The sequence below is a fragment of the Sinohyriopsis cumingii genome, chromosome 9 (genome assembly GCF_028554795.1).
Source record: "Sinohyriopsis cumingii isolate HCF-2022 chromosome 9, ASM2855479v2, whole genome shotgun sequence".
Taxonomy (NCBI): domain Eukaryota; kingdom Metazoa; phylum Mollusca; class Bivalvia; order Unionida; family Unionidae; genus Sinohyriopsis; species Sinohyriopsis cumingii.
This window is the reverse complement of record NC_142969.1, coordinates 29,613,179-29,673,178: the sequence shown is the minus strand read 5'-3', so window position 1 is coordinate 29,673,178 and position 60,000 is coordinate 29,613,179. Positions and strand designations below refer to the sequence as shown.

General features: G+C 36.3%; 1 protein-coding gene across 1 annotated transcript; it reads left to right on the top strand.

Moving 5' to 3' along the window:
* The first annotated feature begins 20,038 nt into the window (after positions 1–20,038).
* Positions 20,039–29,496, top strand: LOC149791470 (galactose-3-O-sulfotransferase 2-like). Its single transcript, XM_089969429.1, has 2 exons — positions 20,039–20,094; positions 28,341–29,496. Exons 1-2 carry the CDS (start codon positions 20,039–20,041, stop codon positions 29,494–29,496), a joined length of 1,212 nt encoding a protein of 403 aa, XP_089825555.1.
* The last annotated feature ends 30,504 nt before the right edge of the window (positions 29,497–60,000 follow it).

Sequence of the window (60,000 nt, the reverse complement as noted above, 5' to 3'; positions counted from 1 at the left end):
CAAGCAAAGTTGTTTTTGTCTCTGGGTTCCACTACAGATGTTTCCTCGTCGTTTTGCTCCAACATCAGTAACATAAATCCAGGAGATCAACTTGAAATTGTAGTAGATATTGTAAATGTTGCAACGCCAAGTACTGAGAGCCTGTATATATCGGTAACCTCAGCGCGAGTTTTCATAGATTTATTAAGTGGTGAATATAATGCTTGTCCCGACACTACTGTATATACTACACTGTCGGTACTTTTTTTTATCTCAACGAGTTCGATGGCTGGTGGACTTCCAAAACATTCATTAATGGATCTATTTATGATTTAAGCAAAACTCATAAACAAGTGTGTATGATTAGAATAATCGGTTCTAAATGAAGTCATTTCATTATTAACTCAAACTAACGATTTAATCACTGGAAGAATGTATTTCTTCGTTACAGCGTCATTGTCTGATTCTGGTTCTCCAAGATCGGTAATTGTATTATTAGACTTATTGAGAGAACCAGTCATTGTATCACCGGATTTTTGTAGTTGACCGCGAATATTATCTAATATCGTTAACATAATAACACCCGGTTTAGCTTTACCATTAATATCAAATACAGCTATGATATTTCCAGTTGCTTCATTAATTTTAACGATGATTGCTTTCAGTGAAAGATTGCTTGTTTCTAATTTGTCCTTGCTTACAAACAATTCGTTTAGATCTATATTCGCAAGATTTAATACTTCAGATATTTAATCACTAATCTGTTTACTTATATTTTCATGAGTTATCTACCATTATACTTTAAAATGTGTTTGAAAAGACGCGTTTACTTGTATAATCGTGCACGACTTTATGAAGTGGTAATGGTGATGATGACACATCGTTAAGTACAGGAATATTATTACATCATGGCCACATATTGGCGGATCGGTAATTGTCTGTGTTGGTAATATTGAATACCAGACTGGAGTTTGTATTGTGTTTACGTAATTTAAAAATTCTTTTGGTGGTGCCAACCCATACAAATCGAAATAAATAACTCCACGTGGATCAATGGCTTGCGCAAAATAATGAGTACAAGGACGGGAAGTTTTATCAAGATTAATGATACCGGTTTTATTATTATTTGGTTATTTTGATAATTGGTCAGGCACAAAACACCTCTAAAATTCTTGATATTTAAATGTTGTAGCGCCATCGATTGAATCAAAATTAAAGATGGGAAGGAAAACCTTTTCGTCCAGCGAATTGTTCCTGGAAGTCTTAACCAATTTCCGTACCAATGAGTATTACCTGATAGTCTTAGACCTCTTCCCTTTTTTTATTCCTTTACCTGATGCTTTCTTGAATGCCATTCCAGCAGCAGTTCCAGCAGCACCAAGTGCAGCTGCCTTTGGAACGTAAGGTGCGGATGCGGCTATTAACGCTGGTATAGCTGCAAGAAGTAGAAATATGCCACCTATTTTAACAGTATCATTAATGGCACCCGCAGAAAGACTGCGTTTGACGCAAGTCTTTGTTTCGCTTCATTAAATTGCCAAAGTTGACGTTCTGACAACGATAGTTTATTCAAACCATTTGTAATTTCTTCTTTGTTTAGTGATATTTTTATTCCACAATTCTTTTTATGCTGATTATAACTTTTTAGTTTGACCAGGAGTCAAAATGACGCAACATGATGATATGACATTATAATATCATGAGAGATTTAACTACATGTTTTCTACTGGGGCATCAATGACTCTCATTCGTCCACCTAACCTTGCTTCATCTGAAAGTATGACAGCAATTGCTTTATAATCAGTAACACCAGCTGGTAGTACACTTATTCGAGCTTGAAAATGAACGTCAACGATTGACTGTCTAGGCAAATGTAACTGTTGCAGCGAGAAGTAGTAGATCTAATACAACGACAAGAAATCCGACAAAACAGAATCAACATTCTGATCACACCCAATAAATGTCATCAAACGATGATAATCAAGACCAACGTGATAATTTTCAAAATCTAGCAAAACGTCTTCAGACTGTTCTTAATTTCCATTTATTCTTAAAGAAACTTCATTAATACCAAGCTTATCAAATACAATGTGACTATGTATCATAGAATTATATCGTCGGAAAAGCTGTAAATGCATGTCGTGGTGCTGAACTCCCTGTTGTGATGCGATATGCCATGCAAATGCGCCATTATTTGTGCTCGTGATCGAGTCTGTAGTCATTGTCATCTATGATAGCGTTAATTTACCGCCGCTGTCCATAAAAGAAAGCAAACCTTGTTCTTCAGTGATGGTGACATTACTAGGATCCACAACGAAAGTTTTGTCAGTGTCACATTTCCATGAAGTAACGCGGTTCCCGCTGGATCAACTCCTTCAGCGTGCCAGATAGCATCGTCGTCCGTGGAATTTCGAAGGAAAACAACTGTATGTTTTGCCCCGAAGATAACCTTTCTAACATTTCTGCAGAAACCAAAGACATGTAACATTGGTATTGCACCACTAAATCTTCCATGAGCATCAATCTGTTTTTTTACGTGTTGCGAATCCCAGATTAAAATTGGCATTTATAAAGAATAAACTTTCAACATCAGCGTTGTAAGCCGCAGCAGTAACCTCTTTGGGGCGCCAAAAAGTATATGGTCCGCCATCAGCGCGATCCACAGTATCTTTTGCAAACATCATTGACGGACCAGCAGACCGTGAATAATCATCGCTGTATCGGGATAACCCCAATATCGTCGTAGCAACATCAACATCATTATGACAAACCTCAATTTCCCGACCATCAATCATATATCGTGCACGTTGATTTAGTTCTCGTGCTTCATAGGAATAATACTGATAATCACGCACAGATTCATCTTTGAGAACTAGCGCATCCATGTCAAATGGTGGATCAGATATACGCTTGAACATTTTATTATAATTATTTTATTATCGTTTAACACGTATACCACTTCGGGAAATTTCATTTCCTGCTATCAGACTAGCAGTTATATTTTTTCTTTTTATTTGGGTATACTAGCCAACTCTGCTAGTTTTTTTTATTTGCAGCTTGATTTATTTTGTTACTGAGATTGGCAGGCATAATTTCCGTGCTGGGTAATTTTACTCAGTTTATTTTTCGTCGTATTCATCGTGCTACTCTATCTTTGATTGCTTTACCGGCAATATCACCAACAGCACCAATACGTTTTTCACGAACAACGTCAATATATTTCATTGATAATTGTTTTGCATTTGTTATTGATTTTGGGACATTCACAAGGTGGTGAATCTAGAAATGACTTTGAGCAAACGTGGGCTAATGTTTGAAGCAATACAACTAAAAAAAATCTGCAGAATATCGTACGCTAAGGAGTACACCCTCAAAAGAACCATTATAACTCGCCCACTGAGCCTGATGATAGTACAGTTTTTGATGAAGTCAGTGATGATGTTCAAAAGCAGGTTAATAAGACAAACGTAGGAATGGCATCTAAATTCAGTTTGTTTTGCATGGTAACACTCTGCCAAATAAAAAACGACAGCACGAGTATATAACAATTCTTAAACACTCTCATCAGACACAAAAAGTGGCTGAAATTCACAAGAGGTTTATCATTATTGGGAACGTGCGACAGTCGCCTGACAAAATGTATGTTGCTGTAGTACTCAACGATAACTCACCTGCGTTTATCAAAAATGACTAATTTATTCAAAACCGCTATGGGTACTCTGAGATAAACGTAGATAATTATTTGGCAAGGGCTGATCTACCGCTTAGTGTTAACAGTGGAGTTCGGGGTGCTGATAATAACAAAGAACAGAAAATGTAGCAATGTTTCCCCCATTTATATAAACACTTGTGGATATGCGTGTAAGAAGCAACATTCAATTAGAAAACATCAAATGCAAAGCTACCTGCCTTGTAATAGACGAACCCTGTGGCAGAACATACCATTATGAATATTGTAAACATACACGAACTTATTACGTGATGTTTAGGTGTACCATCCTGCTTGAAACGTGCCATTGAAATCAAATCAGATAAATAGCTTAGCCAGCCCCGTGGATCTGTTCTTTAGTACTATAAAGAAGAGAAAAGCCGACATCCTTGCGATACTAGACGAGTATGAACAAGCCAATCGTCGTCGTCTCGCATCTGCTATTGCTACCGAAGCGGCTGAGTGTGTTCGTTTAAACACAAATACGTAGTGTTGGAAACTCATATGGCTATTATTCCACCCACCTTCACACCAGGCAAAGACGCTAGACAACTACTGACAAATATAATTCCTGGAGTTGTAACTGTGTTACACACTGTGGTCAGGCTGGGGTAAAAGCAGACGTTGTCTTCATTGTTCATCTCGTTTTGCCACTTAGTGGTGACAAAGATAGATTTAGTGCTAGCGTAATCCTGAATTTCACGGACAGCAGCGCCATTAATGATGAAATTGACAGAGGCATAGAAAAGATTTTCTAAACGCTGGATATGTACACCAATGCAGGATCGGGATGAACCCAAGTTGAGGTCCATCTCTTGCCGTATCACCCCATAACTTATCAGAAAATTTTGATAATCGTTGTTTTTGAATGGGAAATTTTGTCGGCGCTCTACCTGGTCTGTGGCATTTGCGACATGTCCCGAAAATACCGGCGACACTTGGGTAAACTCAGCTTTGGTGATATCGAACACACTGAGCAAATTTCAAACACTTAATCCAGGTATCGCCGGTAATGTGTTCGCGTATGACAAAAGGATTTTATCCTGCTAATGCTATCTGCATATTGTCATCACAAACGAACTTAGATTGATTTATTATTCCTGAGTGAAATAGAAGAAAGAGAATTGGTATCACATTACCAATGGATAAACTATATTGGTCAACTCCTTAAACGGCACAGAAAGTACAAGGTTAAATTATTATCTGTACAGAAGTTGCAGGCATGTATTCAACACTCGAAAACTGTTCACCTGTCGTGCCTTTTACAGCAGTGGTTTCATTGATAAACTACAGCTCAAAATCATGCCCGACCTAGCAAAAATACTGTCAAATTTAATGCAGTACAACGAAAAATGAAAGTCCTCTGTATCATCTACAAACGTATGGAATTAAATTCGTCAGTCCTTTTTCATGCCCAGCGTGCAAGCACGCTAAACGCAGTTGAGATATTTCTCACATTGATCGAAGTCACAGCGAAATGGAGCTTCACACAGCAGCACGTACACTTATGACGGGTGATAACATTCGTGAGTTCTCGGCAGCTAATCGCAGTTGAATTTCTGAAAACGCTTTCAATGAACAGCTGAATTCTTCCACTGATAAAGAGCAAACACCGTTCAGCGATGAAATTAAAAGTCATGTTCCTACGACAGGGATCAATGTCTTATAACTGGTGCGTACATGGGTTCTGCACACAATACATGCAACCTGCAGATGAGAATTTATCCCGACAAAACCAAAATATCTCTTGTGATTAATAACCTGCTGTGTGGAAAAATACATGACGTTTCGTTTGGGTCAATTGTAGTTCGTGTATTCGATATAATTTATGATCTTCGTACCTGGAGAAGTCTGTGGGCAATCTGACGGCGGAGAATTTCAAACTCACTCGTCGATACTGTCATACCAATATAAAACCTTTTTCTCAGAGGATATGGGCTGATATGCATTGATGTCCAAGACAAAATCGAGCTCGAATCGCTCATTCACATTCATCAGCATCTGTTTATCGAAAGGTCACTTCGTAATAGAATATTCATGGTGAGAAATAGATACGCTCAGGCCAACAACCCAAAAACGGTCGGGTATAACCCCGCTGACACGAACGGTTACATTTATCTAGATCCCAATAATGTTTATAAATATCCCATGGTGCAGGCATAGACCCCGCTGACCCCAACAGTTACTTCTGTCTAGATGTCAATAACCTTTATAAACGCCCATAGTGCAGGCACTTCTGGTTTACGAACTTCAGTGGATACATCCTGTGCACATTGGTCTACAAAAATGTGTACAGGATTATAACATCCACGCTGATCACCGATACTTGTTTGACGTTGATATGGACATTTGTACGAGGAACACAACGATTATTTGTTGATCCCTGAAGCGCTGTCGGTGTCCGGTAAATGGCTGACTCCGTATCAGTACTTGATTGTTGATACGTCTAGCTTTAAATATGTTGAATGCACCAAACAGGACCGCGTCTTTGGACCAAGCACAATTATGTACTAAACGTGCGAAATCTGTCGTTCCACTTGCGATTGAGTATGAGTGTCACCAAAATTTGTCGCGAGATCTGATTCTGTCAGCTAGATTGGTGAGCTCCGCATGTTCAGATGAACATGGTCCAAAACACAAAGGCGAACAATGAATATGACAACTTTTTCAAGTTTATTATTAATGCTGCATTTGGAAAGACAATGGAGAATCTATGCAACAGAATTCAAGTCGATCTTATCCATAATAACAGTGATCAAGACAGACTTCGAAGGCTCGTTGCGGACCCAGCCTTTTTGAGTCCAGGAAAATATTTTATCATGGATTTGTTTTTGACACTAAAAACTCAAAACTCAAGCTGATAAAACAGACCTATGTGGGTACTGCATGTGGAACCAGAGGATCCGACAGGATAAAAAAGTCTATGTTGTTCCAATAATGTTTGTGTAGAAAAATGTCTAACAAGAACTGTACCTGTGATATATTCTAGACCGTCGTATTAGCGCACTTCGCAGATATGGTCTGATCCAGGAACCATCGCGTGAGTGTATATTGATGCACCATAGTGGGTTTGTCCTCGAAGGATACCACACGATGAATACTACCCGATGCAATCGCTACTTTGGCGTTGGGTCATCGTGCTATTATGCATGACACATGCTATTGGATCAAAACAATTTCTTATGGAATCTCCGTACTAACTGGAACGATTTGCAATTCCTCTCGCACAAACACGCGGCTGTGAGTTATTGCTCCAATCGGACATCGTCACAAACGTTAATGGTACGTTTGCTTTGGAGTGTCAGTCAGTTCCGCGATCGTGCATACTCGAAGGACCAAATTGAATCAGTAGGACGACATTGTTTTCCGCTTTTAACTCTCCAGGAGCATGCAAATACTATTGGTTGGAACGGTGAAATCATTTTCTAATAAAAGGCATGACTCCTTGTGATGGTTTATGTCGAATCGCATTGGCTGGATTTAATTTAGACATGCAGGTGACTTCATTATTCAATGCTGCTATGACAAATGTAAGTCGTGATACCCAATCGTTAGATCACCCTGCAGTCCGTGAACGCTCTTAAGCAGTTCGTGTGCGTAATAATGATGATTGCTACTGAATAAATCGTTCCATAAGATCTTGGTCACAACCACAAATCTGAGAAAGTCTTTGCCAGGATCCACTCGTAACAATCTTGGTCATGTGAACGGTCCTCCAACATTAATACGCTTGAATGCATCTGCGACACTGGAAGATTATTTTTATGTCAACGGCTCCACGTCGTTGCATCTGAACGCCACATCAATAACGGCTAGCGCGTACTTACAGGTGCGTAGCATGCAGAAATAAAAAAATATCTGACTGATGAGCCTCATTTTGGTGTTTGGACATAAAAACCAACCCCGTAAAATCTTACTTGTTACTTGTAGATAAATTTGCCAGAGTGCTTGCTTGACCAGTCATGGTCGGTCCATTCCATAAGTGACCTGGCTGCAATGGCTTTCAGTTCCACGGCGGATTTACCTCTCCAATATCCAATCGAAATGTAGCATATTTTGCATAATGTGCGGCTTTTTGTGTCCATTGTTTCTTTGTTTATATCATTCTAACTTTTATTCAATGAGTGGGCATTTGTACACGGCTCCCAATCCACACTTGGCTTTCATACCGCATGATTCGTTCTCCGAGTGTTGAATAAATTTCATTCAAGTCATGGATCCGATCCACGTCGGTTCGATGACGTCTAACGGTATCATTAGATGCTTCATAAGTAAGGTAATGCTGGTAACACAGCATCAACGCGGTTGAATGGTTCCTCGAGTCGCGGTTCTAGCCATTTTCTAGGCCCAAAGTAATTGTTTTAGGAAGATGTTTTCATCGGGATATTTATCCCATGGTGTCCATCGTAACTTTCTTAATGAGGCCGCGGTATCAACGCCGCCTGCGACATATTAAATAAAAGTGAACTTCTTTGCTTCACATCGAACACAAGTTCCAGAAATCGTAACTCTTCCATTACGTGTTTGAAAGTAAATTGTTTTTGTGGTACTTGGTTTAACGCGACATCGCACACAATATGGAGAGATGATTGTGTTATACAACAATTGTATTATTCAGTGGCATCACGAGAAGAATATTCAACCATTTTAGGTCATTGATTTCTCTGTACAACCAAAATCTAAACCTTCTAAGCATGATGATGGAACCGTGTTTCCAAACTTAGTTCGTGCATTGATCATTGACCGTGCTTGATCAGGAAAAAAATCAACTGTTACTAAATACTGTGAACGACGGTTAACGTGGGATCGGTTTGTGCGTGATTGTGCCACCTGCTTCGGATCAACCGTGTTATGATGTTTTAGAAGGTCTCCATAAAGCGTTGAGACGCGGTAACAACACCAAGTCGACTTTTCATCCATCATCGATTTCTTTTCCAAATTCGTTGAACCCCCTATCAACTACGAATTGGATGTTTAAAAAAATAAACAATCTTGTTGTGTGCGACGATATGATGCTTGAGAACTAAATCAGTTCCGTAAACACTATGTTCACGAGGATGGCACAAGTACACGGAAGTCATGTATTGCACACAGCAATACGTCCATGTGCCTAAAGTAAACCGTGCCAAAGATATCAAAAAATGCACAAGAACAACTGCAGAGGCCATAACACCATTGGACAGTACCATTGGACAGTACTTGTTTGGCTCAAATATCTTCCCCAAAAGTATGCACATTTTGTGTGCAGAAACGTCAGGGACTGGATATCACATTGTGAGAATTACCTGAATGTCCCAGGTAAGCTTAAATTCTGTCGTCATAATTGGTACATATCAAAGCTGATCTGGCTGTTCATGGTTATATTTTGTTTGTGTTTTCGCAAACCATGAAACCAGGTGATTTTATATCGATTACGTCTGTGTATCCTCCATGCTATAATAATTGGCTGACCCATATTCGTTTTTCCCATGTGGATCAAGGCGTGCACTTGGTTGACGTGTGTAGTGACGTGTGTAGTGACATACAGACACTGACATTGTTATTATGTTCTATTTCAGTGATATTGCTCGACAGAAAGCATGAAAGGTACGTATAGCAAATAAAAAATTGCATCACGCCACTATTGAAACACTGTCATTCCCAATTATCAACGGGAACTCTTACTCGCGCAAAGGTTTGACAGGTCAGAGAACTGCAGGACTTGTGTAGTGTCGTTGTAGCGTCACTTTATATCTTTATTAATTTTGAACCTATGCTATGAAAAAATGAAAAACTAAAACATGTTTCGCCATTATGTGATTAAAATGCATGTCGTTGAAACTAGAGTTATCCGTAATTACAAGTCAGATGAAAGAATCAGCAGCACTGGAGATGATAGTAAACAAGTAGCCAGCATAACTTAATTGTTTGATATTCTGGATGGATCAACTCTATCCAAGCTTCTCAAAGTTAGAACATGATATTATTAAATGATGTTTGCCATTCGCTGAACGCAGTTCGATCGTGCGCTAACCTAAGTACCCTGCTGATAATCTGAGTAGTGATATAAAGAGTAGGAGGCGGACAGAGAGAGTATACCAAAAAAAATATACAGCAATTAAAATCACCATATATAATAATACATTAAAAATAGGTAGAATTATTGGTACAAAATAAACTTTCGAATAAGAAAATGGGAAAACATTTATTTCCAGCTGATAGTGCATTTTAAAACCGGATTTATTTCGTTATTAATTTAAACAAAAATGCGTAATTAAAATATTTTCCAAGCGGATACAATAGTTTAAAAGATTTTGACGATTATCAAGCGATATAAATTTAATAACCAAGACAAATAAAATAAAATAACTAACCTCACAAAATACATACAATACAAAAGACGAAAATGGGATAGGTCGTAAGACTGCGTAATAAAATTTGGTAACATTCAAATTTCGGCTGGTTCACAAATCATGGATTGTATAAGTGTCATTTTGTAGCTTTTGCATTCATCGGACGAGTTTTCAAGTGCCTAACATAATTCCACTTCTAGTGTTAAGGCGTACAATTATCTTGTCCCGAACAGCGGTAGTAAGTAAATAAAGTAACTTATTCCAACTAATACAGACGATGCTTTAAGAGAAAACTGAGGTGAAAAACTGCAGAAATTCCACATCTACATCTTACAATGTATCTATCATAACTGTTCCTTGGATATGCGTTAATCATAAATAATTTTTTAAAAAAAGTAAATCACCAATGCAGATGGATATATATCAAAACTCTAATCACCAAAGAAGATGACACAACTCAATTGAAAGAATGAAGCTCTCCCGGTTGGTATCACATCCTTTTTGGACAAAATACAGTCAGAATACATACAGTGTTTGTGATTAAAGTGTTTTATATAATCTCAGATACAAGAACATAATATATATGTATTATACAACAAGACTTGCTATCAATGTTTTGGTATTTTTCCTATTAATGTAAAGTTTTATCCTATGTAAAATTTGACAGAAAAAAGAAATCTTAATTGCGCAAAACTTAATTTATTTTATAAAGGGAGGTGTTGCGTATATTGAACCCTCATTATTTGTAAGGATTTTTTTAGCTTTGAATTTAATGATATGCTTTGGGTCATTAAAATTGTCAACTGTAACAGATCTAGTCAAATTTAAACGAGATTTGTAAACAAATTGTTTACCTTTCTCTGACTGATAGACACATTTTATAATTATTATCTCTTTCTGGTAAATGACAGCGTTTGCCCATGTTTTTTATTATAATTTTAGTAACGGACCTTCTAAATTTTTTTTTAGCATCTGAAACTTTCTAGAATAAAATTTTCCATTAGGTAATAGTTTTGTTTTCTTCAGAAAATGTAATTACGAACTAGGACAGGTAACGGACAATAAAATCCTGTTTACAGGAAATATTATATATTCCTGCAATTACATCAGAAGCAGAAATCAATCTCATTGTTGTGTCCAGTGTTTCATGTTGGCTAGAATTTAATTATGCATATTGCTTACTCATTGGAAATACTAAATGCTCTTCTAAATAATATTCTTGGAAATAGAGACAATGATTTACAATGAAATTCAAACCGTACTATATTCTTGGATATTATTTTTGTGATTAAGCAAAAGATTCTTGGCGCATCATTACTATTCAGGACAAAACATGCACATCAAACTTCCAGCGCTGGATGTATTTTAAAATCCAACTAAAGTTTTCATAACTTAGAACTTAGAAGTTTTCGGAACTGTAATCATTAGAACTAGTGTTAGAAATTCTACTATTATTTGGGATTTCATTTGCAATACCATAGTTATGTTTATATTATCACTTATATTCAAGGGAAATAATTGATTTTTGAATATTAGAAAACTTTTATCAGCTTTCGTTTTTTTTCTGTTACTTTGTTTAGGATAAAAAGAGTCATACCGGTATACAGAGGTGTATTACCACAATCAATATTCATAAGTGATTCCGATGGATGTCTTGGAATTCTACGAAAGTTTCCCTAATGGATTAGTGATCCACAGTTTCTTCGGCAACTGCACAAAACGATTTTGGATTGAGTCCAACACATTTGCAATACTTCTATATGCATACATATTTTGCACTTATGCCTCTGACACTCCCTGCGGAAGATGCGGTAAAGACGAATCGCACCAAGGTATATCGGACGTCTTGATCTAAACAAAAACAAAACAGTTTGAAGGAAAAAAAAACAATACTTGCATGTGTTTATATATTTAAAATGTTAAGACATATCATCTTAATGAAGTTTTCAGCAGACACATATTCATCAGTCATCGGGTTTTGTCTATCATTTAATAAGTTACTGTTTCATAATATTTATGCGTCTAAAACATTTCTAAAACTGTACCTTGAACGACCCCGAACAATGCATGCTATGACGTCGCTTTCTTTATCTCCTATAAACCAAAAGGACTCAATGACATAAACAATGGCTTCAATTTAGTACGAAGATGCAATAAATCACGAAATGTTACATGTTTGTGTATTTTATTTTAAACAATCTTTAGGTGGGGCATCGTATGAGGACAATTTGTCCTTAAAGTAACTAGTCATTGGACAATGTTAAATGTCTCAATTACTCAAATGCATTGGGTCACCCTGTCTTCAGAAAGTTATTATTTTTGTTAGAATATTAAAACCATCTTTGACAATATTGTAAAAGAAAACCATGTCCTAACAAGAACATGTATATCGACGTTGGGCAAATCTCTGTTAGCGTTGTCGGAATGTCTCACAAGATCAAAAAATATATTCGTATCCAGAACAATAGAGTAACTATGAAGTTTAATTACTCCAAAAATTACACTTCGCGCTTCCTCAAGGTTTAACATTTTATATCGAAACTAAAGAAAACAATTGTTGCTTTTTCTTTTTAATCTACAGCAAATGTGTATGCTAGTTTAGACAAAACTTCTAACCAATAAACTTATGTGAATCAAACCTTGAATCCCAGTTTCGAAACAATGTGTCACGTCCACTTTGTCATCATAATAATTCGTTCTACTAATATGAATACCCAATTTAAGAGAGAGCTTTGTAATGATAATATGTATATCACATTGTTCAACCCATTCTAGGATGAACTTTCAATCTTATATCCTATTCATCATACAGCTGTAAGAAGACACCTTTTCGGCATAATATTTTAGACAGGTATTATATTTTAATTCAAATATAGGCAGTATTTGAAAAGGATATCTTGTGTTCATAGTACTTAGTACATCTTTTTTCAAAATGAAGATAAAAGACACAACGATATACAATAATATGAGGAGGAAAACTAAATGAAGCATCAGCTTGTATAAATTCCATCAAGGTGATTGTTTCCAGTTTAACGTCATCAATAATCTACTATAATTCCGATTATGTTATCAACAAGACGTCCGTTCATTCCCTTATATAGAACAACCTTGGTCTAAGGTTGACATTACCCAGGGTGGGAGTGGGAGACAAGCGCCCCAATCCTCCAAAAAATGCCCCATACGGCTTGCGTCTCTGACTGCCTCTGTCAACTAAAATCCAGCTCCTGGCCTGCGCGAGTGGCTTAGATTTGAAGCCCGGCAGACCATGTTTTCTACTAACAGGAGAAGGGGTGAAGGCGGCCCACTGGCGCCCTAAAACCAGTTGCTTCGGGTAGATGGGACTCGTAAACCTTGGATGGTAGCTTATCTAGGAGAAGGAAAACTCCGATTCCAAAACTCTGCTGCCTTGTGGCTATACCCACTCATGGGAAAGGCTAAGGGAGTAAACCCCGACAGAAAATCCGGAGATGGAGTCCATAAGGCGGTCTGACATTGACTTCAACGTCATTCCGGCAACTCCTGCGACGCCGTTGGTGCCAAGCTGTATCGGCATTCGTCGTTCCCTTGGGCACACCAGCTGCGTGGAGAGGGGGGATCTGCTGCATGGACAACAGCTGATTCTCCATACCACCCTGCCCAGGCTTCATAACTCCACTGGAGAGGACAATCCAGCGTCGTCGTACGGCGTCGGCACAACACGAGAAGTAGCAGTTTACCGGTTCTAAGTCAAAGCTCGATTGGCATAGAGCTTGGCGCCAGGGGTTACTTTTGACGGTGGGAGAGATCACCAGGTCTCACTGGACAGCTACCGCCCGCCTCAAGCCGGGCAGCCCCCAGTCAGTAAGGTGCTGCCCGCCATGGCCTGCCTGCTTCACTGGGTGTGTGGAGCTTAGAGAACCATCTCGACAAGTGGGCCACAAAACTCCGCACCAGGAAAGACTAAAAGAAGAAATAACAAGACTCCAACTCTTCGTTTTGCAACCTGGAACATCAAGACCATGTGTCCTGGATTGACCGCTGACCTACAGCAGATCGACGATGCACGGACGACTGCCGTCATTGACAGAGAACTCTCCCGACTGAACATTGACATTGCCTGCCTCCAGGAGACCCGACTGGCTGACAGCGGCACCATCAGGGAAGCCAATTACACGTTCTTTTGGCAGTGGAAGCCCTCGGATGAACTTAGGCAGCATGGTGTAGGCTTTGCCGTAAATAATACGCTAATCGCCTCCATTGAACCTCCATCATCAGGTACAGAGAGAATCCTTGCCCTCCGGCTGTCAACATCCTTAGGCCCGGTCAACATCTTCAGCGTGTATGCCCCAACCCTCTGCTCCACCTACGAGGAGAAAGACAAGTTTTATGAGGCTCTGGATCAGGCAATATCCAGTATCCCCAATAATGAAAGCCTTTACTTACTAGGAGACTTCAATGCTAGAGTGGGAGCTGACCATGAGGCCTGGTCCACCTGTCTCGTCCGATTGTGGCACGGACCATTCCCTCGTGGCCAGGAAGGTGCGAATATTACCAAAGAAGCTGCACCACGCCAAGAAGAAGGGTCACCCACGCATCAACACCTGCTATGCAAGCAACCCAGAGAAAACACAGCAGTTCATCAACAAACTGAAGGAAGCCCTCACCAAAGTGACACCTGATGGCACCATTGACTCCAAATGGTCCCATATCAGTGACTCTGTGTACAATTCAGCCATCACAGCTTACGGGAAGAGGGAGCGAAAGAATGTCGACTGGTATGAGGCAAACAGGGAGGAGATGGAGCCCGTGACTGAGACAAAGAGGAAAGCCTTCCTGGCATACAATACTGCACCTAGCCCCAGAACACTACAAGCCCTCAGGATTGCAAGGAACAACGCCCAGAAGACTGCCCGCCGCTGTGCCAACACCTACTGGCTGAACCTTTACAACAGTATACAGACAGCTGCTGACACCGGGGATACAAGAGGAATGTATGAGGGTATCAAAAAGGCGACAGGCCCCCCCCCCAGCTACAAGACCGCCCCCCTCAAGTCCAAGACGGGCGAAGTCATCACAGACCAGGGGAAACAACTGCAGCGATGGGTTGAGCACTATCTCGAGCTATATGCAACCCAAAACAATGTCACTGGAACTGTCCTGGACGCCATTCCAGACCTGCCTGTCATGGAGGAGCTAGACACACAGCCCACCCTGGAAGAGCTCGGAAAAGCCATCGATTGCCTTGCCTGTGGGAAGGCTCCTGGAAGCGACGGCATTCCGCCTGAAGTCCTCAAGAGCGGAAAACCAGCACTGCTGCAGCCCCTATACACACTCCTCTGCCTTTGCTGGGAACAGGGATACATCCCACAGGACATGCGTGACGCCAACATCTTCACTTTGTACAAAAACAAAGGAGACCGTAGCGACTGCAAAACTATCGAGGCATCTCCCTCCTCAGCATCGTTGGAAGGCTTTCGCCCGTATTGCCTTGCAGATCCTAGACTCCCACGTCTACCCAGAGTCCCAGTGTGGATTTCGAGCCGGCAGGTCAACTGTAGACATGATCTTCTCACTACGTCAGCTGCAGGAGAAGTGTCGCGATCAGCAGATGCCCCTCTACATTGCCTTCATAGACCTGACAAAGGCGTTTGACCTGGTTAGTCGGAGTGGATTCTTCAGACTCCTGCAGAAGATTGGCTGCCCCCCCCCCCCCCACGTCTGCTTGCTGTCATCATGTCGTTCCACGAGAACAGCACAGTGTGCTTCAATGGCGCAACATATGAAGCATTTCCAGTCATCAGCGGAGTCAAACAAGGCTGTGTCCTTGCGCCGACGTTCTTTGACATCTTCTTCTGCATGCTTCTCCAGTACGCATTCAAGGACTGCAGCGAGGGAGTGTACATCCATACCAGGGCTGACGGCAAGCTGTTCAACATCGCCCGTCTCCGTGCTAAGACTAAAGTCACAGAGGTACTCATCCGTGAATTGCTCTTCGCTGACGATGCAACCTTCATATCATACACGGAAGATGGACTTCAGCAGCTGGTATGCCGCCTCTCCCATGCTTGTAAGGAATTTGGACTGACCATCAGTTTGAAGAAAACGAACGTCATAGCGCAGGACGCAGACTCCCCTCCCTCTGTCACCATCGATGGGTACAACTTGGAAGTTGTCGAGAACTTCACATACCTCGGGTCTAACATCTCCAGCTCACTCTCCATTGATTCTGAGGTGAACGGCAGGATTGCCAAGGCAGCAGCAGTGATGGCCAGACTTAACCAGAGAGTCTGGAACAGCCCCAACCTCACAGAGAAGACCAAACTGCGTGTCTACCAAGCCTGCGTACTCAGCTCACTTCTCTACAGCAGCGAAACATGGACCGCCTATGCAAGACACAAGAGGAAACTCAACAGCTTCCACCTGAGATGTCTGCGGCGCATTCTGCACATCCAGTGGCAGGACAAAGCACCCAACACAGAGGTTCTAGAACGCGCCAACATGAACAGCATGTTCTCCATTCTCAGCGAGAGGCGCCTTCGCTGGCTTGGCCATGTCAAAAGAATGGACCCAGGTCGCATTCCCAAGGACCTGTTATATGGGGAGTTAGCAGAAGGTGCACGACCAACTGGACGACCACATCTGCGCTACAAAGATGTTTGCAAGAAGGATATGAAGACGGTAATGTCAACGACTGGGAGAGCTGTGCAAACAACCGTTCCAGCTGGCGCCTAGCTGTCAGGCAGGGAGTTCAAAACGCAGAGGAAGAGAGAAGAATAAAACAAGCTGAAAAGAGAGCTAGAAAGAATGATAGACAAAAGCTTACTTTGGAGCTACGACATCGTCTCCCGTAGACGGACGGATGCCAAGGATAAAACAACCTTAACAAAAAGGTTAAAACAAACACCATATGTGACAATCGAATGAAACAACAGCCTGCCTGATTTATATCGCAGTAATTAATTTTTTTGCCAGTGAACTAGTATCAATTTACTTTTATTTAGGTCACATCTACAATCAGAAAATCTTTCTATTACTTATAAATTACAGTATGTGCAAAAATATACAAAGAAACATTAACACCAGATGTAGCAGATTAACAAAAATCACTTCAACTAATAGACTAGGAAAATCTCTCTCTCTCTCTCTCTCTCTCTCTCTCTCTCTCTCTCTCTCTCTTATATATATATATATATATATATATATATATATATATATATATATATATATATATATATATATATATATATATATATATATATATATATATATATATATATATATATATATATATATCAATCATTAAAGTTAAGGAGACATTTTTGGAAAGCTATTTGTTAAAAGAACTTTTATATGCTAAAACTGCTTATTGTGCTTGCCATGTTCTATCTTGATATTTTATATGTGATAAAGCTTGCCGGTAGCTTCTCGTGGGTCGGTGGATCTTTCCAGGGTTTTCGCGGGTTCTTCCTCCACCATTAATACTGGCCGCCATGTGTAGCCTATCGTGTGCTGAAAAATGGCGTTAAACCCAGCAACAACAACATTGCCGAAATCACCAAAACCAAAATGGCCTCCGTGCGATACTCTCAACGCCTATAACTTCTGAATGTGATGTGCATCTCATGTTATGCCTTCATGCATACTACCACAGTCAACACATCAGAATGTCCAAGATATCACAGGAAACTAGCATAAATAACATTTCAGTTGAAACTAGATATGGAAGCTGATATAAGAAATATACATATTACTGGGGTCAGGTACAACAGTCTATCTCAAAACAGCAAAACTAACACAACATTATATATATATATATATATATATATATATATATATATATATATATATATATATATATATATATATATATATATATATATATATATATATATATATATATATATATATATATATATATATATATATACATATATATATATATATATATATATATATATATATATATATATATATATATATATATATATATATATATAGAGAGAGAGAGAGAGAGAGAGAGAGAGAGAGAGAGATAGGAGAGACATACATACATACATACATACATACATACATACATAGAGAGATATGTGTGCATGTGTGTGTTGTTGTTGTTGATCTTGATTTCAGCACCATTTGCTCCAACTGAATGCTGCTAGTGTCAGCAAGCTACAGTCTATGCCGATTTCCCCTTAAATTGCAATTGGGCGATGTGAGATGTTGCTGCACAACGAGTAAAAGGCATTTTTAAGGAAAAGATGGTAACCAGTTTATTTGTTTAAAAATAATTTGGGTATGCTCAAACCGATTGTTTTGTTTGCAACACGCTCAATCTTGACTTTTTAGAACAGCGATCGATAAAACTAAAATGGCCGCCATGTTAAACCTTAAACACCCTTATCTTCTGAAGCTGGAGTGATATTGATATGCTCTTTGCATTCGACACCACGCTTTGATGCCTAATAACAAACTGAGCACATTCGAATATGGCCATGTTCCATTTATTATAGTGAAAACTATTATGACGAAGATCTCATTTGAAAATAGTTATAGAAATGGCATTAACACATACACACTACTGAACCTACCCATCTCTCTCTCTCTCTTTATATATATATATATATATATATATATATATATATATATATATATATATATATATATATATATATATATATATATATATATATAGATGCATATATATACATATAGATACACACACATATATACATATATATATATATATATAAACACACTTTTAATAATATTACCCAATTAAAATATTTACCGAAACTACCTGAAAATTCATTCCTACTTATACCTGATGTCGCTTCAATCTACACGAATATACCACACAATGATGGTATCGAAGCGTGTAAATAGTATTTAAAGAAAACGAACATACATGTAAACTATCAAAAGAATATGTTTGTGATTTGATAACAATGTGTACTCGAAAATAGCTTTTTTCAATTTGGTAATACAAAATATCTCCAGAAGTTGGAAACAGAAAGGCATTGGGTAGTCCTATGACACTATCTTATGCATCTTTATTTATGGGGAAATTAAAAAATTACAATCTAAATAAATGCCGCTTAAAACCAGATGTCTGGTTAAGATATTTAGAATATATATTTATGGTTTGCAGTTATTCATTAGAATACCTTTATTATTTTAAAGACTTTAAACAAATTACATCAAACAATAAAATTTACGTTTAATGTGTCTAAAACTAAGGTTTCAGTTGTGGACGTAGAGGTCGTGAAAAATGAAAATTATGACATGATTGGCATGGTTCATGTTAAAATCAAGACAATTCATCAATAGGTTGAATATTCTTCATGACATCCTGAGTCATGTAAAGCGGGATACCATGTAGTCAAGCATAAAGATATAGAAGAATTATTTCGACTGAAACTGTTTTTAAATCATCTTTGACAGAGTTAGGTCAGCATCTTTTAAAAAGAAACTACCTTATTGACATCATTAATACAGCTTTCGAAGCGGTATCTTATCTTACACAACTTGAATCGTTACAATGTAAAATCAAAAATAGAAATGAAGATATCATTTATTTGGTTTTGGATAAAATCCAAGTTTGTCTAATATAGGTAGGATTATCAATAAATATTGGAATTTATTAAAATTACCCACACTTGCTTATAAAAGGACTAAAAATCTCAAAAATGTTTCATAATTAATTCTGAACTAGAAAAAAAGTCATATAAAAAGGGATCATCAACTAAATGTAATAGACCCGGATGTTCGCACTGTTCTTTTATATGAAAATACTTCTTTCATTAGTAATAATACGAAAGAAACATTTAATATGCATTGTGATACTAATTGTGCAGCATCAAATGTTATTTATTTGATCGCGTGCAAAAAATATGTGGCATCCAATATATTCTGCAAGCCAGTCAACAACTATCTAAACGTATGGATCAACATAGATCAGAATTAGAAAATCATTTTCATCTCATGTTGCCGCACATTTTTGCAAGATTTCTCCGTTCAACCTATTGTTATAGCTGATTCTAAGATGGCGCGTCTGATAAAGGGAAACCCATTGGATTCACCATTCACCATCTTAATACGGTAAATCCAAAGGTATAAATTCCAAAACATTTCTTTAACTATGTTCCCTTTTTACAATTAGTTAAAAATGTTTTATATTATCATAATTTACAGAATAACTTAAGAAGTGATGCGTGTCCCTTTGTGCGTCCACATTGGAAAATATCCTTGCACCACTCGGGAATTGGAGAAATTGTGACAGTTTTCCATTTGTTCCAGACAATGGTTGCAAGTCACAGTCGGACAAGCTGGCTATTTACGTCCTGCTCCGGGCCCATTAATCGGTAGTGTTACACAGCTCAATATTCTTAAACTAAGTTACAGAAAATAGCGATTCCCCTTAAATACAAAGTGAAAAATAAGAACAATTTTAAGTATGTTGAATGAAATCTTAAATAGTAATGAATATTCTATCACAAGGTATCGAGTATTTCGAATTCGTTCCAGTTGTATTCCTAAGTTTAATATATTGTGCTGATATGCCCAAATTCTTGATGTATCACAATGATATAATCCAAATATGTCCTTTGATGGAATTAGAGTACTTTAAAAACAACCACGTAGTCAAATATCTGATAACTTTGCAATTTCTTTAATAATTTATATAAGTAAATTAAATCCTATCGACTGAGCACACCATAGCGATTCCACTATTAATTCTGCTACGTACTATCTTAAATAGCAAACTAAGACAGCTTACATAACGCCCTTCGGGCGTTATTTGCCGTCTGAGTCGGCAACTCACAGTTTATACCGCGATAAAGTCAGAAAAAACAACGTTAAACTTTTACTTGATTCTCGTACAATTTGCACACAAGCTACTGCACATCTCTCATTGTTTCATATGCCAGTTCTATTTTCTCAAGGCCTATCAGGACGTGATTGTTATTGTTAAATTTTGTTCGTGATTTCATCTTGCTATGTCCAGCGAAACAGGATATAGAAGCACATTATGTTAAACATTGTAATGGGACGATGGCTACAAAGACCGACTTGGTGTACGTAGGCTTCCACCTGCTTTCGTGCACTGAAAATATGAATTTGGGTTGGATATCTCTACTTTGTCCTCTCTCTCTCTCTCTCTCTCTCTCTCATCTACCAGCCATATGGTTTGTTGTAATGATATGTGTTCACTTTCCTAGGGGTTGATCAAAAGTGTTTATCAATGATGCAAAGTTGCATTATACGGTTACACCCTTGACCATTACATCAACTCTTGCGTGTTTATTGCAAGTATGCGATGGCAATTTGCACCTTCCTCATGTCATGTTCTAGTATCTTATGTAGACCTAACTTTCCTGCTATGTTGATAATCCAATGAAATGTATTCTTGTCTGCGTTTTCAAGTATTATGTTTCCTTGTTACATCATACAGGGGCAAGAAGGTCGTTACCTTGGACCAGTGTAATGGTCAAATAAACATGATATTGGATGCAAACATCATATATCCATATCAACAGCTGTTCAGACGTCGTTGGCGTTTGTTTTGCTAGGCGTCCATTTTGTTATTTTAATGATTTTGATCCGGAATTACCCAAATACAGCATGTTAAACAAAATGTCCCGGTTTCAATGTACCCAAATGCTTTGAAGAAGAACATCTGCTATTTTTTCCGTTGAAATGATAAATTCACTGTACCTTCCAATCATCCTAGTCTATAACGCATATGCTCCCTCTCGGTAATTAAACAATATCTTCCCTGACCAACCAAGCATTCTTTGCCACCAAGTAAATTATATAGAAGTTTGTTGCAATGTTTTCAAAACATGCTTCTCGCACCTAACGATTTCTCGAAAGGAATGAAACATTCTGTAACAAATAGTGTCAAAACCTCTCAGAAGAGAACAAGACGGTTTGACAAATAATTCATGCTTGTATCATTACTTGTGTGTTTAGTTGGGCTAGTGTTTTATGTTTGTTGTTTTGTCGTTTCATTTGTTTTTCTTTTTGTTTTGGTTTTGTCTTTTGCGAGTTATGTGAGCCTTTTCTAAAGGGCAAATACAACAATTATTATACCCTATGCGATGAATAAATAATCCGGTGCAGCAGTTTATTCTCACTTTACTGAAACATCAATTGCCACCGTTTACTACAACTACAGAACCAAAAGCATAGTTTATCATTTTATCAAGGTATTCAAGTGAACAATTAAAAATTGTATCGTCGTCGGGGTGGCCCAGGTAATTAAGTCACTGACCTTTAATAAGAATTAACACATCACCTCTGACCTCGTCTGTTCAAATATTTGCTCGACCAACGAGGGTGTATGAGAAAGCTTGCCTCTAGCTTTCGGTGGATGTTGTTTTTTCAGGGTTTGTCAGGGTTCACACACTGCCAATTTACTGACAGTCACGTATAGGTTTATCCTGTGTTGAAAATATGACCTTAAAGCAATAAACACAACACTTTTTCAATGCAGTGCTGCGTGTTAAATATCGTTTCTCTCGAACTGCAAACACATTTGCTCCAGTATGATATCTGTCCCTTTCTGTGACACACAAGATGATGATATACCCGTAATGACAATAATAGATTTCATTTTTTATTTTACAAAATGCCTTTGGCAAACACGTTCAGAATTCCCGATTTATATGAATACTTCCTAATCAGTCGCGGGTAAAATAATATTATAAGAAAATCTAATAATATCCACTCTGTCATTAGATGCATCAAAACCTATCATAACATATATATATTCAGTCGATACAGACTTTAACATATTAGTGTTTATTATGCTACAAATAAGCTTTGCCGCATGTACCTTTTAGCAAGTCTCGGGAAAACTTTTCAAATGGTTCTGAGGTAACTTGAAGGAAAAAATATTGTCACTCGTTGACGAATATCGTATTGCAAAAATCAATTATGGTTTTGCTTTTCCTGTGAAAATTAAATTGCATCACAAATGTTTCAACTTTATATCGTCCTAAAACGAATATAACATTCTTCAAACTCCATATACGCATGTGCCTCGCATCCTAAAGAATACAGCCCACCTTTGAGTATGGTAGAAGGGCTTGATAATGGGAGTTTGCAGCTTGACAGTCTTGAAAATCACTCATGAATGTTTAAAGAACATTAAGCACAAATATTACACATATTTTGTGCCTTCTGTAGCAGGTTTATCTTTAAACAAATAAGTGTGTGTTTTTATTAATATTAAGGTACTCCTTAAGCCTCTTTACCAGTTGATTTTAGAGCTACAATTTTCTTAAATATACAATGATTATCCAATTTAGAATAGAATATCCTATCGAACATACCTATGAGTTAAATGGATATTGATCTGTTTTCTGTTTACAGTCGTGTGTACTCTGAATTTTGTCTCAAATAATATACTGTATAGTCATGTAGGATGATAACAATGCAATGTTCCAAACAAAGAGAAAAACGATTCAGTTAATAATATAATTTGGACAACAGAGGCAGGTATGCGAGAGAAAATATATATATCTGATTTCATCATCTGTTTCTGAAAATTATTCCTAAGCATCGAAAAATAATTAAAACGCTAGAAATAGTCTGAAAACAAATTGGGGCAATAGAGGCAGGTATGCGAGAGAAAAGTTCAGTCTAACAATACAAAATTTTAATGTTTACAAATCCGCACTTCGACATTATACATCCACATATCCGCAGATACGCCACAACTATTCATATTGCCAACAAGATGCATGCATAATGATCCGCCTGTGCATCTTAAGATGTCTTACAAAGCCAAATTGTCGTATCTTATGTGTAATGTTTGCTAGTGTCCCTCAATTCACATCGGGTGCACGATGAGGTTTCAGCAATCACCTTTTTGCAAGACAAAAGCTTTAATATATCTATAGGTTTTCTAGGAACTAAAATTCGAATGCCAAGGAAAATGGAAGAACTGGTACATATAATATGTTTCTGATGCAAAAAATGGTGTGGATTGTTGGTTTATGTTCTTTGTCTTTCACTGTAAACTAAAGTAACATTGACGGTCGTTTGTAATTTTAACAAACTATTTATCTCCTTATGAATAATTTCTGTATAACCTGCTGAGGCCAATTTGATCCTACATGAGGCATTTGCATATCATACGAGACAAAAAACAATTCTGAGCATTAGTGATCTTATAAACAAATGTTAACAAATATTGACATTGGTTATCAAGCATGGTGGTATAAACGAAAAACGAATTCAATAAGCGTAATGTATGGAAATATGTCATATTGGCCTAGTTTTTCAAAACATAAAGCCCGTACTAAAACAAATCAAGAGAGAAACGGTTCAGTTAGAAGTTGTGTAGTTTTATACTGGTTAAATGCTAATACAAAACATTTTTTATTATTAGTATTAGTATTAGTATTATTGATATTATTGAAAACATTATTAATATCATTTCACATTTTTTTCGAGCCTTTGTTAGCAATAATTACTTTGGCTAAATAGCATCATGTGACGAGAAAAGAACTAGAAGTTATTAGTTCATAACACCAAACAAAGAAATAATTTTATATTTATGTATTTTGACAACATTTGCAAACAATAGTAAAGATATGAATTATGTTATGCATTACTTGAGGATCGTTTCATGTTCTCAATCTATTTGTAACTAAAGAAACTGAACTTCATATGTTACGGTCTTTCATCAGAAGTTTAATCGATTTTCAACCTTTGTGACCTGATCAATCTTTACACAAATAGGAATGTTTTGTGTGATCCAAAGTCCTTTCATGGTTGAAATGTTACTCTTTTACACAATTCGATCTATGAACATTAAGGATATTCGATGGCATATATAAAAGAGGTGTTTCTAACTAGGGCAAAGATTAATGAAAGTCAGATAACAATGTACATTCTGTCACTATTAACAACAAGAACATTGGCAACATTTGGATGCAGAACAATGTTCCCATGGTAACATATACAAATCAAACGCAATGGCCATTCTCTACGGGACATATCATATGACAATAGATTTTGTCACACTTGTAATTTAACTCAGATATACCGATAGTATGTAAAGTATACTCAAGGTGTATTCAGACTGAACAATCATTCCCGTTATTACACCACGTTTCTTGCCAAGAATTCAATCTCTTGAAAATCATGACTATCGATCTAAACTTTCACTCCTTGGGAAGGTGTACACTGACCCATGAAAATCTGGATATCTATTAAAAAGATCAACGTCTGCACATGCTACGGACTTTGAATTAAGTGTTGCCAGAAATTGTAGATAGCTGTGTTCCTATGTCTTGGTCTCTGGAACGTGTATGAAAAGAGGAAAATTTAAAAGAAATAAACTCAATAAGAATAATAGCAAAACATTCATTTGCAGATGAGGAATGGTTATATGTTGACCAACTCACGTTTTCCATAATGTTTAACGTCGCTTCTTCATCTTGGTTTGGCACCCTGTATCTTCATTACGATTGGGGACAATGTACCAACATGTGACAAATCAACAATTAATGACAAAATTACTAATTTTTATATACGGTCGCTGAGCAACGCTTTAATCAAAATTAAATATGCATATTCGCGTACAGACTCAAATACAGTATCCCTTAAAGCCTTTTAAAAGAAATTTCAGTTTCATGTATTCGTTTATGATTTTGTCTTCGACCACTTTGTCAGAAGGACTTACATTTCAGGTAAGTGTATTTGCTAGTGACAATGTTGGTAGATGCCTGAACAAGAAATTCGTAGATGGCATACCAAACGTTATTTTGGGTTTCTCAAACGAAAACATTGAAACAGTTGACAAAACTAATATAGAATATGCAAAGATCTTTCTTTTATCTAAATGTATGCAGACATTTACTATGACAAAATCACAAATAATTTGGAACATTTTCTGTATTTTGGATCAAAACATATGATTCCCGCTACATTCGTGCTCGCAAGAATTAAATCAAATGATTGGACTTAATTTTAAAGCTTGAAGACTCCCCAACCCATCCCTCACCCCCAAAAATAACCTTCATAGAATGTGGCGGCTTATATACAGGGTCGACGTACTTTCAAGACAGTTAAAAGTCCAATTTGTTATGGTAGATCATATCTTGACGTTTCCTTCATGCGTATCTTTAAAATACATGCTCTGGAAATTTTGATGATTTAAAACAGATAACACCATTTTATTTACTTATATATTACACTCTCACACTATCGTATTAATACAAATATTTTAAACACCTTTCCAGAAAGTGTTTAAGTCTAACATGAATCTTTGTACTTTACATTTTTCAATCTTCTATTTCTTCACACGGTTTTATGACACGACTTGTGGGGTGGCATCTGTGTAATTTTAAATATGCATGCATTGTATCTAATAAGTTATAACATTTCAGAGGAATTTCAGCAAATAATAGCTTTTATATTTATGTAAAATATATTTATGTAACGTTTGCAACTGATGAATGCAACGTATATATGATAAGCTTGTGTAGCTTTTTCCAGCAACTTAAACAGTATGATATGGTGCTGTTTTCCAGGAACTTAGATGAAATGCTCTAGTGTGGTGTTTTCTGGCAACTTAGACAAGAGGCTGTGGTTTAGTTATTTTCCGCCAACTTAGACATGATGATGTGGTGTAGTGCTTTCTGTTTTGCAAATTCGGCATGATAAATTACTGTGGTCTTTCCCGCAATTTAGACATGATGTGGCGTGTTGCTCTCTGGCAAATTAGACATGATGTGGTGTGGTGTTTTCAGTTGCACTTGTGAACTGGCAACATAGACATCATGATGTGGTGTGCATTTATTCTGGCAACATAAGCCTATGATGTGGTGTGGTGTTTTCTATGAACACAGGCACACGCTTGGACATGTATACTGACATAACATTATAAAATTCCCAAATATGATATTACTGCAGCAGATAAATTCATAGCAAATAGCTAGCTCTTTCATGTGATAATTATCGACTTTTTTAATGTTTGCAGATGCGTTGGTTGCCACGATTCACAAAAGGAAAGACTCTGTGCTAAGTGAAATAACTGTCGCAATATTAGTAGAAAGGGAAAATAGCCGATGCAGTCAAACACATAAGCAGTGATAAGATCTGCCTCATAAGGCAGGTTGTTGTTTAGAAAAGGGTTTCCTATTTTGATTCGGACGAAGTGACTTTTAAATCAGATTTGGGTTTATCATCAACAGACATAACAGTACTATTCTACATTTGAGTTTCGTGGGGCTTTTATGCTTACTTGATTTTTCTCGTTCATATAAAATCACTAAATTATCTTCCACTGATGCACTGAAATCTTTGACTACATCAGGTCATCCTGTAATTTTAATGTTAAATGCAATCGTACATTATACATTTATAAAATTAGGTTGCATGGTTACAAACACGTGTTTGTTTCAGATATTTTGTTTAAATAATTAACACCAATATCCCTCTGTGCAGCTTATGCTTTAACAATATTTGCATTAAATATTTACCATAACCATTTTTTACATCACTTGTTTTTAAATCACACTCGCTACATGCTAAAGTTATCCGCTATAATTTTGTAAATATTTCTAGTCATTTTGGCCTACACAATAGTTGCTGCATATATTCACGTCTTTATGACGACATTATTATCTCGCCTGTAAAGTAAGTGACACTATCGAATGTATATCACTGCTTACAATGTTTAACTTTCTTTACAATAACTTCATGTCTGAGAAGCGCCAACTTCGCAACCTATCAAGGTCATCGCAACATATTTTCTCCTTTTTCTCATATAGTTTCTCTATGTTGGGGTACATTTACTAGTTACCTTTGCATGCATAGTCAAACAATGTTGCATTTAAATTAATCTCGATTCGAATTGTACCATGCAAAATATAGATCTGTAAATTAGGCTACTGTAACCAATAGTTCACACTTCAGTTGAATTCCTGGTGTGCTACACTGAATTTTCTTGTCTAACTCACCACTGACTAATGTGTGATTCAGATTAATTTATTTAAACAATCCTATTCGCAGCGTCACACAAAAGTAATTTTTAATGTTTATGCCACAATATCTTAAGTGTGTAAAATTATGTTCTCGTTCCTCGCAACGGTAAATAATTTTAATGACCCTCCGTATCCTATCGATACCGTTTTGAATTTTAGATACTGAGTATAAGCCTCTGTATTATGAAGGATGGTTACCGTCATGATATTCTCATGCACCATGTCACAATACAAACTTGGTAGGAATAAATAGTTATTCCAGTAAATGACGATGAAAAATGTTTGTCCTTTAATATTCTAAAAAAAAATACACTGTAATATTCCTAATCATTTCATTCTCAGGATCCTTCTTTTCTGTGTCATCAGTTTCATGATCTTCAGCATTGTGAACTATATGGACCAGACCAGCCAAGGAAGCATCAGGTTGGACAAGCTGGAATCCGACATGGAAATTAAGCTCCAGGTGACACGTCATTCAACCGTCAAAGATTTTACCCAATCCAGCACCATCGTCCCTAAAGAGGAGACCACTGAGCCATCAAGTGTGACGTCTACAAAAGGTTTAGATTTTGGCATCGAAGTCCGCCATGTTGCATTTCTCAAGGTTCACAAAGCTGCCAGTTCCACAGCGCAGAATATCTTTCTTCGTTTCGGATGGGCAAGAAATTTAACCTTTGTCTTGTCCTCGACCAAATGTAAATTCGGATATTCTAATGTTATTAGCTCTATTGAATCGTTGACCAAACTAAACATCCTTCCTACGCCTAAGAACAAGTCTTTTGACATACTCTGTAACGATGTAATATACAACAAGTCGGCATTTTATTATTTTCTTCCAAAGGATACGATATATATAGGTATTCTGAGAGAACCGTACGAGCAATACAAATCTACCTTGAACTATTTCCGTCCGGGCTATATCTTCAGAAATATACAGGGTAATTTTCCCGCATCGAGTTACATTAGGGATCCCCTAAAGTATGAACCTCGGTCAACTTTTACCTCGTGGACAAACAACCGACAAGCTCTTGAATTCGGATTCCCGTTGCATTTGTTTAGCAAATTTAATACAAGCGAGGTAAAATTGGTCTTAGAAACATTAGCATTAGAGTTTAGGTTAGTAATAATAACTGAACAAATGGAGGAATCTATAATTTTGATGAGAAGGTATCTTCACTGGAGCATGAAAGATGTATTCTTGGACAAAAATATTGCTTTAAATAAGAAGGAAAGCAATCTCGTACAATCACATGATCGTCAATTCTATAGACAGTGGGCCAAGTTGGATTATGAACTTCACAAATTTTTCCTTCGTAGACTTCGAGCGCTGATTCGAGACCAAGGACCTGACTTTGATGATGAATTGATACTATTTAAGAAAGTTAGAGAAAACACCAATATTTTCTGTCTAAATAATCATAAAGAGGGTGACTTTCTACCCATACATCAGTCCAAGTGGAGTGAACCATTTAACATGGGAAGATTGCCAGTTACTTAAAATGGGAGAAATACTGTTCCTACAAAATATAAGAGAAAGACAATACGGGTCAATGGATATTTGAAGGTTTTCAGTTCATTGATAACGGTATTTCAGCCTGGATCTGGCATCGTATTAAGTATCTACCTTCAAAATGGACATAAAATAATGGTTAATTTTACTTCAGTTTTACAACGTTGTATTTTCTTCGTTTACCTAAAGATAGCGCATTACCAGACGTGTTTACAAATATACCATTAAGAATATACCATTCGTCATTAATTCCGATAATGTACTGTTTATAATTCTCCATTTCTTTCTTTTATACTATACGAACATTTCTTACTAGTCAGATGTTGAATTATTCTTGTACGAAAAAGATTACTTTTGTTTTTGTGCGCAATCTTCCTTGATTTGTTATGACAAATGCAAGTGATCTATCCCACTGCCGCAGTTTAAAGTAAGGACAATCTATGAAGAACATGACGTTTCCAGGAAAAGATTAAAGAATTATTTTTACATGTTTGTGTGAAGCGACAAATAGTTCCAGTTCGCAACGCTTTTCTCTAGAAGCAGCATTCCTTCCAAGAATATCATAAAGGCAGTAATGGTCAAGAAATAAGTAATAACGGATATATACAAGCCGCTAAATAAATCATTCTGTATCAAAGAACAACAAAACATGAAGCTGTCTATATCTAAAGACAGACTACAGTTGATGAGAGACTACTTTATCCGGCGCACGTTTGATCATACTCGTCATCTTTATCATTGCAGATAATCTAGTTTGGAAAGCATACGATTGGATCAGTTATGTTTGTTGCCCTGCTATTTATTCTTAATTGCTTCTTGTGCAAATAAACAGTAATATCGACAACGCATTACCTACTGTGTCTTTTGTGTTTGGAAAGTAGCAACGATGGTAACATTTTAATTTCACTAAATCTGCCCGGTCAAATGCCATTCTGATACTATGTTTCTATAGGGTATATTTTGGAACTACTGAAAGCAGATTAGAAAACAACAATCTTAAACTTTATAGTAATAACGAAATGTATTCAGATGGCCAAAATGCATAAAAGACAAGTTTATTAGGCTATCAAATGCATGCAGCACACTCCAGACAACTATGTTTTCCACAACTGCAAAATAACGTTACAGATTAGTTCAGTCAACGTCACAGTACAGACTGTTACTGCTTTCACTGGTGAAGATTTTGCACATATGGAAAAGCGATATGCAACAGACAAGTCGTCAATTGTGCAAAAAAACGTGCGGACATGTCATTTACAGCAGCCCTGAATGGCAAAATGTTGGTAAATCCGTTTTATTTGTGCTAGATGCGCAAGTGGAATACCTGACATACTTCAACGTTGGACGAACCAGTTTTTTCTGTCAACACCTCTTTTGTTGTACACTCCATAATATCACTGGTATCAAATGAAAGAATACTGAACCTTATTAAACGGGAAATTGTTACATCATCCAAATGATTAAATGAAAACATCCATTCAATTTAAATTACTTAAGTAAGTTTAATTGTTGGTTACGGTACATGTCAAATGGCCAGTGCAGATGTTTTTTAGATGACTATCGCCTCGTTCTGTCTCAAGATTTTTTCCATTTCTTACGAAAGGCCGCGAAAGACGAAGACATTTTATATTGTCGTTAAGTAATTGATTTTAATGAATGGATTGATTTAAGAAATAATTTTATTGAAAATATTCTGGTAATGTATGAAGTTTTCAAGGGTGATTTTGGAGGGAGAAAATTTGTGTTATAACTTTATTGTGGATGGTGTTAACGAAACTGCATTCTTTTGAGAGAAATATATGCTCCAATGCAAACACTGGATGATCGTACATAATCTGGCAATAAATCCATTACTGGTGTTTGCAAAGCTGCCTTACCAATTGCTTTTGGGTATTTCCAACATTCTCAACCCAACAAAAAGTGAGACTAATCTCAGTTCATTTGAAGCCGAAGAGAAACCAAACCAGCTTGATATAGTTTTGCCAGTAAAGGAAAATCGCCTTGAAAATTGTTTTCTTGATAACATGATCTTTTTGTTTACGATATATATATTAATTGTCAAACACACTTAATGAAACGACTTGCACCATTAAACAACATATTCATAACATTTACTATATTTAACACATATTAGCATATTTTCTTGAACGTTTGAGTGTGTTGTTTTGATTATTAATTTAATTACTTTGTATGACACTCAGTATGTACTTCATTACTCTGTACAACAATTAATATGAATCTGTTTACTTTGTACGACGGTCAATCAAGTACGCCAAGCATCTGCAAACGAATACATTTTATTTTATATTTTCACAATTCATTGGTTCGATAATGACCAAAGAAGCTAGAGCATGAAAGGGTTTTCATATAGCAATCTGCACTAGACCTTGCGATACGAATGTAGGCTTTAGCTCTATATAACAAACGCCTATTGAAGTGTAAAATACTCTCAAACGTCGTACTCTTGTTAAGGTTTTATTATTCCGATGGTGTATATGCTGGATAATGCCTCTCACATCCACTTTGTTCAATTTTAACCAATCTTTTAAAGAAGACACATTCCGGACTATTGCACATCTGCAACAGTTTGTCCAGTTTTCAAGAAGGGTGTTCTTTCCATTGAATCTCATTACAGACCAATATCTCTTCTCAATGTGTTTTCTATAGATGGCCACTAAAGACGTGAAAACAAAAATATTAGAGGGATTCGTAATAGGAAGATTCAAAAACATCAATCGGCCCTTTTCTAGAGCTCGTCAGTTCTGGATGGATTATAATTTGATAGGTTTCCCGTGTGGTACATTTATATGGTATGGTTGTAGTCTATGCATGGTAGTTTATATCCCAGAAAATAAAATTCCAACGACTGGGGATGAAGACATTTCGACAATTATTTCAGTCGTCATTTTCAGCATATTAGATTGCATTCCATTTAGACTATCCTATAAGTTAGTGTCTATTTTAATAATAATATCAAGAGTATCATTTATTGTAATGAAGGGAATATTCAAACTAACATGATTGTGTATCTTTTAATTCGTGATTAGTAACGTAAAGCTCTGTACAATTAAACCTATCAAGTGTCTGGGAGATATTGGTAAAACAGAGATTCGTTTGGTTTGAATATAGTGATCATCAGTTTAACTAGTGCCATTACCTATGACTTCACATCGACGTAGACGTATTGATTTCGTTGAAGTTAGTTCTCGCAAGTGATTTCAGATGGATCTGTTATAAGAGTGTGATGCAATATCTGGTTTGAAGAAGGTACGTTTATGTTTTACAATGAGGGATGTGAATTTCTTCCGCCATAAAAGAAAGTAAACATTTATATACTAGTTTCGTTTACGTTTGTCACGGAATTGGGTAGGAGTTATATCAATAATATCAATATGTATATGTTGTCAAAAATGTACTCTGGTTTCGTTGCCGCGTACAGCGTCACCCGAGGGTGGTATATTTTTTCGGCTTAGTTATTTCGAAATCCTGAGCGAAACTCAGACCATGCTGCACGAACAAATGGCTTGCAGCGGGGAAACTAAGTACCTAGCTGCGTATATGTCACAGCTAGTGTACATATAGTGCAAATTCTCGATAAACAAATCACATTACGCCAAGTCTTGTCAGGACGCTCACCCTTTTACAGGAGCAAATCTCCAGCTGTAGAGGTAATGAAATTCTTTATTATTATTCGTCTATATGACAGAATTGTTTTTATACTTTAGATGTTTTAGAACCTTAATGTTTCAAAACGACTTCTATCTGCAAACATATTCATTGAATGCAGTAGCTAACGAGCAGGAAACATATATTTATTCTAAATTCTACGGAGAGTCAATACTTAGGTTATACAACGCTATATTATAACTACTATAGTATGCTTCGAATTAGCTATTTGTTGCAACCGAACAGACAACTTGTACTTAATTATACAATGTTTGCATTAAACAATTAATATATTGGGTAATGAATTCATGTGCGCGCATGCGCTACATATATGACTGAAGAAGTACTTAACCGTGTCATGTGTACTACACGGTTTAGTTATCATTTTAGCTGCCTAAATGCCATGCCGTGTACATCGTTTGATGTGGAGTCACCAGCTGTAGAGCTGCTTTATACATGCCTGCCATGCCTTGTACATATTTTGATGTGGAGTCACCGAACTATGTAGGGGTTACTGTGACGTATGCGCTGTTTGATGACGTTGGATCGGAAGAGGGGACTGGTTTTCTCGGTGCGAGGGACCAGGTCTTAGCGACCAACGGGTCTGTGATGTGAGGGATCCTTCAGCAGACCGAGAGGAGCGGACCATGCGTGGGTGCTTCTCTGGCCATTTACTAGGGCGCGTGGAAATGGAGTTAACATCTTGGTCGTCGAATGGGCGCCAAGATAGTTGTAGTGTTCCATGTTATTTCCACAATTGCATTTGTCATTCATTCCTATTATGTCGTTATATGAACGATCGATAGGTTCATGTCATTCATTCCTATTGTTATATCGTTATATGAACGATCGATAGGTTCATGTCATTCATTCCTATTGTTATATGGTTATATGAACGATCTATAGGTTCATAATGTCATTCATCCCTATTGCTATGTCGTTATATGAACGATCGATAGGTTCATCATTTCATCGTGTCATTCATTCCTATTATATGAACGATCGATAGGTTCATAATGTCATTCATCCCTATTAAGTTGTTATATGAAAGATCGATACCTTCATAATTACACGAAGTGTTATATCATTATATGAACGATCGATAGGCGAATAATTACACGTATTGCTATATCGTTATGTGAACGATCGATAGGCGAATAATTTCATTCATTCATATCGTTATATGAAAATATCGTTATATGAACGATCGATGGGTTTATAATGTTAATTCCTATTGCAATGCCGTTGTGTGAACGATCAATAGGTTTGTTGTTCATTCCTATTGCAATGCCGTTCAGTGAACGATCGATGGGTTTATAATGTTATTCATTACTATTGCAATGCCGTTGTGTGAACGATCGATGGGTTTATAATGTTGTTCATTCCTATTGCAATGCCGTTATGTGAACGATTGATAGGTTCATCATTTCATTCATTCCTATTTCAATACCTGGTTACGATCGATAGGTTCGTAATTTGCACTGCTTTTCAATATCGTTTTATGAACGATAGGTTAGTAATTTACACTGCTTTTCTAAATCGTTACTTGAACGATACATAACGATTCTTTTTTTAAATCGTTATTTGAACGATACATGATTACATTCTTTTCTGAATCGTTATTTCAACGATACCTTCAAGACTTTTTATATTTGGGTGTAGGTCACTTTTATTTTGTTGATCGGTGATAGGAATTCACGTTTGTTTTGAAATTCCATTCGTTAAATTAATGTGGAGTTTTGTTTTCTTCGAGTTAATTGCTGATAGTTCCATGTTAGGAACTTTATAATTTTTCTTATTTTTTGATTATAATGGTGTCAGATTTGTTATATTTAAAATTGCGTTTATAAATAAACGTCTTGTAAACGCAGTTGCTTTTGGTATCTTCCCTAATCCAGCCCCAACCCGGCTTCATCTTGTGACAACGTTGCTCTTGAACAATTTCTTTGGTATGCCATTCTGGCTGTTACGATAGATCACTTCTTTTAATTTGTATGGGGGGGGGGGTCATTTAGAATAGTAAGCGAAACAGTGGTTCCAGATAGACAAATTATACTCAGGGTCTCTTTTAGAGAATATCAATGGCTACATAGATAATATTTTCATATCTTCAGAGACGATTTCCTTTCATTCACATTTATTAAAGCATCGGTATTGCATATAGGCGTGCGAACTGTTTCTCTTGGCGCTTTACTGCGTACAAGTTTGACACATGGGATAGTGATCACTAATAGACAAACATCTTTATTCCGGGTGATTTTACGATTAGTCATTTAGCGTGCCTATATGGTCTCTTTTGCAACTGAATCTATTTCGCTAGGGAAACGCTCTGGATCGCATGTGGTATCACGGTCTCGTCCAAAAATTGAAAACTCCTGGCATCACTGAACGTTTGTTAAATAGATTCCTAGCTATGTTTAAGGCAGAGGACAAAGATTGACACTTTCGGAAGTGTCCTTCAGGGTAGATGTGAGAAAGAGGTGGTCTGCCCCAACTTACCGTCTCAAATCACTTACTTCTGTTGATATACATACATGGTATCGTACAGGATATACTGGTTAAAACCATCTCTATCTCGCATTTCTGATTCCACCAGCTGTTACTGATATCATGCACTTAAACGTACGTAATGTAAACAATCTTCCGTCAATACAAGCCAGAACGTCTTTATTCAAACTCGCTTCATCCTTATGCCAGTTAATAATTTAAAAGCATCCTAAATAATTGCATTACTAAACACATTATGGTGTGGTAAATTCTTCACGCAATCAACATTTATTTGTCAGTACTATAACTGTATCACGTATCTGTAGGTGTGGACTGTAGAATGTCACTTATTCATTACTAAGAGCATGGAACTTTTTCAGTCCCTCACAACTCACGGTAATATAGTTTTAGATACTATTTCATATAGATAGAACGCTTTCATGTGAAATAAAGAGTCGTATTTTGATGTTCATTAAAATATTGAGCAGTTTACTAAAGCGCAAACCGTTCCGGTGTCCTAGTGATTAGAACGTCCGCCTCGAAAGCGGGAGGTCGTGAGTTCGAACCCCGGCCGAGTCATACCAAGGACTTACAAAAATGGTACTAACAGCTGCCTCGCTTGGCGCTCAGTGTTAAGAGGTTAGAGTTAGGACTGGTCGCCCTGGTCTCAGGATAATGTGACTGGGTGGGACATCATGCTACATGTCTGCGGGATCATGCCCCAGTGCTAGACATCACTATAAACTGCCTCACTGCAGACGTCGTAGCGATATGACTGACAAATTCGCTAACACTCGAATGAATGAATACTGAATCCCTCTATAAAACAGTGTTATTGCATGTACTCGCCAAACGTTCAGAACAGACAAAACTTAGAACAAGCTGTCAGATCCTGACGGCATTCCACATTCTCCCGTTTACTTTCTATTTGTTTATTACGATGATTTAGTGGTTGATATATTAACAAATAATACACAAGTAAACAGATATTGCTTTCTTGCAAACAGCTATAAGTATGCTTTTTTGCAAGCAAATACGAATAGGTTTATCGATACTTGGTTACAATCGTCTGCTTTGTTAAATGAACCCTTACTACACAAGCCTAAATCACATATTACATTATTACGCTGTAAATATGACGTCTTGTACGTCGTAGTATTATATTCTCAAGCATGAAATACATAAAATTATTCGAGTAATAGTTTACATGTTTTATCTATTCCCTTACTTCCACGTGTGAAGGTAAAAAAGAAATATTCAACTCGTTACCGTTTGTCTTTTCGAGTCATGTCTTTTTCACTACTTTACAACAATATTAAAACCCCTGTAATACATCGCTCAATAAACAGATGCAGAGAGACAGGCAATGTATGCGATTGGGTTTGATTCTCGGTGGGAACTAATAAGTTTTATTTATTTTCTTGACTTTGACCGAAATAAGGCAAAGGTTTCTGCGTAATAGTATTACTTTATCGAAACATACCTCAACCAATCATTGCTGATTGCTTGTATATGAGTGTCTTCATTCGGGGATCAACATATCAAACATCAAGGTTACTACGACTAAAAAAAACATTTTTCTGCGTAAATATTTTCCTTATCGACCATGTACTTTCACCAAAGTCTGCAGAGCACTTACACGGTGAGTACGAAAGAAGTCTGGCGATTTGGGAGTTAAAAGTCAAAACTCAAGGACACTGAGACTAACAAACAAAATGGTTGGTTCTACTTCAGACCCAGACTAATCTCAGTGGGTAAGAAACAAACCTATAGATGTTGAAGTCAAAAGGTCCTGGTCAAGGCCACTGTGACTGAAAGTAAAAAAACATTACTTCAATACACATGCCTGGACAAAACTTCGTAGATAGTTTGCACGTGGAGTGATGAAAAATCCTTTAATTGTTCAGGTTCAAAAATAAAAGCTCAAGGACAATGTAAGTGAAACAAGAAATGTTTTTCTCATAATAACATTAATTGCACATTACGTACTATAAACAAACTTTTTTTATATCTTGCAATTGTAGTCGGTAAGGAGGAAGCCCATTCATATTGGGGTTAAGACGTCAAAGGTTAATGTCACTTGACTAGTATAATAATAATGGTTTCCCCCACAATACAATTTGTTCTACATCACAGACCTAAACCTTTCGATAAGGAAGAAACATTTTGGCGTTGGTGTCAAAAGGTAAACGGTCACTGTGACTGAGAGAAGAAAAATGATCAGTAAAAACTTTTCAGCTATTGACCATCAATTTTAACTAACATTTGTGGATGATTTATACATTTGGGCAACAAATATGCCTGGTAATTTCGGAATAAAATAGTATAGGTCAAAGTCAGTGCGAATGTAAAATGAAATATTATTTTATACATAACTTTTATATTAGATGACCTACTTGGACCAAAATTAGTGGATGACTTGCACTTAAGGTTCCCAATAAAAGTAACATCTCTTCCATTATTTGACTTCTGTTAATTTAAGTCGTGTAAATGAAATAAATGATCAGACAGACAAAGTCAGGAACTAGGTCAGCATTATATAAAATGTTCCTATTATTAGTTGTTTACGAAAAACAGTCCGGTCAAACAGAGCTAAACTGGATTTCTGGAAAATTTCAAATCCAGTAAGTAACGTTACATTACAGTAACGTGTAATGGAATTTTAAAAAAATAACAAACAAACAATTAAATTAAATCAAATATAAATCAAATATACATAACACAGACTAATGACAAATTTCGTAAACAATATATCCCATTTTTTACACTCGCAGACATGACTTCCCAGACATCAATCCACACTTTTCCTTTAATTATTTTAGTCCCTGTGGTTAATGAGTAACAAATTTTCTTTTTTGTTTAACAAAAATGGGATAAATAGATATTTCCTTTTCTGCAATTAGACCTATGTTCAATATTAATTTCCGTTATTGCTTACAATACTAAAAGGAGATATTTTATACTTTCATTATGCTTCAAACAAAGATGTTACTGTGTACTTATTACATTACACAAACACACTTGCTCTGATTTTGGAAAATGTAACTGAAATCAATCAAAATAATTGCTAAGTATTGGGACTTAAAATAGCTGACAAAGTATGGCTCAGTGGCTTGGTCGATTGAGGAATCTATATATAATAGAGAAGAAACATGATCAACAAAGCTGGCAAGAGACTAAAGATGTAAAAGGAGATCAGGAATATGCAAATAAATGTTAATAGTTGATTACCATTAATGGGAATTATAAATGAAAACACTTCCGCCAAACCTATCTCTTCGTAATATCTCAGAACTATTGTGGCATCTTTATTTAGCTCAGTGTTCGTGTATGTCAAAATTTGATCCGACTTCAAGCGACCTTCGAACTTCAAACCATTCTAGCATGTTCTCCAATAATACAGATCTATATACAATTTTGTTACGAATGACAAGTTGTACCCTCCGATGACGGTAGACATTTATGATGAGGGTAGGCAAATATCGGCTCCACGTAAATGTTTTGTTTCATTGAAAGATATATTTGTAATTAATGTGACATTACTTCCCAAAAGAATGTCACTCCATCTCCTACCATTATTTGAATTCTCATACTGCTTCGCCTGCAGTTTTGCTCTTGTCATTTGTGACCAACGATGATTTCGTGTTCAATCCACGCCTTTGATAGCAAAGATCTTTTTTCTTGACTACTAAAGCTGAAATATTTCCCTATTAGTAATTAAGTAAGGACTATATCTTCCAAATTTGCAGGCATCCCCGTAAGTTACAATATTCGCTTACTCTGCAGTTTGTACATCAATACTGATTTTAGAAACAAAGGGTATAAGTAATATAAAAATGCATAAAAATCAACTTATTTCATTCGTGCATTTGTAATTTATAACCCGAGTTTGCCCACGGGAGGTTGATACCACTTTCTTCTTCAAACCCATGGGTTTATTTGCTAAAACGGCATATTTGCGTAGGTGAGTCCATTTTTTGTATCAGACAACAGATGTATTGAAGTTAGCCGCCTTCAAAAACCTTGGAATAAAACGATTCCTTAAATTTCCATAATTTTGGGAGCTACGTTTCTTAGGAATAACGTGTTTTTCCCTCAAAATTTTAAACACCAGACATTGCAGATATCAGATGCAGACGATATTTTCCTGAAACCTATAAACCGGAAAAGGAAAGTGAGCAATCTTTCTGGTTATTTGCAATAACATCTATCGCTCTGTTTTAAACGAGGGCAGATAACAATGTTCGTGACTAGCTGGCAACCATAGGGTCTGAAATTAGAACATGATGAATAAAATGACTATGATTTCTGCATTTGTTTATACATTCAAGATTTTTGTCGCATACAAGGAATGTGTTTCATTTTTTTTTTAGATACTGCATTATCGCAAACTTTGTCGAGTAATTTTATCTCCTACATAAAGCGAAAACCTTCATATATCTTAATTCAAGATTATCTATGGAATAATTATTGGCAAGTAGAAATAATAATTTATAATATAGGATATTTTGCGGTAACTCCTTAAGTACGATGCGGGACGAGATTTATTTGTTCAGTCAATAAGGAATTACCCATCTTGTCTAGAAACAGAACGATGGGTGATATAAGAATGATTCCTTTAAATTGTAGAAATTAGAATTCTATAGTATTTTTGTTTCTTTATCTACTCAGGAAACACAAATTCTATCTTTTTGATGAAGCGTGGAATTTTTTATTGAATCTTGTTTAAAATAACAATATTTGAATAGTCATCTTCAACGTTTTCTTGTAGTTTCTTGCGTTTGCGCTTTAACAAGATGAAATGAATGACTTTGTTCTGTTGCTTTTCTTTGTCAAACTGAACTGCTTGCACACAGTTAGTATAGTATCTATTAAAACTAGATTTTATAAGGGACCGTTAAACTCTGCAATGTATTTTAATCACATTATTCGTCCGGTTTTGTAAATATGTCCTGAAGTACCTGATACGACAATGTTTGCTTTCATAAACGTCCGTTCCTTTCGTAATTTGCTAAAATAGTATATATATATATATTCATTCTTAATATGTATTCATTCTTTGAAGAGGTGCTAAATGTTGGGGCAGCTAATATTTAGAATATCCGGGCTATGGTGTTTGGAAACCTCCATTTCTGCAGACGACTTTTATTAAGCGCCTCAAGGAAATGAAATCAATATCTCAGAACAACATAGGACACGGACACTGATATGACTGAGACGTTTCTTTGAAAATATTGAAATGGAAAGTTCCAAATATTGTTGTTTAACTGTCACATCATTACATCTTCATGCAATAATATCCCGTACCATCAAATTGAGTTTTAATTTTTAAATGGGTCAAATGTGCTCAGACGTGATAACCAGATTTTAAATGTTTCCAAGGAATCAAAAGTATACGCATATCATAACTATATGCAGTTTGAAACTCTACAAAATGAAGTTCCAAGTATGAACTCCAAGTACCCGTTGTAATACAACTTCAGTTAAACATTTGCGTTTAATCTCATTTTGATAAAACCTTAGCAGCAGCACTTTCAGGGCTGTGAGGGCCCGGTACGAATGAGGACAATGGACCCCAGAAATCTAATTTATATATCACTTATGTAATTCTGTGAAATATTCACAGAAAAAAGTACACGACTATTTTTAAAATGTATTCTTTTAAATAATATGCTTTAATTATAATGCTTTAAACAAACTACAAAATGTTCGTGACCCGCCCCCCGCATGCGGACCCAGTGCGATTGTATATTTTGCCGTCAGAGTTTAATAAAGTATCATGCAAATTACAATGCACCGATGATATTCTCGAACGTTACTGGGTATATTTCACATAGCAATGCCTATATTTCCTATTTTTTATATCAGTTAATCATATAGTCAAATGGCTTTCTTTGATAGCGATGGAAACGTTAATAGCAAAATGTATGATTCATTCACGCTTTTAATGCACGTCTATAATAACTTTTGAAACTGATTTATATTAGTTACAATTATAAAACAATAATTTCATTTAAATTATATTGGAAACATTTACACACAGACTGATTACTCAAATACGACATCACTTAATGTATTATAACCAGCCATTCATTTACATAGCATGATAAACTACTTGTACATATATTTCGTATCCTCCAATCAATACAGGCTTCATCATATTAGTTTTTATTAGACTACAAGTAAAGTCGAAGAACAAATTTTGATATTTTTTAAAGGTAACTTAAAATATGAAGACACTTAGGCTGAAAAATGCCTGCTTAGAAAAATGTATTCTACTTTTGATCTTCCTGTGTTTCGTGTTTCAATCTTTCATAACGAATGTTAGATTTTGTTTGCATAATGTACATACAGATCAGGGTCTGTTTTATTTTATTCAATTGATTTCTCCCAATAAACTGCATAGACCCATTGCTGCTGGAGCATGATGTGCAGGCATATTTGGGTCTGTGCATTTCGAGGTTAAACGCGACTTTTGAGCGACAATATATGATAGATAAAATGATTGATACTGAATACCCCGTATACAATGACAGACAAAAAAATAATCCGGCGAATAACCGTCGCTTATCATACAACGTATGCCATACAGTCACATTGACATTTTATATGGTAAGCAATCCTGTGGAGGGGTTTGTAAACTACCACAGTATTGTTCCATTTTGAATCTTGAATAATACGGATTTCATTTGACTTGTACAAACGTATCCATTTTATTGAAATATCCACAACGCGACACCAGTGTTGTACATACCCATCAAAATACAATCGGATATCGGTGTTACTCCTAACAAACGAAAATCATTACATACGTAGAGGACAAAGTTAAACCATTAAGTACGAGACATTGGTTTGTTTGATGAAAATGTATATGTGCCATAGGCACGTGATTTCGATCTAAGTCAACCGATGATCGTATCATCTTTAAAAAAACAACGAAAATTAACTCATGAATTTCCAATTTATATTGACTCCCAAGCCTTAGAGTTGAATTATTTTCACGAGTTTAGATTGTGTTTCAGAAACAATTATTTTACAGAACTTTTCCAATTTTATAGAAGCAGTTGGAGGAATATAGACAGACACTCAGACCACAACGATGGAAATGAGGATATTAGTTTACCCACCATATCGACCCCCCTGTACCCGTAGTGAAACTCGCAGGTGCCACTAATGTAGATTTTCAGTCTATGTGCAAGCAGATACGACCACCTGAGACAACTGAGTCTGTGTTTTCGATTCAGCTGTAAGAGAATTATCCCAATTCTTCGAATTAATTATTATGGAAAGCTAAACTCTGGTATTTAAAGATGAAAGAGCAATAATTTTGTTATCTGTTACCTTTTATTATCTTCAAAACATCTTGGAATAGTCATTACTTTCTTAATCCAGTTTCAGACAAATGATCTTGTATTATTAGGTACCATTTCACATAAACATTGCCTATAACGTTAACAAGTATATGAGTCAGACAAGCTGTAAATATATATTTTACAATATAATTCACGCAACCAATACTTTAATTTCCTTGTTGAAAAAATATCCAAATTTCTGAATTACTTTGAGACTTTTTGATCAAAATAAAAACCAAGTGTTTTGCCAAGTGTACCAGTGACTGAAATAATTAAGATGCGATGTTGTATTGCAAGCGATTATAAAGTAATGTACAGTAAATTGAATGATTTAAGCATTAAAATCTGTAAGGTTGTATTGCAACAGATTATAGGGTAATAGACAGTAAATTGAATGGTTTAAGCATCAAAATCTGTAAGGTTGTATTGCAACAGATTAGAGGGTACTAGACAGTAAACTGAGTGATTTTAGCGTTACAATCTGTAAGGTTGTATTGCAACAGATTATGGAGTAATAGACAGTAAATTGAATGATTTAAGCATTAAAATATGTAAGGTTGTATTGCAACAGATTATAGGGTAATAGAGAGTAAATTGAATGATTTAAGCATTAAAATCTGTAATGTTGTATTGCAACAGTCAGATCTGATAGAACAAAGTGGCACCACATGGTAAAACAGTTAGTGAAACTCAATTTTCCAAATTGGTAATGCATTGATAGCATTTCCAATATCTATTGGTTACATTAAATTTATTTTATCATTCACAACAAGTAATATGCGTAATTCATGTATGTGTCTTTGAAGTTCAAATTCAGTTTAGACTTGCAATATTTTGGTGATATTTTTTCTGACAATGATCTATCTCTAAATATCATATTTTTCAAATCTTCAGATTCCTCAATTTCAGTACGTGGAAATGCATTTTTATCTTTGAACGTCCTTGGAATCATATAAAGGCGGTTAGTACGAGTTGTCATTTCTTGTGCTGACACTAAGAAAATAATATAGAACTCGTCATTTAACTTTTGCTCATATATTTTAATAGTAAGTAAAATTCCAATTTTCTTCAAACCTTAAACAATTATCGGTTTACATTTTTTACAATTTATAAGGTGATGCGGATCTGAATCATTGAGTTTTTTGGCATCTGCTTTTTCAACATAAGAAGTAATTTTGTTTATTTGTTCATTATGCATTCACAGGACCATGTTTAATACGTGGAATATTCTATTTGGTGGTTTCTGTGTTTGATTTGCTTTTATTTGATTTTGAGGGTGTTATTTTTGTTGGTATTAGTAGTAGTGGTAGTAGTAGTAGCAATTAATTGGTAGGGATATAATATAGGGTTACACCTCTTTCAGTTAAGAATACCGATGGCAATATTGGTATTCCTTTATTGGTCAATAACAGCTACGTTTACGTTTTATTAAGCCATTTAGGCTCGACATCAGTATGTTCAAACAACTTGTCCAATATAAATGTAAACTTTCCTAAGTTCTGTTACGCATATCTGAGTTAATTTATATTTATTTTAATTTTATTGTTTATTTGTCAGTTTTAAAATAGTTTTATTCTATTACATGCTGTTATAATATGATCTTGTTCACGTGATTTGGAAATTTGTTCCAGAAAATGGTTTGATCTTGACTGTTCATTTGTAAACTCCTAAACCTGACCTAGTTCCCGACCTTAATGCAAAATTAGTAACAGCCACGTGAACACGTTTTTTAAAAAATGTATTGTGGGAATAAAAAGGGTAAGATCGAGGCTATATTGGATACGTGACCCTGGATTTGTAAATAGATTTTTTGTGAAGTAATCAACTTTTTTATTTTATTCTTAGAGTAAAATGATTGGTTTTTGTCAGGGCTATGTTGAAAGTATGTGTTGTAAACATAATCAAGTCACCCTCATACGGGTACCTATTATGCGTCTCAAAATTACTGTATAACCATTGCTGTAAAGAAATAATCTCAGTCTGGGTTTAAAACACTTGATGTCAAATTGTTTCATTCTGTTTTAGCCAGTTTTCGAGTTATATGTTACTTTTTCGTCAATTTATTTGGATTCTAAAATATTAATTCGTTTCTCTGGAAATATGTGTGTGCTTATTCAGAATTCTTGAACAAAGACATTTCTTAAAACTTTTATTTTGATTTCTAACACTGGAGTGTTATTTCTCGTGTTTCTACAAGGAACTGTAGACAACTGCACTGTCCAGGATACAGCATACGTCATCTCCATCCATCTTGGATTCTTCGTCAGGACTCGAACTTGAATTCATTAGAACATTTCATTAATAGGACGTCTACGATTTAATTCGTGGATTATTCTTAGATTATTTTTGGATTTGACTCTTAAAACCGTAAGTTTTTACTTTTTCATTCTTTTACAGTATTTTTCCAGGAAAATAAATTATTTATTAAATTTGTCAAAGCTTGTTGTTTTCACTCGTTTTGTGTTACTGTTTATTCGAGCCTAAACACGTAACAGAAGAGTTCAAAGTTTTCTTTCTGGATCTGTCAAGTTGCCTAAATTGTGTTTCCAATGTATCCATATCAGATTTTCGTAAGTAACCAGGCTGTGATATGGAATATTCCAAGACTGTCTTCTGCTGCTGATTTTTTCTCCATGGACGACATCACTAACTCCAGGTTTACACTTCTGTGCCGGCTACAGTACCTGATTTACTCCGTGGATGTTATGGACACATGTGCATGATAATATGAAATCATGTTCACACACATGCTTCAAAGCTGCAACCACGTTCTCTTTGAGAAGTGCGTATATAAATGTGAATACTTTGCCCATTTTATTTTATTATTTTTCTCTTTTAAACTCAGCCATTCTTGTGTTGCGTTGTTGCGTTGAGTCAGAAGGTTAAAGCTGTTCTTCTGTACATATATCAAAGACAATTTAATATACTTCATGTGTTCCATTTGCCATGTGCCTCCTTGGCTGATTACATTCTAATCTTCATATCCCTAGTTACGAATGGAAGCAAGCTGCTATTCAGACTCCAGAGAGTAAGTGCGTCAAGTTTAAGCGTTAATAATTTGTGCAATATACAATATATTGCTCTTTAAACATGGCACTAACTGCCCTCATACGACTATAGGTTATTTCCTATCATTCCACATCGCCAGTTATACCATGCTTATAAAGATGATGTCAGTAGCTGACTCGCCTGGCGCTCAGCATTGAAAGGTATGTGATAGGACTAGTCGGTTTGATGTTAGGATAATATAATTGTATGGGACATGATGCTATATGTCTGCGGCATTATGTCCCATTTCTAGACATCTCTATGAACTGCCACACTGCATACATCGTAGCGATATGATTGGAAATTATTAAAGCTACATTAAAAATCAAACTCACACACGCACACAAAATTCTATCATGGATCCGAGCACCTTTTGTGGAAGATTTGTCTATGCTTCACTGTATCCCAACAATGTCGTGTTCTTCACAATTTCCGTGGCGGGTGGTTAAATCGTTGGTACATTTTTAGGCAGGAAGGTTTTTCTGCACACTGTATTTATGATGCTACTGCGGCGAAATTTCTGTATTTTAGGAGGGGCCCCGAGTGGCCGAGTGGTCTAAAGCGCTCTTCGTTACGGATCACTGCCATCTCACCTCTGTCTGCGGCGGTTCGAGTCTAAGATTCAGCCAATGTGGGTATGTGAGAAAGCTTGCCAGTAGCTTCTCGTGGGTCGGTGGTTCTTTCCGGGGTTTTCTCTGGTTCTTCCTCCACCATTAATACCGGCCGCCATGTATAGCCTATCATGTGCTGCAAAATGGCGTTAAACCCCACAACAACAACAACAACAACTGTATTTTAGGATTTAAACAAAGCATGCAGAGTATGTGATATGTCATTAAAATTCAGAGAAATTTTAACAAATAATGAAGTTTATATTTAAATAGAAGTTGCAACTGGTGAAAGGTGACTTAGACATTATGATGTAGTGTGTTGGTTTCTACCAACTTAGACATGATATGGTGTGGTGTTATCTGGAAACGTAGATGTTATGATGTGGTTTTCTGCTTTCAGTCAACTTAGATATCATGGTGTGGATTGGCAGTTTCTGCCAACTTAGACATTATGATGTGGTATGGTGTTTTCTGACAACTTATTCATCATGATCTGGTGTGGCGTTGTATGCAAAGAAGCTGTAATGATGTAGTTTATTCTTTCCGGCAACACTGCCACCTTGGTCTGGTGTTTTCTCGCAACCTAGACATGATGATGTGGTTTGATATTTTCCGGCAACTTAGGCATGATGATGTGGTGCAGTGTTTACTTAACAACTAAGACATCACGATGTTCTGTGGTGTTTTGCTGCAACTTATACTTGAGGATGTGGTGTGGTGTTTACCAGCAACTTATCCATGAAGATGTGGAGTGGTGTTTTCCTGCAACTTAGACATTATAATGTTGTGTGGTGTTTTCCAGCAACTTAGACATAATGATGTGGTGTTGTATTTTCATGCAAATTAGACATGATGTGGCCTTTTTTATATTTGCAATAGGTGAACGGCAAGTTTGACATCATGATGATGTGGTGTGGTCTAATCTAATTAAATGTTTCTTTTCTCCTGAGATCATTGTAGTTTTTGTTTATGTTTGCAGATGCGTTGGTTAACACGATACACAAAGCGAACGACTATATGGTAAATAAAATAACTGTAGCATCATTTGGGAAAGGGAAAATTACCCATGCAGTCAATCATATAAGAAAGTGATAAGAACTGCCTGGCAAGGTTCGTTGTTATTACCAAAGATTTGTTTTAATTTGTTTTCCTATTTGTCAGAGAATATGGACTGGAATGCATTGCTAACCAAAATCAAATCGAGCTGGTATCACTCACTGACATTGATCAGCATCTGGAGTATCCATGGCGAGTCATAGGTACGCTCGGGCCAATAACCCAAATGTGGTCGGGTATAACAGCCCTGACCCCAACAGTTACTTCTCTCTAGATGCAATTGACCTTTATGGATACCCCATGGTGCAGGCATTTCCAGGTCCTGGATTTCAGTGGATCGATACTACGTACGTTGATCTTTAAAAAGGTGTACACGATCATAACATCCAAGGTTATCACTGATACTTTTTGAAGGTGATATGGAATATTCAGAGCATTTGCACGAGGCACACAACAATTGGCCCCAGGAGCGCTGTCGCAATCCACAGACAAAGAGTGAAATAAAAGCTTGAAGAGTTCTTAAATCAACCTGTAAATATTTTTAGAGAATAACATGGTTGATGGATGAAAGAAAGGAAGAATCCGACACATTTCTAGTCAAACAACTTAAAAGGCATGAAGAATACCAGTCAAAACAGACAAAAGGCCTTTATGGTGTTGGACTGTGTGACCCTAGCGACCTTGCTGACCAATTGTAAATTTGTGTGGGACCTGTTCGTGCTGGAAACAATGCGGGTATCCATAAGCTACATCAATTTGTCAGTGGTCGCTCACCAATGATCTTATGGACAGAGATACATATCGTGCGTTGATGCTTGAATCTTTTTAAAGATATTCGTGATACATTTGACGAACGAAGTACGTTCATAGATGATATCATCTGAAACGATTCAGACGGTGCGTGCATGTATGTATTAATGTCACAGCTGATTGTACATACAGCCCAGAGCGTGACCTCAATGATTACCATCTCATCCACAAAATCATACTTTAGTCAGACGTTTTCCGCACCAGTAACCTCTAGGGAATCACGCACACGTGAGATCATACTAGCGTCGCTGCCAGTTCTTACAGCTGGCCTATTATTCGATCTCAACCGTTTAGTGGTCTGCTAGCAAATAACACGTTTTTGTTTTCATCAGATCGTGGATCGAGTTGGGGTAGTTTAGAACTTCCTACAGTTGTGTAAAACATTACATCTGTCAGTGATGAGGTCCAAAGAAGAATTTCGGTATTGAGCCAACAATCAGTTCCGTTATCGCTTTGAATCTCCCAAATATATGGTTAACATTGGACAGTCGCCGTTGAGAACAGTACTTGATTGGCTCAAATATCTTGCCGAAAGTATGCACCTTTTGCGTGCAAGCCCTTCGGGGACTGGATATCATAATCGGGCTCGACATTGTGAGAATTAAGTCAATGACTCAAGTTAGTTTAACTTGTGTCGCCATATGTGATAGCAATGAAATTAGGTCAGAAACGATAGGCGTTCAGGGTAATATTGTTTGGGTCTTCGCCAACCGTGGAACCACATGATTTGATATCGATTACGCCACTGTATGTTCCATGCCATAATAATCGACTGACCCATATTCGTTTTTCCCTTGAGAATCAATTCTGTAACGTGGTAGATCTGTGTGGTAAGACATTGAAGATACAGCGGCACATTAGAGATCGACCTGACATTTAATAATAATAAGAATGACGGTCGTGCGTGGACGTGTGAAACCCATTCGCATAGTTAATGCGAGAATACCAGTTTTTATGACATATGGAACTGGCTTCGGTGATCTTGTTCGTTGATTGTTTACATAAGTACTTGTGGGATTATCATCACGCTCTTCAAAACAAGTTGCAATGAGTGCGGGTTGTAAATTGTAGTGCTGTTCCGATTGTTCGAGGTTTTCGAGCATCACTGGTTCAACCTATTTGACTGATTATTAGAGAATTTAACAAATAAAATTAAGGATTAAACCTATTGCCTATTTCAATAATATTGTCATATCATGAAGTGAAGATTAGCCTTGCTGAAAATCAAATTACGAAACTGAAGAAGAAAAAAAAACAATTGTGGGATAACACTGAAACTTTCTCCACCAAAATTTAATGGAAATATCCCCTGTGGTTGAGCCAAACAGAGCTCGCTCGGTTTAAAGTAACCAAACATCAAAATACCCCCACTGACATTAAAATTATCCAAGTCAGAGATGGCACAAATGAAAAAGACTGGTGAAATATTTCCATTCCTTGCAGACATTTCAGCGTTTTCGGTATCGGCGGCACCAGCAATCGCAAAAGCTGTAGAGTCAGGGTCTGTCGGAACTGCGTCTGGGATGGCTTTGAAAGAGACGATTGAAGGCTGCATAAAGAAGGACGTGGCCTACGGTTTCCAAGCAAAGGTCTTTGATTTCCGTTCATAAAAGCGAAGCTTCTCAAATGCTCATTGGCCAGTCTTGATTTGCTCGCTATGGCTAAAGCGATCGAACATTCTCGTGGTGATTTGTATGCGATATGAATTTGCATTGATGGTGCCTCGCACACGTGAAACTGACATCGTCATTCTGTATTCATCATCAGGCCATAGTACTCACTGGGTCGCACACCTAAACATAGTTTGTATTTTGACTCGTATGGACCTGCCTCACCAGTCGAAGTTGTTAATTATTCATCCCGGGGCACTGTGCGACGAAAATCGTTTAATTCAAATTATCGGCACAAACTCAGTTGGATGGTCCCATATGTGGTCATCTTGTTATTAAATCGTTTCGTGCACAAACACCGCAAACACTTATATATTTATATTATACAACATGTCTATTAACATTTAAGACGTTACTCCGCTCAATAGCACGGTGCAGATGTGGATTTAAGCAGCTTTGCCACCAATGCGGATTTGTCTTAGTTTACCAGTCGTGTTGTTGATGGTGTCGACCCAGGTAAACTTGTGATTTTTGAAGATCAAACTGGCAATCAAGAAACATCAAAACGTAGACATTCAAGATAGCATTGTCAAGTTGAAAGGCGACTTTATGGTAAATAAATTGGTTGAGGTCACTGAAAACAGTAAATTCAGAGACTGCGTTGTGTCAGTTGCGTTTATCTAAGACTATGTTGGTTCTAAGATTGCAACAAAACAACTCGTATATGAACAAATTATCCAAACAAAACAACGCGTTGATCAACCAATTGCACACGTACCAGGTGCATGCGTGGTAACCTTTAGGAGCGCATATAATGGAATATTAATCAAAGAAGGAGAAACACAAGTTCAGGGAACGATCATTGCAACGGCCGATGTGTTTTAGCTTCTATTGAAAATGGTTTTGATTGACCTAAAATTCACATCTTGAAAGTGCGCGAGAGCGAGGCATACTTATTTATCCTAACAGGAAATAAAGGTTTGAATGGGAATGTTGATAAATGATCAAAAGTTTCTTGGCCTTTTGTCATCAAAATCATATACCAGCACACCTTATAATGATCTACATTTTTACACAGTTGTAGTAACAAAATCATTAGTGGCCGGAGATGACAGTCAATTCGATGCATTCAACGTTAATGCCGACGGCTACTTAACCGTCTTTGGTGTTTGTTTTTAAAATTATATTTTATCATTATTATATACGTCATGGAATCTGGCCGAGGAAGATGAACTTGTAAACTCTATCGACTTCGTGCTTGACCAACCGGCAGCGGATGTTAACATCGATAACAATTTTTCTCCATTTGTCGAGGAATATCTGAGTCAAAGTGGTGTTTTCAAACCCTCGAATGAATTGTCATATAATATTATTAACGGTCATGTAGATATTGCTCGTTGGAATCACCCTGATGTACCACTACCAACTCGAGGGCAGCTTGGAATTATCGCCTAGGCAGGTACCCAAGTACTTTACAACTAGATGCAAGACATCTCAGGGATTATCTAAGTGATAGTGATGTGGCTTTCCGCGCTGAATCCAACGCGGTTACGTTCATCAACAAATATTTTACACTAACATTTACTTAACTGAGCAAAAAGAAAAGATCTCAAATGTTATTGAAAACGGACGCACTTGTTCAGGTAATAGTGTAGTGGACAAAGACGATTGTTAGATGTGTGCATATTCAGTGTATTTTTCAAAGAAAAGAGTGCTAGATTCCCAGAACGCACAATTGCCCGAGATATTCCTGAGGAAGATGTTGTACAACTATATGACAATTATACCAAATACAAGGAATACATGCTTAGAAGTGCATGTGTGTATTGCGCCTGTGCATGATGATGAGACTGGACATAGTCTGTCTACCACACAATTAAAATAAGCGATTGTATTAATAATAGAAGAGCATTGACGACCTCTCAGTCTCAGCGATGTGCAAACATAATCGAAGCCGAACAACCGCTGCGAAATGAAATTACCAAACGAACTGTGCTGATCGTAGACTACAAATGCGCATATTTGGTCTTAGATGCTTTTGCAGTCTTTCTGGGGAAGCTCCTGATGGTCCTGGTGTGACTGAAATCACTACAACCACAATTGTAGGGGCACCATTTCGCTGCGACTATATTCACGAGTACGTGTCTATTCTGAATTGGCTGCAGATGCACAGAACAGTCTCAATTCGATCAATAAATTGTACTCGGATGCAATCAAGGAAGAAATGATTAGTGCGTCTGAGTTTGTGAGTGCTGGCGGAAATGGAAAATCAGAGATAGCTACAAGAAAAATAATAAACAGTGCGGATCTACAAACATATTTTTTTTTAAACAAAACGTTTTCATGCAGTGTATATATTGATTGCTACCATAGGCTTATCTAACCCTAACATTAACACTAACGCTCTCATGCAGATAAGACACCACCAAGTGTGATCAAGAGGAAAGAAAATATGCTGTACAAATGTGTATGCATTTGAGCATGTCAGCAGCATGTTCGGAACAAAATACACACATGACTTTGAATGCATTATCAAACATGTAAATAAACTCCTGTAACATTCATGCATTCTATTTACTTCCACACTCACATATTGAAACATTATCTCGGGATACATTGGGGAAAAATACACTGGGAGTCATTAATATATCATTAAAATAGTTCCAGAAGGAATTGATTTTATAAAGTTACGCACAACAACATAACTTGTCCAATATCAGATAAAGGTTCATATTGGCATCTTGTTCTCGTGAAAAAATGTCTTTGCAAGGACACCTTGTCATCATAATAATATGTATAGGTATTATTACAGATACACCCTTTTCGTGTGCAAATTTTATAACGACTGTGTTTATCCTCGCAAGAATTTGTTTATTTAAATGTACATCAAGCTTCTACAAAGAGAACTATATAAAGACACCTCGGCCTGACAATACCTTTTTATGTTCAAAATAAGATTAGCACATTTTGAGAACCATAGGAGGACATCTTGTCTTCACAAGCATTTGTACATATTAATGTGTATCAAATGTCAGAGAGAATTGTATATGCTTTCCTCAAACGAACAGGTATATCGAAATGTTTCAGAAGAAAAGGAAACGTTATGGGGACATCCAGTCCTCAGATGAATTTATACATTATAATGTTGATCAAATATCATAAAGAGCTTTAAAAGTGCGCCAAGTTTTAGTTCTAAGTTGTATAGGTAACAAAATGTTTAGTCTATTTAAGATGAAACCTTATGAGGACACATTTTCTCAACAAATTATATATCAGATATGTTATCTAATTTCAGAGAGAACCGTACGAGGAATCCTTATTCTTATAATTTTCACTAATTGGAAATAATTCCTTAAAACTTGGCCAAAGTGATAAAGTTATAGGTGTTAGATGTGTGCTTGTCCTCGTGTTTATTCAAGGTACAAGTTTAATTGTGCCAACGACAGTGTATCTCAGATCTGTCTTCGTAAGATGTAAAGATAGGAAGCTATCTAAATCTACCTCTTCATCTGATACAAACTGACCTGGAATATTTATACACCTCGTTGTCCTCACAATTTTGGGAACATGATGTCCTCAACTGACCTGGAATATTTATACACATCGTAGTCCTCAAAAGTTTGGGAACATGATGTCCTCAACTGATCAGGAATATTTATACACGTCGTTGTCCTCAAAAGTTTGGGAATATGATGTCCTCAAGATTGTTATAACTTATGTTTCTCAACCTTTCTCATGTGATTAGGTAGAATGATCTCATGAATTGGTTATGAATCTCCCCCACCTTACAACAAAAATGATGTTGTGTTTCAAGCTTTTATTTGAGACTCCACATTTTGAAGCTTTACCTCGAAAATATTTAGGATTGAAAATTATGAACCACGCAAAGAACAATAACAGTATAAAAATAAAAATAATAAAATGAAGATTAAAGGGCTTGTGTATAAAGGATGGGGATTTATGTCCATCCATATTCAGCTTTGTAATTCATTTAGTGGTCAAAAATTTTTATCCTATGAAACACAGTTAAATATAAAAACTAGCACTATTAATTTTGATTCCAATCTGAATGACAATTCTTGCATAGCCAGTGTATTGGAAGGATCGTGTCTCAATGGTCTACATTCAAGGAATTATTTAGGCATTGGTTAATGTGAATGGACCGGATGTGTAGCTTTGAACGCATCCAAGATGGCATACCTTTCCTGCGAAAACATTAAACTGGACTTCTTCGGCTAAACAACCAATCAAAGCTTGTATTTCGGCATTGGCTTTGACCAGCCATGAAATGCATAATTTTAGTGATAGCCCATGATACTCCTTGACAATTAGGGCATTCGTTATATAAGGTGCAACTTGCCTCGTGTCTAGTGGTAGAAGGTTGTGAAGTTCTTTATGAGCGATTTGTATTGACTGTTGTTGTTGTTGTTGTTGGGTTTAACGCCATTTTTCAGCACAGGATAGGCTATGCATTTCGGCCAGTATTAATGGTGGAGGAAGAACCCGGGAAAACCCCGGGAAGAACCACCGACCCACGAGAAGCTACTGACAAGCTTTCTCACATACCCACATTGGCCGAATCCTAGACTCCAACCCACGCAGACAGAGGTGAGATGGCAGTGATCCGTAACGGAGAGCGCTTTAGACCACTCGGCCATTGTATTGACTGAATTATATGCAGGATGAAGATAAATATTATAGAGAATTTATGAAGGAACATTAAATTAATTCTAAACGCACCATTTTTAGGGAAAGTTCGGAAAATGGTATTACCAACATCTCTGTCACAATCAATACAATTGTATTTAATAGGAATGGTGATATGAGCTGCAATACAAATATATTCACTTTTCCTTCTTTATTGCATTACTATGAACCGCAAGATACATTATCAAGAACACTTAGTACTGCATGTCATGAATATGAGCTCTTGCTTCTTTATTACATTAATATGAACTGCAAGATACATTATTAAGAACACCTAGTACTGCATGTCATGAATATGAGCTCTTGCTTCTTTATTACATTAATATGAACCGCAAGATACATTATTAAGAACACCTAGTACTGCATGTCATGAATATGAGCTCTTGCTTCTTTATTACATTAATATGAACCGCAAGATACATTATCAAGAACACCTAGTACTGCATGTCATGAATATGAGCCCTTGTTTCTGTATTACATAAATATGAACTGCAAGATACATTATCAAGAACACTTAGTACTGCATGTCATGAATATGAGCTCTTGCTTCTGTATTACGCGAATATAAACTGCAAGATAAATGTATCCATCCAAAATCCAGCTTTACTATATTACTATGAACTGCCAGATACATTATCAAGACCTCTTATGTCTTTATTACACGAATAAGCACGGCAAGATAAACGTACCCAGAACTCGTACTTCTGTTTGTTAAATACGAACCGCAAAATAAATATTTCCAGAACTCTTGATTATATTTTGCATGAATATTAATTACAAGATAAACGTATCCAAAAATCTTACTTCTGTATCACATAAATGCAAACTACAAGATAAAAGTATCCAGAACACTTACTTTAGATTTGCACGAATATGAATTGCAACTGGTAATCAACCTTTTTTCCTTAGAATAATTTTTTGGAAATTTGTCTCTCCATACCTTTCAGAACAATGCCTCTAAACAAATATCTCATAATAATTCCATGCCATCTAATTATGATATGCATTTGTTCTTAAGACTTTCCTACAGTCAATATATATGTTAGGACACTCGTGTCCCCGCAATTTACTGACAATATAACTTTTTCATATATTAGTGTGTGTCTTAATGTCACCTGTAAATTTTATTGAATCAAACTCTCCTTATTGACTGATTCGACCGACGTGTCCTCACAAGCTGTAGGCATGTCCGCATTAAAGATCAGGACTGACATTTCCTCACAAGTTTATGACAGTCCGTACTAACTGTCAGAACCTGCATGTCCTCACAAACGATATGATTAACTGTATTGACTGACAGGGCCGACATGTCCTCACAAACTATATGATTGTTTGAAATCGACTGTCCTTAATGACTATCGTTACCGACATGTCCTCAGAAAATGTATGAGTTTTCATAACTCTATCGTAATAAACGCGGTTAATGAATGTCACGAGAAAGGATTCTCTAATGCAATTAATGCTGCAGCTCGTGTAACAAACGTCTTATGTAAGCTTCTCGATTCTTCGCTTCGTTCATGGCTCTAATTTAAAACTCACAACCCGTAATTGCAAAAAAAAGTGTTAATTTTTGTTGAATGCAAGTTCAGACTTATTTTTGTTTTATCTTTTTACAGCAATTACTGAAATTTTCTATAGCATATAAACAGGGCTTACTTGTCTAGCTCTTAGAGACTTCATTACTAGTCTGAGAAAACTTAACTATCCTCTAGACATAAAATCATATGATAGTTCTATTCAGGATAGACCAGATAAAATAATTTGTACTATTTAAGCAAATGTACGTAGCATATGAGATACTTGATAGAAGCTGAAGTGGGTATTCATAGGCTTTTATTGCTCAATATCATCAGCAATTTTCTCCTTTACACTGAACGAAGTAATTGTGATTCCTCCACCCTTGCTCCACACCAAAAAGAGTCACCGCAAGGAGACATAAGATGTTTTCTAAAACGCGCCAAAATGAATTCCGGGAATATGATTTAACAACTAGCAAAAAATTAAATTAAGTATTTCTTTTAGAAATTAGTCAGCTGGGATGTAAACACTGAGGTGAGGTCATTGCTAGATCAAGGGACTCACAAGCGATTTAAATCACGAGATGAAAGGTTATATGCAACTGGGTAAACCAAAATGGTGGCCAAACTTCGCTTAAAATGTTAAATGGCAAGTCTCTTTTTTAAGATCTAAATATATGAAATGATAGTATGATAAATAAGAGCGATATAATGTTTAGAACGTATTCCCCAAAAAAGGCTAGATTTGAATTAAACCATGCTGATTTGTCAGTATTTATTTATTTATTTATTATTTTTTTTATTTTTTATTTGTTGTCGTTTTCTTGTTTGCGACTAGTGTATCATTAACAATCGTCTGCATAATCAGCAATAGCAGATAAGAGATTCGCAACACACACTAAAGTTAAAAGTTTAGCAAGAAAAGACTTGCATGCACGGAATGATACGACAATCTTCAACCACTTACACTTTTATTCATGCATGGAGTTCAACGCAGCCATAATATTCCTCACACGCTGATCAAATAATATTAACCAATTAGGGAAATATCTTTATGACTGCATCAGGGTCTCTTTCAAAAGAAACGCTTTAAAAGGACTGCGTTGTGAAAAGCGCTCAATAGATTTTGAGTAGGTGGTCATAGAGAGATTTGTGTCAAGACGGAAAGGATTGTGGTACGGGGCGGATTTCATATGTATGTGCGTACACATGTGACAAGTCCCCCCTCTTCACCCCTTAATATTATATTTCGTTATGAGCTAAATCCCTGTGATTGTCAAAGGTACACTCTGTCATGAAGACCGTCTAATACTTTTTGACGTAGGATTAGGAGCCTCTTTAATAATGTAGTACCCAAAATATTCTTGGTCTCTTTGACAATTTATTTTAAGGATTGGATAATTTTCCTTCTATCCTTTACTATATACACGTAATATTGCATGCAAACATACATAAATACACACACGCACGTACACACACAAATATAAATACATATATAAAAAATACATACACACATACATACATGCATGCATGCATGCTTACATACATACATACATACATACATACATACATACATACATACATACATACATACATACATACATACGTACGTACATACATACATACATACATATATACATACATGCATGCATGCATGCTTACATACATACATACATACATACATACATACATATTGTATCAACGAAGTTAATACGCTAAATATGAACACTTTTACAACAAATAATAAAAATAACTTTTAAAACCTTAAACAGATTTTCTTCAACATCTGACAGACAGTATTATTATATCCGTGTCTTTCAATTTCGTACAAACGATACAAATCGGCTATTGCAAATGGCCGCTGTTAAAACTGAATAGCCATTAATTCAAATCCATTTCCCAGAATTTGACTCAATAGACAGCAGCCTTGTACTGAGTGAAGTATTTCAAATTTGTATAAAAAGGATTCCGATTTGCCCCCAAAAATATGGTCATCATTATCAATATATATTTCTCTATAATACAGGATATCATTAATTAAACATTATGCAATAATAAAAATATATGTCTGACTTTATAATGATTTTTATGACCAGTTTTGGGGGATGAGTTTGCATAACGTTTATTAAATTCAAGTGAACAAGAGTTTTACAGATCAGCGGACTGCAGACATGGGTATCGTCGTTTTAACGGTCATATATATATATATATATAGAGAGAGAGAGAGAGAGAGAGAGAGAGAGAGAGAGAGTTTATTATGAAAAAATAAAATATAAAACAAAATCAAAATCGATTCCGAATTCGAATTTAATGTTGTAATAGTCAAATTTCAAAATCTACGAATTCGTTCAGACCGATGTTTTGCCGTTAAGTGATTGCTACATTATAACGAATGCTTTGTAACTATGTGTAATTTTGAGTCAGATGAGAGTATCGGAGGCACTGAAGAGGAGCGTAGACAAGTAACTTATTGTTCTAAATTCTTGTGGGATAAACTTTTTCCACGCTTTTCAAAGGCATTACATGATATTAGTAAGAGATGATTGCCATTTTCTGAACGAGTAATCAAAACTTACATATTTAGTTCGATGTTACTATGATCTAAGAAGCCTTGCTGACTATCTGAGTAGTGATATACAAGAGCAGAAGGAGGAGGAAGCAGAGAGAGTATATACAGCAATTAAAATTACCGTATGGCATAATTTCATTCAAAATAGGTCAAATGATTACTATATGTTATAATTCATTTAAAAAGTAGGTCAAATGATTACTATATGTTATAATTCATTCAAAATAGGTCGAATGATTACTATATGTTATAATTAATTCAAAATAGGTCGAATGATTACTATATGTTATAATTCATTCAAAATAGGTCGAATGATTACTATATGTTATAATTCATTCAAAATAGGTCAAATGATTACTACATGTTATAATTCATTCAAAATAGGTCAAATGATTACTATATGTTATAATTCATTCAAAATAGGTCGAATGATTAGAACGGAATATATATTTGAATGGGAAAGCTTGTATTTCCAGCTGATTGTGACCGTAACTGCATTTTTTAAAACCGGATTTTATGTCGTCATGAATTAAAACAAAAATGCACAAATACATATAGGTTTCCAGCTGCTAAAAAGTTTACATGATTTAGACTATTAGCAAACGACAAATTTCATAACCAAGAAAAATAAAATAACTAACTTTCACGAATTACAATTAATACAAAAAAAAACGAATGTTTGATAGGTCACAATATTGCGTTATACAATTTGGTACAATTACAATGTCCGCTACTTCACAGATCACGGATTGTATAAAGTAAGAATCATTTTGTAACTTTTGCATTCATCTGGCGAGTTTTCTAGTGCATAACGTAATTCCACTTTCAGTGTTGAGGCGCACAATTCTCTTGTCCTGAACAGCGGTAAAGAAAGAAAGAAATGATCTAATTTGCCCCAATAAACTAAAGCCGGCGATGCTTTAAGACAAGATTATGGTGAAAACTGCAGAAATTCCACATCTTCATCTAGCAATGTATATGTCATAAATGTTCTCTGGATATGCGCTAATATATTAAATATATTTTAAAAAGCTAATCACCAAAGCAGATGATACAACT

What these genes read in the sequence shown, in the direction of transcription:
- LOC149791470 (XM_089969429.1), top strand. Translation starts at nt 20,039, where the DNA reads ATGGCGCGTCTGATAAAGGGAAACCCATTGGATTCACCATTCACCATC. An exon ending in CCATTCACCATCTTAATACG is followed by an intron (nt 20,095 to 28,340) that starts GTAAATCCAAAG and finishes TTTCATTCTCAG; the next exon opens with GATCCTTCTTTTCTGTGTCA.